This window comes from Vicia villosa, unplaced genomic scaffold (assembly GCF_029867415.1).
Source record: "Vicia villosa cultivar HV-30 ecotype Madison, WI unplaced genomic scaffold, Vvil1.0 ctg.004053F_1_1, whole genome shotgun sequence".
NCBI classification, from domain to species: domain Eukaryota; kingdom Viridiplantae; phylum Streptophyta; class Magnoliopsida; order Fabales; family Fabaceae; genus Vicia; species Vicia villosa.
In genome coordinates this window covers 97,189-169,277 of record NW_026706363.1, presented here as the reverse complement: position 1 = coordinate 169,277, position 72,089 = coordinate 97,189, and the positions used below count along the sequence as shown (strand labels likewise).

Below are 72,089 nucleotides of genomic sequence, written 5' to 3'. Positions count from 1 at the left end.
CATCCCAAACCAAAGAAACACCAAACAAGAACACATATATAAGCAGCCAAGAAGAGTAGTAGAGAGTTAGAAGAGAATAAGGGGTCAAGAAGAGTAGAAAAAGAGATTTGAACCTGTAGAAGAAGGGTGGTGATGGCGCGAGTGGGTGGTGACGTTTGAGGAGGTTGGGGAACGGATGTTTTTGGTAGAAGAAATAAACGTTTTTGGCAGAAGAAAGAAATGTTTCGGAAGAAGAAGAAAGAAATGTTTTTGGCATAAGAAAGAGAAAAAAGAAATGTTTCTGTGTTTGTAAGGACTGAGGTTTAGGGAAAAATATGGGAGACAATTTCCACTGGGTTTCCTAATGGACCGATATAAACATTTTTCATCGGATTTTCCCATCGGGTTTCCTAATGGACCGATGTAAACATTTTTCATTGGGTTTTTTTATGGACTGGTGTAAAGGCCGTTAGAACAATATTTCACATCGGGTAATAACAAGAACTGTTGTAAAATCCCTTAGAACAAAGTTTCATTTTATTTACGAAATTGCCATCTGTAACCAAATGTCTTATTTTTAGTAGTGACTCCATCTTTTTGACATTGTCATTTTTCTTAGTCGATGCTCTAATTGATAGCCAAGCCAAAATTAGCTATATTAATATATTGCACTTTTGATATAGAAAAACAGAGTAATATATAAGCATTTATAATATATCAAACTTACTATTCACCTCCTTAAAAATTGAATATAAGTGAAAACAATGTCTTTGTTTTAGAACAATATAATCCATCAATTTAAAAAAATAAATAAATTAATAACATAATAGTTTACACTAAACTATTAATGAAGTATTTTTTATACCAAAATCATAAATCATAAATGATAATTGCTAATCTTATGTATAAAATGAAAGCATTCATGACTTACCAACACTTAAGAGATTAATGAGTGAAATGTCGCTGAATCAAACTTACATCTATATATTTAATTTCTTTATAAAGTTATCAATTGAGCTAGTTTAACTAAAAATTCAAAATAAATTTGATTTTTTTTTAAGATTTTGTAGAGAGGAGGAAAAATTATGGAAGAGAACTGCTTTTCTTACATTCAAAATGTTCTTACATTCAAAATGTAACACCGTATACGGTATACCTAAACCTTATCAAATACAGCAATGGCATGTGCTTCTTTGTATTACAAAAAGTGAAAAATAATTATTAAATATAATAAAAAAGATCTTAACCATTTCAAAAAAAAAATTATAAAAAACTTAACATTTTAATTTTGAGATAAACTTACTATTTTAAAGTCTTAACCATTATCTTGAAAGTACTTGTTAGCATTTCCCAATAAAATAATAAAATAATATAAAAATATCGTGTAAGTTATAACTTTTGTTGTAGATCTATCATTTCCATTGGACCTTTTGAGTCTCGGAACACTTTTTAATCAATTATATGTGCAGTAATCCTATTATAAATTTTACTTTTACTTTTTTCATAATAAAATATTTACATCAGCATTAATATTAGTAGTAGAGTAATATATATATATATATATATATATATATATATATATATATATATATATATATATATATATATATATATATATATATATATATATATATATATATATATATATATATATATATATATATATATATATATATATGATTTGACCTTGTTCTCCATGTCTTTAAAAAACAAAGATAATATCACTAGTATTATATAATTAATTTTCTTTTGAATAACAACATTTATTGTTCAAAAAAATTAAAAATAACACTGAACTATTTTCCAATTTAACTTGTTACCAGAATGTGCATTGACAATAGTCATTAAAGCATATTCCAGAAAGAGGAAGGAAACAATAACTCTTACAATCCTTGTCACCTTTACATGATTTATCACATGCTGCAAATTTAAAACATGAATAAAGAAATATTATTAATAGATAATGGATACACAAATTATCTATATGTATAAAAATATATTTTATAATAATTAAGAAAATGCTTTACCACAGCTGGTTACAGTAAGAGATATAAAAATAAAGATGATAGTAGCTTTAACAAATTTGTTAACTTGAGCCATAAGTTCTCTTCCTTTATATGTGTAACAAATAGAAACTAAACTGCTTTGATCAATTTATAGTGTAAAAACCTTTCTTATCTTTTTCCTTCAATTAATTACTGAAAAAGTTTCTTGCACGTATGCAGTTGCAGGAAACCTTTCTACAGGTCATATTGTTTATTAAATGTGGATATTAATGGGTTGTATTTGACCTTTAGTTATCTCAATTAATTGGTTGCTTACACCTAATAAATAAGGATAAATAAGGGGGGAAATTATTTTTATTCGCGATAACATTTAACCTTTTGCTATTTTTATTTCATAGTTAGCCTTTCCTTATAAACAAGTGATAACTCAAACAAGTTATGGAGAAAAAAACGGATGATAATAAAAATTAAATATGAGAATAATACAAAAAAGGGGTTGAGTCGTGTAATATAACCGGAAGCTTTTTAATATTTTAGGGGGTTGTGTCGTTGCGGCGAAAATTTGTAAGAAAGTATATGAGTGGATTGACTCCTTTGAGGAGCTTTCTTAGGAGGAGTTTGAGGGATTTTTTTGCTAATTACGATAAGGTGAAGGTTTTGGCAAAGAGGTTCATTATAACGGTCATTTGGTTAGCTACGGCTTGGAGCATTTGGTTAAAGTGTAATGCGAGTATTTTCAAAAGTGAGGTGTTTAGCTTTACCGAGTATATGACGGAGATTGTTTTTAATTCTTAGAAGTGGCTATGCTCCGCTTACAAACTCGTAGACCATTGTAACTTTCATATTTAAAATATTCTACCGCTCTCTTGTTTTGAATAGTAGGAGTTTTCCGTGTTGTTTTCGGAAGGAGTGTCTATTATACTCCATTTTTAATATCATTGCCTATTAAAAAAAACACAGATTAGGTTGATGAAAATTGGAAAGTAAAGAGAAAAGGGAGATTCACACCATACTCTATTTAGGTTTATTCTCTTAACTAGGAATTATGTTCAATCTCTTTACACAACTAGATTTTCAAATATATATATTTTGATTATTGAAAAATCTCTAGCTTTTGATTTGTTAAAAAAAATGAATTTTCTTAGTATATTTGATACAAAAATTAATTAGGGACTGGACAAAACATGTGTCAGAGATAAAAACATGAATTTTTGTCATTTAGCAAATCATGAAACAACTTTTTATCCCAAATATAGATTATCAAAATATCATCTTTCATATATCAATAAAAAATATTATATAAAAAATAATATAATTGTGTTCAATATATAAAGTTATCAAATAAAATAGATAAAAAAAATTGTTCAGTGCCTCAATTATCAAACACAGTAGAGTACAAAAAATTATCTTGTACTGTTCTGTACTATTTTGTCCCATATTTATCATTTTAAAAATCAAACACACCTTAAGATTCATTAGTCCAGTATAATCCAGATAATGACAACCTTTGAGGCAGCTCGAGACTAGTTAGTTAAAGTGAATTGCACAATAAATTAGAACATAGTTTCCCTAGCCATTGTTTATGATGTCATAAGACCTTCTTCAGTATCTCAAACAAGACATCTTGAGACGCTAATGTATCTTGAACTTATGAAGAATCAGATGGAGAAAGTTATCTTATGTCTGATCTTCTATTTTGAGCCTATTGCCTTTGTGCTACGAGGTCTAGCCATTTTAAGAGGGCATCCATATTAGCTTTAACATTCTCTTCAACAAAATACCTTTTAGAATCCTTGTTGGCTTTCACACTATGAGGGTGCAATAAATTGAGAGTATCATGCCTCAAATAATGACTTTTAGTTACAAATTCATAATGGAAATACAATCGATTAATAAAGGTTATATGTGGTAGGTTCAAGGGGTTAGTTCAACTATATTTATGGTTTTAAATAGTGTGAAATGTGAGAGTAGGTTAGGTTAAGGAGGGGTAAGGAGTGTTAGAAAATGTGTTTCAATCGAGAGAACCGAGGCTGGAATCGTGAACGGAATCACTTTCCTTAAAGTATTTCAAGCACTCCCGAAACGTCTTAGAGTTTTTATGCAGGAATACCCAGGATAATTCAGCCTTATCGAGTTTGCGCAAGACCGGCGAAAACTCGAATGCAGCGAAGAACGATCTGGAATTATTCAGAGGATTTTCGGAATTTTTTGATGTGATTTTTCTGAATGCGGAATCATCTTTATATAGGCCACGAAAATGTTAGTTTCAAAGGTTGCGACCCTTAATGAAACAATATATTTTCAAAAGTTATGACTGTTGCACCTAGACATATTCATGCACCATTTGCATGGTTTCAATTCTGCATGGTTTCGTGAACAGTTGCCTCCTTTCCGATTCAAAATTCAAATCACGTACACTGAGCAAAATATAGCACCCGGCCGAAGGCCGGCCGTCGCCCGCCGGAGCCGCCTCATTAACGCCGCGAATAGCCCGATCGCTCCGATGCGACGTGCCTAAGTGCTCAAGTGCCGTCTACAAGCCGCCACTAGCGCCTCTACGCCCACGCCCCCGGACCCGGACCCGGAGTCGGAGTCGGAGTCGGAGCCGGTGTCGCCGGTGGCGACACCGGCGAGTGGTTGTAGGATTGGGACAAGTGGCAATAATGCTTGGGACCACCACATTTGTCAATGTGGCACTTTATCCTCTTTTGTCCTTTTGTTGAGTTAATGTCATTAATTCTTTTATAAGGACTTTGAAAATGAGTGAATCTTTCAATGTGGGACTTTATTTCATGCATTTATTAGCATTTACTCATTTTCACCATTTGTCATTTTAGAACACACTTGTAATCATTATACCATTAATAATTACAACAATCCCCCACTTGTTCTAATAATGAAAATTCCAATTCCAGAATATAGAAGATAAAAGTGTTAATACAGTTAGGTATCTTTCGATTTGAACTTAACCTTAGTAAAGACAACGCAAAGTCTAATCGGAACGTTAGGTAGCTACGCTTTGAACCATTATCCCATGTGATCAGACCGGCATTGCTATACACACACTTTTAAGGTTTTCTTCGCCTACATATCTCGCCTAGCACTATTTATGGCCATGTGCTTTTCCTGTTTTCATGAATTTTTCATGAGAGAAACTCCAACTCTCACTTTGAGACGGCACCATCTCGAAATTCACATAGGTGAAGTTTTATCTCTATATCCTCGATATAGTACTTCATTAAGAGTTTCCTTAAAACTCAACCCTCAATTATGTAATAGTCAACATTATCACGAAATGTTGCACCAACTTCCAAATCAACGACTTGTTGTTACCCATTGAATCTTAGGTTAAGATGTATTAACTTCAGATTGGGTTGCTATCATTGTCGGAACCCTTATTCAAGGAGCTTTAATCCCATACCTTTCGAGGTAGACTTTACTAAATCTCTGGCCAGTGGTTTAGTAAAAGGATCAGCCAAATTGTAGCTTGTTTGTATATATGTCAGTGAAATGATCCCATCCTTTATCATTTTTCTCACGAGAGAATGTCTAAGACCTATGTGTCTAGACTTTCCATTGTATACTTCACTGAAAGCTCTAGCCAGGGTGGCTTGACTGTCACAATGTATCAACACCTTTGAAACATTTTCTTTAGCTAATGGAACCTCTAATAAGAGATCCCTCAACCATTCTGCTTCTTGCCCAGCAGATGCAAGAGCCACAAACTCTGATTCCATGGTTGAGAGAGTAATGCATGTTTGTTTCTTGCTCTTCCAAGAAATCGCACCTCCAGCCAATGTGAATATCCACCCAGTTGTAGATTTATAATCTCCAACACTTGATATCCAACTTGCGTCGGTATATCCTTCTAGTATGGCAGGAAACTTACCATAATGAAGGCCAAGGTTTTTAGTTTTTGACAAATATCCAAAAATCCTTGTTATTGCCTTCCAATGTTCATCATTTGGATTGCTAGTAAATCTACTCATTTTACTAACAGCAAATGCTATGTCTGGTCTAGTACATTGCATTAAGTACATTAGACATCCAATTGCACTTGCATATTCCAATTGTGCCATCGATCTACCATTGTTCTTTTGAAGTTTGACACTAGGATCGAACGGAGTGTGTACTTCCCTGAAGTTAAGGTGTTTGAACTTTTCCAACATTTTTTCAATGTAATGTGTTTGATTAAGTTCATAACCCCCACTATTTCGTCTTACTTTGATCCCTAATATAGTGTCAACTAATCCAAGATCTTTCATCTTGAATGTGGAAGTTAGAAAACCTTTTGTTTCTAAGATTCCATTCATCTCATTGCTAATAATCAACATGTCATCAACATATAGACATAGAAAGATAATAGCATTTCCACACACCTTTGTGTACAAGCATTTGTCACAAGAGTTTGGAATGAACCCATTTGAAAGTATGGCAGTGTCAAATTTTTGGTGCCATTGTTTTGGTGCCTGTTTTAAACCATATAAAGATTTGACAAGTTTACATACCTTTTGTTCATTTCCATGAAGTGTGTAGCCTTCTGGTTGCTCCATATAAATTTCCTCGTCGAGATCACCATTTAGGAATGCTGTTTTAACGTCCATTTGATGTACAATAAGGTTGTTCAAGGAGGCTAGTGCAAACAGAATTCTAATCGTCGTAGTTTTTTCTACTGGTGCATATGTATCAAAATAATCAATACCTTCCTTTTGTCTAAAACCTTTTGCAACTAGTCTGGCCTTGTAGGTGTTTAATGTACCATCGCTGTGATACTTCTTCCTAAACACCCATTTGCATCCAATGGGTCTTGATCCCTTCGGAAGATCGACTAGTTCCCAAGTGTGATTTGACATAATTGAATCCATTTCATCTTGGATAGCATCCTTCCAAAAAGAAGCGTCTCTAGAAGTCATTGCTTCTTTATATGTTTTAGGATCATCTTCAATTTGAAGAATAATAGGAATTTTATGGACATCATTCTTATTATTTCCTTCAATTAGATAAACGGAAATAAGTTGAGAATCGATTTCATCTGGTCCTAGACCTTTATTCCTACGTGCCCTTTTGCTTCTTCTTGGTTCGGGTTGTGTTTCAACAATCCGCGTCGAATCATTGTTACCAGATTCTTTGATCGTGGGATTCTCTGGTTCCTTATTCTTTGTGATAAGATTTTCGAAGAATTCCACATCTCTAGATTCGACAATTACATTAGACTCCAAATTTAGTAGTCTATATGCTTTGCTATTTTGTGCATATCCTATGAAAGCACATCTGATCCCTCGAGGACCTAGTTTTGATCTTTTGGGGTCCATATTTTTATAATATGCCACGCACCCCCACACTCTAAAGTAATCAATATTTGGTGACCTTCCTTTCCATTTTTCATATGGAGAAATTCCAGTTGTTTTTAATGGAATTCTATTCATTATGTGACATGCGGATAATAATGCTTCGCCCCACAAATTAAATGGCAACTCTGAATGCATCAACATAGCATTAATCATTTCTTGATATGTTCTATTTTTTCTTTCGGCCATGCCATTTTGTTGTGGTGTGCGAGGCGCAGAACATTCATGTATAATGCCATATTCTTCACAATATGCATCAAATTCTGCCGAGAAGTATTCACCGCCTCTATCACTTCTAAGTACTTTTATGGTAGTACTTAATTGATTTTCGACTTCCGCTTTATATGTTTTAAAAGCATTAAAGGCATCGTCTTTATGCTTTAAGAGGTATACATGTGTGAATCTAGAACAATCATCAATGAATGTTATAAAATAACGATTTCCCCCACGGGTTAACATTCCATTGAATTCACACAAGTCAGAGTGCACAAGATCAAGAACATTTGTTTTTCTTTCAACACTTTTGAAAGGTTTCTTAATCATTTTAGACTTAACACATATTTCGCATTTTCCGAAATCATGAATGTTACATGATATCAATCCAGATTTAATTAGTCTATTCATAGTACTAATACCAATATGTGCTAATCTAGAGTGCCATAATGAAATAGATTCAAGCATATAAGCAGAATTAGAAATTTCATTAATAATATTATCAGTAGTACATAGTTTGATCATTCCCTAAGCGGAATATCCTTTTCCTACAAATATACCATTACGGGTCAATATTAACTTGCCCGATTCATACACAGATTTAATGCCAGGTTTTCCCAACAAGTCCCCACTAACGAGGTTCCTATTCATATCGGGAACATGAAGAACATTGATAAGAGTGACTTTCTTTCCAGAGGTGAAGTTGAGTTCGACAGATCCTGTTCCAACGACTCTTGATCGGACCTCATTGCCCATTTGCACCTCTTGTCCATCATTGACTTCGGTATAGGTTTTGAATGCCGCTTTATCATAAGACACATGTACAGTTGCACATGTATCATACCACCATCCTTGGACTTTTCCTTTGATGGCCATAATTTCGCTTACAGTAGCGATTATGTCGTCATTTGTATGAACAGCATTAACCTCATTTTTGGGCCTGTTGTGCCTGCAATCTCGAGCATAATGTCCGGGTTTGCCACATGCATAGCATCCATTTTTAGTACCCCTTTGTCCGCCAGAGTTTTTGAACCTGTTATGATCTTTCTTTGGACCAAGATGATTTTTTGTATCATCATATTTTTTCTTTCCTTTTGCAGCAACAGCATTTGCCTTTGCAAATCTGGAGGACTCGGTCTTTTCACGATCCTTCGTTTCTTCCTCGATTCGAAGGTGTTTCTGGAGTTTCTCCAACGAGAGATCCTCGGAACTATGCAGCAATTTCTTTCTGTATCCTTTCCATGAAGGTGGCAATTTTGCTATGATTGCACCGACTTGGAAAGCCTCAGGGACATCAATTTTTACGGCCTTAATTTTATTCACGAGAACCTGTAACTCGTGTACTTGTGCAAGAATAGGCTTTGAATCCAACATTTTAAAGTCAAAGTATTTAGATATTAAGAACTTTTTCGTACCTTCTTCTTCGGCTTTAAATTTGAATTCAAGTGCCTTCCAAATTTCCTTTGCAGATGCGGTATCAGTGTAGAGATCATAGAGACGATCGGTTAATGTGTTCAGAATGTGTCCACGACACAACAATTCATCTTCCTTACGTTTCTTTCTCTCCTTCTTTATTTCATCGGTGCCATCTGGAGTGGGTTCTGGAATTTCCTCCAAGTCAGGATCCAAGACATATTGAATTTTCAGAGTAGTCAGGAGAAAAGTCATTTTGTCTGCCCAACGGGTATAGTTTGTTCCATCAAAGCGATCTAGTTTCACAAGATCCTGGTTCATGAGTTTGATGCTTGAAACAGAAGCGTCGGTAGCCATGGTTTGATAATACTTTAAGATTGTTGGAAAATGTGTTTCAATCGAGAGAACCGAGGCTGGAATCGTGAACGGAATCACTTTCCTTAAAGTATTTCAAGCACTCCCGAAACGTCTTAGAGTTTTTATGCAGGAATACCCAGGATAATTCAGCCTTATCGAGTTTGCGCAAGACCGGCGAAAACTCGAATGCAGCGAAAAACGATCTGGAATTATTCAGAGGATTTTCGGAATTTTTTGATGTGATTTTTCTGAATGCGGAATCATCTTTATATAGGCCACGAAAATGTTAGTTTCAAAGGTTGCGACCCTTAATGAAACAATATATTTTCAAAAGTTATGACTGTTGCACCTAGACATATTCATGCACCATTTGCATGGTTTCAATTCTGCATGGTTTCGTGAACAGTTGCCTCCTTTCCGATTCAAAATTCAAATCACGTACACTGAGCAAAATATAGCACCCGGCCGAAGGCCGGCCGTCGCCCGCCGGAGCCGCCTCATTAACGCCGCGAATAGCCCGATCGCTCCGATGCGACGTGCCTAAGTGCTCAAGTGCCGTCTACAAGCCGCCACTAGCGCCTCTACGCCCACGCCCCCGGACCCGGACCCGGAGTCGGAGTCGGAGTCGGAGCCGGTGTCGCCGGTGGCGACACCGGCGAGTGGTTGTAGGATTGGGACAAGTGGCAATAATGCTTGGGACCACCACATTTGTCAATGTGGCACTTTATCCTCTTTTGTCCTTTTGTTGAGTTAATGTCATTAATTCTTTTATAAGGACTTTGAAAATGAGTGAATCTTTCAATGTGGGACTTTATTTCATGCATTTATTAGCATTTACTCATTTTCACCATTTGTCATTTTAGAACACACTTGTAATCATTATACAATCGATTAATAAAGGTTATATGTGGTAGGTTCAAGGGGTTAGTTCAACTATATTTATGGTTTTAAATAGTGTGAAATGTGAGAGTAGGTTAGGTTAAGGAGGGGTAAGGAGTATTAAAATAGGTTTAGCGAGGACTTGTAATGATGGTTGTGGAGTTGATGACTAGTCAGAGAGACATCCAAGTTATAGGATTTGCCTAGATGATGTTGCACATAAATGGGGTGCAAATTTTATAACTTAAAATTTTGCAAAGAAATCTCTAATTAATATCAAGTTTAGATTCAGCTACTTTAGCAATGTGCTCCGTTGGAAAGGCAGTTAAACTACCATTATAACAAGATGAGAAGGAAGAGGAAATAGACTACGGTGAAACATCAATGAGTATAGGTTGATTGTGTTGGAAATTTTGGGGTGAAGGAATATCTAGGGTAGGTAGTGTGGGGAATATTTTGTGCTAGTGCTAAGTGGGGAACATGGGGTGTTTTTTTCAAATATTGGGAAGGGCGGAGATGGTGTGATATGCAAAAATGATGGTTGTTGTACAAATGATGATTAGGGGTGCAAGTGAGGGTTGTTACATAAGTCAAGGTTGTTGTACATGCGTCATGCAATAGTTTGTGTGTAGGATTGGTTGAGGTGCGTATGATTTAAGTGTATATTTTAGTATTGGAGAATTGGGTAGGAAAGGTACAAAGATTGCATAAGAAGAGGGTGAATATGGTGAGGATAGTGGTTGGAAAGTTTTTTCAAGACAATTTGATAACATGAGTTTGCAAAAAAAAGGTTTACCTTTATTTTCCTTATTCAAAGGTGGTGAGATATCATCACCTTTACGAATGACCAACATTTGTAGTAATGGAAGTAGTAGTTATTAAAGTATTAGCAGTAGTGGTGGAAGGAGTAATAGGTGAAAGTGTAAAATCACTTTCATCCGTGATAACAAGAAAATTTTCTAGCATTTTAAAAATAGAATGATTTTTTTCCATGGACGACTAAGACCATTTTTACTTATAAACCTAATATTGTTGCAAGCAAGTTAATGTTTTTATGTAGCTCTAAATTATACAAAAAATGTTCCTAATTTAAGTTAATGTAGTATGTAAAGGTTGTCATTTGTGTTAGGAAACTTAGGCTATATTTGAATTGATGGAACATAATGGAGAGAAGCGGAATGGAATATAAATCTCACTCCATTGTTTGAATATTTTATTAAAAATATCACATTCCATCACACACACCTCAAATTTGATGGAATAAAAATTGGGAAATTTGATGGAATAAGATGGAATGGATTCCATCATGTTCCCTTTCATTCCATACATTATTTGCAAATTTAAACAATGGAATCTCATTACTTACCACTCTATTCTATTTCATCTCATACCACCAATCCAAACATACCCTTAGGAAGGCATTGAACCAGACCTTTAACTTGGACCCAAGGTCATACATCTTGTCCGTGTTCTCAGGTTAGTCATAGAGAAGTGCAAGAATTCTCTTCTTTGAACTTTTCCCATTCTTACAAAAATTAATTTTTCCTTCTTTCAAAGAAACTAATTATCTTTTTAATATGCTCTTGCCTCAGACAAATTTGGATAGCCATAACAATGAAGTAATTTTCATAGGAGTTAATTTAGAAAATGTCAAAAATATGTTAATCAACTTATTGAAGATAGTTCCTTCCAACATCTTGAAATAAAATTCTTTCCTTGAACTACCATATCAGATTTAAGGTTGTACCTATTTTGTGGTAAGATCTCTTTAGGTTCTTGGTAAGCTTGTGGTAAAATTAATATTAGGTTAAAGCTCAAGCTATAGTAAAAGCTCTAATTATGTTCGTGATTAGCGCAGTATTAAAATCTCTCAGATTATTGGTTAGTCCATTGCAAATCCAAGGTTTAAGGTTCCTGATATCATCCCGTGGTAAAATTTTACACAGTTTATTTGAAAGCTTGAAGACTAACCGCTCCAAGATTTTTCGATGAAAGAAGACTAACCACTTCAATCTACTATTTGTGGAAAGAGGACTAACCGCTTTAATCCACCATTTGTAAGAGAAGACTCAATTACTATATTCCTTGTCTACTGTTTACTTTGAAGTATGTAGCGGTGAAAAATTGAGACTAATTTATTGATTGACTTAACTCGTATTTCAGTGAAAATCTCGCCACTGTGCTTTATTGTTTCCAAAGAAAATGAAAAAAAACGAAATAAGTTAGTTTATTATGTGAAACCAAGAAATCTCTAATGAAAAATTTAGCGATGAAAGATGTTGGCAACACCTCTTTTTATATTAAGTAATTTTGGTAATTAAATATTATTCTTAAGTTACCTTTTGAATATCATAAAAGAGTTACTAATCAAAGAGTGTACATATAAGGTCTTTCATATGATTGTTGCTACTAACGAGGTCTTATATAAATGGGAGTAACTCCTTCTTTACGTTTTATAATATTGTTTTGATATCGACATAGGCTTCATATTAAGATTGTCTACAAAAATAAAGTTTATAAAATTATTATTGTTATAACCATTTTTGTATCGTTTATGCAAATATTGAATTTGCAAACTTTAGTTTGATCTCAATAAAGACTTCAGTTGGACGATTTGGAAATAAGCATAATTCAGAGATCACATAACATGGAATTTTCATGCTATTAATCCATATTGATATATGTCATCAAGTACATTGATGTGATAGTTGTCGGGGTTCTGTCACGTTATACGTTAGTGACGACAGCCGCGGTGATCTCATTATTGATGTATGAGGTGGACCAAAATATAATGTTGAAATCTAAATATAAATAGAAGTCGGGTGCGCGTCTAAAGAATTGTGATATAAATATTAAAAATATGTTGTCCAAGTGAGAGATTGTTGGAATAATTTTTAATTAAATATTATTTAATTATTATCACTATTAAAGATAATATATTATTCAATAGAACTTTCGCCTCACACAACAACAAAAAACCGTGTAAACTATAGACGCGGTAAATTTTATTTTATTTTTATAAAATTATATATTCTCTCGGTTGAGCTGACAACTGAGGGGTAAAGTATTTAGAGGACACCCTTTCGAAATCCACAACTACATTTTAACACGTTATGGTTTTTTTAATTTTTTTATGACTTATTACATCAGTTTTACAGAAAAAAATGTGGGGGTAAAGTATTTAGAAGACAGGTCTTCGAATCTCAAGTACATTTTATCACCTTTTAATTTTTTTTTTTAAATTTTTTAACAGGACTTTACCCCTCAGTTTTGTTAAAAACCGTGGTAAAAAATAGCACAGTTTTGAAGATCCAAAAATGTAGTTGCTGGGGATCGAACCCATGATCAATATCACCTTTTAATTTTTTTAAAAAAAAATTATGACCTATACCGATGGGTAAAGTAACGTCTTTTATTTTTAAATTTTTTTTATTAATGACTAATTTGATGAAAAAAAATTAAGTAACTAATCTTTACGTAACAATGGTCAAGACTTTGCCAACTCAACAATTCACATGAAACATTAGTGATCCGCGTGAAACTGTCATTAGCCAATCAGAATGTGAATGTCACAACTATCTATCTTGGATGCAAAGTTTATTTTATTAATGTAATATTTTATCTAATAATTCTTTGTTAAAAATATTCATTGTTAGTTGTAGTTGTATCAAGTAAAATGTTTAATGTTAGTTGTAGTTATATCATGTAAAATGTTTAGTATTGTAGTTGTAGAAATTTAGTATTTAACTATTCTATTGATTTTGTTTATTTGTTTTTTTTTAGATTCAATGTTTAAAGATTTCATGGATTTCGGTGTTGTTGTTATTCGTGTTTTTTACATTGAAAGTTTAAGTATTATATTGATTTTGTTTATTTATTGTTGTTGTTGTTGTTGAGATTTAACGTTTAAAGATTTCATGGATTTTGTTGTAGTTGTTATTGTTTTTTTTTTGAGATTTAATGTTTCAGAATTCTATTGATTTTGTTTTTGTTGTTGTTATTTGTGTTATTGTTGATGATGAAGAGGAAGATTTTACATTTGTCAAAAACAATTGATGCTTTGTAGATTAAAACGAAAAAATAGGCTAAAATTAAAATTTTGTAAACAGGACTTTACCCCTCGGTTATTGTTAAAAAACGAGGTAAAAAGTAGCGCAGTTTTGAAAATAAAAAAAATACAGTTGCTGGGAATCGAACCCATGACGAGTGCTATTTTTTCCCTCGGTTATTTAAAATTGAAGTATAAAGCGGCAAATTTTTATGTCGTCATTTGTTATCTCGCTTATGTAGTCGAGTTTAAATGTATTTCACGTTCAGGTGAAACTTGTTATTTCTAGTAATGTGTATTCCAATAATTATTATATGAGCATATATATTTTAATTAAATTAGTTATTTATCAAATTAAGAGTCTTAATTGACTAAGTGGTCAAACAAAGTTAAAAAGACTTAGATTTCTATTTAGTAACAATTAATTAATTAATTAATTAATAAGTTGATTATGAGCTCAAATATATGTGGATGACGGATGATCCATTTTAAAATAATGGAAATCCTATTTGGCTGTCGCCCTATATATAGACTATTGTCCTCAATATGTGGTACTACAATTAGATTATCTATTCTATTTTACACATCATCTATTTATATGTCATTTAATTTAAGTATTGTTATATTAAAGATATATATATATATATATATATATATATATATATATATATATATATATATATATATATATATATATATATATATAAAATAAAAAGAAATATTAAATATAAAACTTTTAAAAAAAATTTTTAAAAAAATTTTAAAAAATAGAAATTCCACTTGGAATTATAAAAAAATAAAAAATAAAAATAAATGTCACGTGTGCAGCATATGCATAGTCAGCATTTTTTTACCGTCCACGTAAGTATTTTTTGCCCAAAAATATGGAACAGGGTCTTTAATGATGGTAATATATTTTGTGAGGTTTGCGCCAAATTTTTTTTTAAGGGGGGTAAATCAAAACACGCCTATATGGCAGGGGGACAAAAGTCATTTAACCCTATTTTTTATTATTGTAAGTTCACAAATATTTATAGAGAAATTAAAGTTATAACAAAATTAATGATGTGAATTTATCATTTATTTTGTATTGGGATTTTTATTTGAATATACCATCGAATATTGTTAATATGAAACATGAACTTATGTATAGATCAAATTTATTGTGCATATCTTAGTTATGCAAGAACATTGTTTACTTTAATAGAATAGAAAAATAAATACTATGGTGTTATATTTATATGGAGTTTATGAATTACATGTTTGAGCTTATTTCATGAAATAAAAGTTAGTTATGACAAATTTGTATGGTCATGATTGTCGATTGCTATGCATTAAATATATTTTGGATATATTTAAGTCGAAGTAGAACTTCAAATTGAAAAGGTTAGCAAATGAACAAAGACATTAATTTTTTGTATAAGACAAAATGAGTGAAAAGTGTCGTGGAGATATTTTGTCAAAATTATCATTAATATAAAATATATTTTGTTTATGATAATTATACTAATATGACACGAGTGTCATGGTTTGGTGATAGTTGATAAATACTATCAAGAGTACATAATATAATTATAGACATGACTAATTGAAAGATTGAATATTCAAAGTTTATTAAAGTTTGGAACATGCAATTTTTTGACGAAAGGATTGACAAATATAGGATATCTTTGGATATAATTGAAGACAATGAACATTATTAGAGACGTGGAACAAACATATATCTAATTAATCATCGATAGTGGAAACTCAACTCACACTTGATTAACATTAAATCTTGAGTTCAATAATAAAAGTTAACTATTAGAGTGATTGAAAATGAATTACTTGACAATAGATACATCTCAAGGGGTAAAAGGACTTCAACCATAAGAATAAATGTGACATGATGAAGTTTTTCTCTTAATAGACATATATCGCATGTGTGCTGAAATACATAATTATAGGTTCATTTCTAATATAGTCTACCTATATGAGAATAAAGTGGTGCCGCTTCATAGAGTTCAAGGGCTTGACTCTTAAATTCTCATGAAAAAGATATGAGACACAAAACCTTATTAAATATGTAATGTGTCATATTCACAATTCGATCAATGATACTGAAATTTCATGAGTGGGTTATGCACGCTTGTTCTAATAAATAATTGATTTAAGGTTTGTCTATCAATCTATTCGAAGAGGAGTGAAAAATTAACTTACTAAGTAATTATTCAAATGGTAAGATATCTTTTTCTGAAACTATAACATTTTCTGAATAATAAATTTAGATATATTTTTAAAATGACAGGGAATTGTTGGATAATTTCCAAAATATAATTAATATGATATTTTGAAAAAGAAGTCATTGAGAAAATAATAACCCATGGTTGAAATGGTTAGTGGATGGTTTTATTTGTTTATATTTTAAATAGTAAAAATATTGCAAAAGAAAAGCTTCCGTTGCGAGTAGGGGTGTGCAAAAAAATCGGTTATTTATAACCAAATTAGTATCCAAATTGATCCACTTTTTAAAACTCAATCCAAATGTTAAAATATAAAATCGGGTATCCATTTTGTTATCCAAATATAAACCGGTATCCACAATGATAATGTGGTTTAGTTATTGGATACCCAAATTTTATTATGTATTAAATTTATATGTTTGTTTTTTTTCATGGTAACCACATACTGATGATAATAAAAGTTAAATTTCTCTGATAACAAATTAATAAATCCTGAATTAAAAAATAAATTTTAAACAATTATTTATTAAATTAAAATGAAACATGCTTGCAGTATGTTATTTCTAATATAATATATGATTATGAGACTCAATAAAAGATTGAGTTATTGCCAATCCAAATAAGATTCTAAGTGAAAATGAAATTTCTCACTGAAGACCAATTCTAACTCTCCTCACCTATATAATACTAAGTTGAAAATGGAAACCTTACATTATACAAACTATTCACGTCTCATAATTTAATTTTAAACAATTAATCATAAATTAATCATAAGGATCGAAGACTCTATGGAGCAAGGGAGAGAAGCCTCTATTAGCAATATAAATTACACTGCTATATAAAAAAAACTGACAGTGGATATTGGCAGTGGATATTATAAACCAATTCTAACTCTCTTCACCTATATAATATAAATTCTATTAGCAATATAAATTATACTGCTATATAAAAAAAATATCTCCAAATAATTTATGTTATCCACTGCCACTTAAACTAGCTTAAGTTATATTAACTTAATTAAAATAAAATTGATTTTAAGTATTGAATTGATTTTAAAAAGTTGGTATTCGTTCAAAATAAATAAAATAATTTAAGTGACAAATTAGTTAAATAAGTTGATATTAATTCAAAGTAAATAAAATTAATTTTAAATATTGAATTGGTTTTGAGAGAAACCGGTTTAAAACTAGTTTTTTTAAAAGTTAGTTTTTTGTGAGAAACAGGTTTAAAACTGAATCGATCCACATGTAAACCGATTTTAAAAAAATAAACCGGTTTTATAAAAACGGTTTTAAGATCCAAACCAAACCATATATATGGTTCAATTTGGTTTGGTTTTTGATCCATGCACACCCCTAGCTGCGAGTCCAACAATTAATGTGTGAGTCCAAAAACCACATTATCGAGTAAATTCTTCTACTGATTTAATGGACTATTTTTAGAAATTCACCAGTTGCAAATTCGCTACGGAATTATGGTGATAATAATAGATAATTAGTTTATTATATTAACAGCATTGCTATATAGTACGATGCTTTATTTGACTAAGCCAACCGATCCATAGTGTCATCTTGTCTATTTATTTCATTATATATTGATTTACAAATTTAAAAATATAAAAAAAAAAAAAATTAATTGAATACATTTGGTCGTGTGGTTTAAGCGAATTTGTATTCGTACTAAGTATCATTTCCCTTATTATTAATAGTAGGTGGATAAGGAGAGCAAGCAAGGTAGATCGCTCTAATCAAGGGAGGGCGATTTGGGGCTTAGGGTTTCACTATCTCATGCGTGGCGGTTTTCGGCAACGTCCTGATGGATGGACGGAGGTCAATAGACATCAACGGAGGGAAAGCGGGCTGGCTTGGGACTCTTTTCGGTATCCTTTCAAGCCGAAGGGAGCGGTGGAGGATAAGGTATCCTCTTTCTACTTTTCAGCGTTTCCGGACAGATACACGGCCAAGGAATTTTTGGATCTGTTTGGGTGCATCGGGGAGGTGGTTGAAGTGTCGATATCTCCTAGAAGAAATAAGTTCGGTAAGAAGTTTGGTTTCGCAAGATTTGTGGAGGTGGAAGATGCTAGGATCTTGGCAGTAAAGCTTGACAATGTCATAGTGGAGGGGAAGAAGATTCATGCTAACATCCCAAGGTTCGACAGGTTTAAGGGTAGAGGCCCGGTGATTCACAACAGGGGAGGGGGTTATATCGGGGGGAATGAGGTGAAGCGTCGGGAGGGCGTTGTAGGTGGTTTCACCAGGAGAAGAGAGGGTGTGTCTTATGCTGGAGCGGTGGCAGGTGAGGATGTTTCTTTGGTATCTGCTTCTGTTACTCTAGCGGCTAAACAAATTTCTTCAGTCCTCGTGAGACTCGCTTCGAAAGAGGCTGATAGAAACAGATTTTCAAAAGCAAAGGTGGGGGAGGTTCTCATTGCGGGTTCGGCACATAGAATTCAAACATTGATGGATGCGGACGGTTTACATTCGATCAAGGTGTCAGTGTTAGGACCAAATTTATGTTTACTCGAAGAAGCAGAACAAGGAGCTTTGGAGTATCTGTTAGAGGAGGGTTTTTCCAGGTGGAAGAGATGGTTTTCGGCGATTAGGAATTGGTCCCCGGTTGCTGTTGACACTGAGAGGATTGCCAAGGTCAGGGTATACGGAATTCCCTGTTTTGCATGGAATCCTGATTTGTTTGAGTCTCTGGCAAATGCTCTGGGAAGGTTTATCAGTTTGGACAGCAGTACGTGCGAAGGCGGATGTTTTGAGTATGCGAGGTTAGTTTTGAAGGTGAAGTTTGATTTTGCTCCTCATCAAACTGTGCGGATTGAAATCGATGGTCGTCCTTTCTCTCTGTATGTCATGGAAGAATTGGTCTCTCATTACAGCATCTCTGATTCTGATTCTTCTACCTATTCTTCTTCTGTCTGTATGTCGTCCGACTTTGTGGACTCTGATGGTGTTTGCTCTATTGACCCTGAGGACTTCAGAGAGATTATTTCTAAGGACTCTATTTCCGATCCCATTGAAGAGTTCTCGCCTCGGAATTTCGTCACCTCCAGTTATCGTAGTCAATCCGAATCGGGCCAGTCCTGCTCTGTGGTGAAGAATTCAGTGTTAGAACCTAGTTCTCCGTTGGTTAATGGTCAATCGGAGTTGGGCAGATACGATAGGGCGGTGTTCGCGGCTAAACAGAAGGTTACATTGTTTGAACCGGCGATTAACGTTAATTCTGGGACCGTTTTGCTGGGTCTGGTTAACGTCTCTTCGGCAGCTGAGTCTGAGGCAGCGGCTGTTGGTGATCGAAGATGTTCTGTTGTCATGGAGGGTGGAAGTGAGGTTCATTGTCAGTCCAAGGTGGGTGAAGTTAAGCGGGTGGAGGCTTGTAGTGCAGGTACAGAAGCTAATTTAGTGGGAGAGTTTGCTGGTGGCAGCAGGAAGGGTGATCCTGGCAAGAAAATTAGAAAGATTAGGATGAGAAGTTTTTCTGAACTAGGCTCTGTAAAATTTCTTGCAGCTACTAATAAACTTAGGAAGATCAAAAGGAAATGGACGTCGCTCTCGTGTTCTTGCTCTGTTTTATTGCCAGAAAACAGTGGGAAAAATGATGTTTTTTATGGGGAACAAGCTGAAAATTCTTTTATTTCTAGGAACAACAAAAAACAATGGGAGTCAATTGAGGATGACAGGGGAGGCAAATTGAAGGAATCTATTGTGGCTTTGGGGGTGGTGGGAAGGGAGGATACTAGTGAAAAGTGTATGAAACCAAGGAGGGAAGGAAGGAGATTTCTAACCGGGGCTTATGATTATTGGTACTTTGAATATTAGGGGGGGAGCCAACGCTTTAAAAAGGAGGAGGATTAGTTCTTTGATTAAAAAAGGTGGGGCGGACGTTTTTTTGATTCAAGAAACAAAGATGGCTATTATGCATGACTTTTGTGCGCATAGTTTTTGGAATAACACGGAAATTGGTTTTTCTTTCTCTAACTCTATCGGTTTATCGGGAGGGTTAATCACGTTATGGAAAAAAGAAGCCATGGAGGTTATTCATAGTTTCAAGGGGGAAGGGTACCTCGGAGTGAAAGTGTTATGGAAGGAGCATTTTTACTATATTGTGAATATTTACTCGTCTTGTCTTTTGTCGAAGAAGAAGGAGTTGTGGGGTAAGTTGTTAGATTTGAAGGAGTCTTTCTCGGACGGTGAATGGATTATTGGTGGGGATTTTAATGCCGTTAAGAATCGGTGTGAGAGGAAAGGGAGAACGACAATTGATAATAATAGTAGCATGAGTCTTTTTGCCGAGTTTATAGAGAAGAGTGAGTTGGTGGATATTCCTTGCAAAGGCAAGAAATTCTCGTGGTATAGTGGTGACGGTAGGTCTATGAGCCGTATTGATAGATTTCTTCTATCGGAGACCATTGTGGATAGATGGAAAGTTATTGGTCAAAAGATTGAAGATAGAGATTTTTCGGATCATTGTCCCATTTGGCTCGTCTTGGACAATCATGATTGGGGGCCGAAACCATTTCGTTTCAACAACGAGTGGTTTATGTTTGATTCTTTCATCCCGTTTGTTGAGAAAGAATGGAAGAGGATAAAAGTGGAAGGAAGAGGAGATTTCATCTTGAAAGAAAAACTTCGTCTTTTGAAAGATAGCTTGAGATGGTGGAACAAGAATGTGTTTGGGAAGCTAGATTTGAACATGGAGGAGGAAGTGATGAAGATTAATAGCGGAGATGATATTTTGGAACATGATCACCTTGATGTTATTTCCGATGTTGTGCTAGATAGAAAGAAGGCGACTAGTAGTTTTTGGTTGAACTTGATAATAAAAGAAAATATGTTAGCTCAAAAATCAAAATTGAAGTGGATGAAAGAGGGGGATTGTAATAGTGCTTTTTTCCATAAGGCCATGAAGGAGAGAAATAGATTTAATCATATTGGTCCTATCACTTCTTCCGGGGTGTTGTTGGAGTCGGTGGGGGAGGTTAAGGAGGAGGTCCGGAGTCATTTTGCCCACAAATTTGTGGAAGGTGATCGTTATAGGTCGATGTTGGGTGGTATTAATTTCAACAAAATTAATAGCGATGAAGTGGTAGAGCTTGAGAAACCTTTTCTCGAGGAGGAAATTAAAGAAGCTATTTGGAATTGTGGGGATTCGAAGAGCCCGGGGCCGGATGGTTTTTCTTTTTTGTTCATCAAAAAGTGTTGGGAAATTGTCAAAGAGGACTTTATTAGGTTCTTCAATTGTTTCCATTCCGGTGTGGCCTTATCTAAAGCGGTCACTTCCTCTTTCTTGGTGTTAATTCCAAAGTCTACGAATCCGGTTTCGCTGGATGACTATAGACCAATATGCTTAGTTGGTTGTTTATACAAGGCAATCGCGAAGCTCTTGGCCGGTAGGTTAAAAAAGGTGTTGAATTCTATGGTCTCTCCTTGTCAAACGGCTTTTGTTCCGGGTCGGCATCTTCTTGACGGTGTTATTGTGGCAAATGAAGTGGTAGATTATGCTAAAAAAGAAAAGAGAGATTGCATTCTTTTTAAGGTGGACTTTGAAAAAGCTTACGATAAGGTAAATTGGCTTTTCTTAAGATCGATGTTATTGAAGATGGGTTTTGAAGCGAGGTGGGTTAGGTGGATGGAACTATTGATCTTTCAAAGTCATATGTCCGTGTTGGTCAACGGAAGTCCGACCGATGAATTTGTGGTGGAGAAAGGGTTGAGACAAGGTGATCCTCTTTCACCTTTTTTATTTGTTTTGGTTACGGAAGCTTTGTCGGCGTTGGTTAGGAAATCTATGGAGTTAGGGGAATTTAGTGGATTCAAAGTTAACGGTAGATGTGTGGTGGATATTCTTCAATTTGCGGACGACACTTTGATGGTCGGGGAAGGGAATTGGAAACATGTTTGGGCTATAAAGGCGGTTTTGAAGGCTTTTGAAGAGATTTCGGGACTTGGCATAAATTATCACAAGAGCAAATTGATTGGAATCAACATTAATCCATTTTTTTTGGAAGCGGCGGCGCATGTTCTAGCTTGTAGGTTGGAAGATAACACTTTCAAATTTCTTGGCATTAACATTGGTGCTAATCCAAGAAAGGCTTCCTCTTGGGAACCTATTCTTGTTAAGATGAAGAATCGCTTATCCGGATGGAAGAACCGCTTCTTGAGCATGGGAGGAAGGTTAACTCTTTTGAATTCTATTCTTTGTTCTTTATCTATTTTCACAATGTCTTTTTATAAGATGCCAAAGAGAGTGGCTAAGGAGGTTTCACAACTTCAAGGCAACTTTTTGTGGGGTGGGATGGAAGATAAAAAAAGGATCCATTGGGTGAGTTGGAAAAAGGTGTGTTTTTCCAAAGATAGGGGTGGTTTGGGCATTAAGAATGTGTTGGGCTTCAATCTTGCACTTCTTAACAAATGGAGGTGGAGAATTCTAAAAGGTAGCGATAATTTGTGGTTCGAGGTGTTAAGAGCCCGGTATGGAGATATTTCATCGGAAGTTTTTTGTGGGGACTCAAAAGCATCTTCACCTATTTCTAAGTCTTTGTGGTGGAAGGACTTAATTAACATCGGTAAGTCGACTCGTAGCGACCCGGTGGCGGATCTTTGCAAATTTGAGATGGGTAACGGTTTTTCTATACCTTTTTGGGAAGCTTGTTGGATGGATGATTGTATTCTAAGGTACGTTTATCCGGAGCTTTATTCGTTATCTTGTTTCAAAAAGGTTTCGGTGGGAGCTATGGGTGGGTGGCAAAATGGTGTTTGGTGTCGGGGAGACTTTGGAATAAAATCTTGTTTTTTGACTCCCGATATTCTCCTTTTGATTTCTTCTCTTCGTTCCATTTTACCGGCGATTGCTTGTTTACCGGTTAAGGAGGACGTTGTTGGGTGGAAGGGGACTAAAGGCGATGAATTTTCGGTATCTTCGTGTTATAATTTCTATGCTTCTATCCGTACCCCGCTTGGTCCGCACAAGAGGAATGAAGACTTGGTGGCCAAAATTTGGAAGATGGTGGTTCCTTCTAAAATAAGGATTTTTGGGTGGAGACTTTTTGTTAATAGATTGCCGACTAAAGACCTCTTGAAGATTAGAGGTATTCCTTTTCCTTTAAACTCTTTAAGTTGTTCTTTTTGTGAGGTGGAGTTGGAAAGTAGAGATCACTCCTTCTTTAATTGTAAAGTGATGGACCTTGTTTGGAATGATATTGCGGTGTGGATAGGTAAACCGGTAGGAAAGGAGGAGGATTGTTTAGCAAATTTTTTGGATTGGTATAGTTTTTGTAAAGTAAACAAAGTTAGGAAAGGTATGTGGGGGCTTATTTGGATGGCAACCACGTGGACCATTTGGTTAATTCGGAACGGTATTTGTTTCCGGAATGACGAATGGTGTGTTGATAACACGGTGTGGAATGTTAAGACTCTTGTTTGGAAGTGGTCTTTTTTGGGAGAAAATTCTAAGTCCAATTATAGCTTTTATGACTTCTTAAAGGATCCTTTATTGTTCCTTTCGTAGCTAGAATTGGTTGGGTTTTCTTCTTTTTTGGGAGGCTTTTTCCGCTTTTGTGTAAAAAGGATTGGAGAACCCTTTGTTCTTCCTCTTATTGAATCTTGATTACTCAAAAAAAAATAAAAATAGTAGGTGGATAATTGATTTACTATTAATAAAAAAAAGGTATTTTGTGGAGATTTTAAAAATGGCATTGTAAATTAGAATTAATTATAATAAGGAAAATGATATCTTTACACCATTTTATTACACCTACACCGTATTTCTACACACAATACATACTATTTTTATTTTTTAATAATTTTTTTTGCCTTGATTAATGTGCAACATAAATTTTGTTTGTTGGCATATACGGTGTAAATCTATGGTGTACACAAATCAAATGTACACATAGCAAACCTCTTATAATAATATGATAATATGAATTAATTTTTTATAAAATAAGTAACCTAATATACAATGAAATAAATTACTAATGGTGGGTGGTTGCAAAAAAAAATTAAAAAAAAATTAATTTTAACAATTTGCCCTACATGTTCAACAATGTGTTGAGTGAATGCTCACTTCTATTAGCCCCCATATATGTCATATAGTTTAAATCATTTTACCATTATTTAAATATGAAAAAATACACTGTCATACTTTTTGAAACTGCAACTAGAGTAAATGGAAAGAAAAAAAATTCACATTAGTCTATCAATTCACATGGATTTCATCTAAATTTGTTAAGACTCATGTGAATTTTAACTAATGAAAAAATATGATAGAAAATATGTGTTAAAAACTGTGTTAAGAACTTTTCTCATATTTTTTTTCATTTTTTATAATTTTTATATATATGCAACGTATGTGAATGATTTACAAAAATTATTATGTATAAATATTTACTCATGTTCAACTACTACTGTTATTTTATATTTAGCTTTTTTTTTAAAGTTAAGTTTAAAAAATTAGACCTTAATAATTTTTTAGTCCCCGGAGGTTAATGTGTTTTTATTTTGTATTTGTATTTTTTTTTAAATGATCACCAAATGTTAATTCTTTTTTATTTTAGTTCTAAGATAAAATTCGCAAGAATATCTACAGATTTTTCTATGGATTTTATTTTTAAGACTAAAACCAAATTAAGTTCAACATTTAAGAACTTTATAAAAAAAAACAAAGAAGATACTAGGATAAAAAAAACACGTCAATTTAAGAGACCAAAAAATTATTTAAGGCAAAAAAATTATCTAAAAAATTATTATTTTTTATTTAATTTAATTTAATTAATTAATTGCACTTTCTCTTTTTTTTTTTTAAAAAAAACATTTATTATTTTTGGGAAAAAATAACACTCGACCATCCATCATATCTACTTTTTCGCATTGTTTATTATTTTGTTCCTTCATATTTCCACTTTTTTGTTAAAAAATAATAATTTCTCAATTTTGATATTAGTTTTATAAAATAATCATTCTAAAAATCACTTTGTTCTTTTCTATCATTAAACTTTATAAATTATATTTTATGAGAAATATTAACAATACACTCGTAACACGTTTTTCAACACTTTTTTGTTTGGTTAAAACTCAACTAATTTACGGAATTTTATCTTAATTTATTAAAATTTATATGAGTTTTCATTGATGTTATGAATTTTCATTGATGAAAATAAATATTTAAAAATTATATGTTAAAAATGTCTCTATGCAAGTTTTGATGATGATTTTCCGTATATTATATATCATGTGTTTTTAATACGGTGGTCATCAAGGAGCTTAGAATCTCTTAATTAAAAAAATAAAAATAAAACCTATGTTATGTTTAGCTAAATTTGTTTCATTTCTACATTTTGTGTTCTTAGTTATTAATTTGATAGGAGTCAACCAAGAATTCTTGCATGTTCCTAAATGTTTGATATTAAGTCTCAAATTGTTGAAGTTTGAGCAAATTATTGGAGAGGATCTTAAATATTTGATATCAAGTGTCAAATTGGTGAAGTTTGAACAAATTATAGGAGAGGATCCTGAGTTCATCTTAGCAAAGTTTTTGTTGGAATATTACCAGATTATTTTTTCATTTTTAAGGAAAGTAATAGGCTCGTTTCAGGAATTTGCAAGTTCTAAGAACTTGAAATTGAATCTTGTTTAGATTTGTATCTTAGGAATTTTTTTTTTTAAGAAAATTAGTAATAAAAACCTAAATTACTATTATGAATTTTCTTATAAAGATTAACAAGTAAATAAAAAAATAAAATTTAATAAATATCATGATATTAAGAGAGCATAATGAATTTTCTAGTTAAGATAAGTATCTTTGGGGTGAATGAGATGGTAAAATATTAAGATTTTAAAATCTAAATCGAGATATATACAATCATCTATAAGAGTGCCAAAACGAGTTCGGTCCGACCTGTTGGATCCGTTTTACTCGCATTTGTTTTGCATGGAAGACCAAGATTTTAGGTCCATACCCTCTTATGTGTCCACCTGGACCGTCCATCCCATTTGTTTGCGTTCTTTTAGGGGCGTGGACATTAAAAAGTATACTGCCCCGCCTTGCCCCGTCCTCATTTATTTGCAGGGCGAACCAAAATTATAAACTCATACCTTTAAGTATGCTCGCCCTGCCTCATTTTTATGCAGACTTTTGTGAAGATAAGTTTTAACGGGACGGACATGCCCATTTACCACCTCATGGACTAAGGTTTAAAGATTCCCTCCTCGGGAGGTGTGCATGTAGAACTAACTGTTAGACAACCTACAAAAATTTAAAAATGCATGATTTATACATTATGTTAGCAACAATTAAATTAAATGATGAAAAGTGACGTTACAAAGATATTTCACTGAATAATAGTTAGGTAGCTGGATTCAGCACTTTTTTTACCAATTTGTGGGGCTATCTATTAACAAAAACCCTCATCTTATCTAGTGGAAATTTCACTGAATGTATTGTGAAATATTTATAAGCATCCATGTATTTAATATCTATCCACTTAACTTCAAGGGGTATACCAGCTTTTTCATAGTTGGTTACCCCACCTTGGACATCACTTACATTTTTGTATCCCAATCGAAACCAATGAAAACCTTCCCAAAGAGTTAACAATGATGTAGGTTAGCACATAAATTTGATATGATGAATAAGCATAAGACAATTGAAATGCACTAACGTTAGATTTGAATGTCCGATCCGAACTAAGCAAAAAAACTTCATGAAGTATACATGGAACACTAAAGCATATTTAAGACACCGGTGACTTAACCACATAATCCTTAAGATGACAAATAAAATTAATACATAAAAATAAAGATGTTAAAGCAAGGCAGAGAACAAGTTAGGCTTTCAACAAGAAAGATGAGTAGCCTAATAAAATTAGTTAAAAATCACATATCATAAGTATACATATTTGAAAGTCTCCATATTAGCAACATCAAGAACACTTAAGACTTGAAAATTTCCTCCAGAGTATGAAAAAATAATGAGTTCAACTATTTAAACACCATAAAGAAAACTCACGAGTTCATCCACTTACACACTATAAAGGGTATTCAAAATGTCAATTGGTCCAAAAACCAAAACTGCATGCATTAGCATTATAGTAAGGAGCTCAGAGAACACCTAGCTGAGAGATAAAAAGGAATACAATTTATAATAGAAATACATAAGTACAAATTACAATAACACTATATTCAAAGCAGGAGTTCATTGACATGTTTATAGTTTAACTGTAAAAATGTATTAGATATGGCTCCCTGCACGCATATAATTGAACCTGAGTTGGTTCTATGCCTGTCCACATTATTTCCTATAGTGCAACTCTCAACATACATTATATAGGGCATAATATAACACATAAACTTGATCTTTTTATAGGTGATACATTGAATATAAATTCAATTTTTGTCTGGCCTTAGTAATGCAGATAATAACAATCCATTGCACACAAACCCACCAGGAAGCCATGTGAACGAACGAGTTTTTGGCGACAATGTTCTATATGGACTCACCTCCAAGGCCTTAATTTGAAGCCTACATAATTCTCAACGTCACCTAGAGCGATGTCTTTAGATAGCCATCAACCCTTCAAATATAACAGGTTTGAGCTCGGCTACTTTCAGTGATGCATAGGTTTTTTTGTTGAGGACGTTGATGCCAGACATGGTGTTGGACTAAGGGAAGAAATGCGATGATTTGTTAATGGATGTGTTTTAGTTGTTATCAAGAAAAAAGAAATAGATGCGGCTGGAAAAAATGGAGACGGGAATGAAACCTTTATTAGTTTGAATTTTTTGTTGTTAGAGAATTATGCATTCTCACATATTTACTAAGTTAAAACCTAGGATTGAATTTAAATGGTCCAGAATAAAATTGCTACCCTTATCTTCATGTTTCCAAAATACCCATTTTCTGTTTCAGAAACACCTCCATTTCCCACTTCATTTCCTCTCTCACTTTAACTAATTTTCCGAATTGGTTATCCTTAGTAGATATTGAAAACCAGTAAGATAACATTTGTCAGGAGCCTATTTCGTAGTCTTAGTTCAATTCATCATTTCCTAGCTTCGCGAACATAATATTTCAAGCCACCAATGTTACTACATTGACTGTTTTAGACTTTGGATTGTTGATGGCCTGAACTAGAGAGCACCACAACCATAATCAAATGCTCTTTCGCTGCTGCCTACAAAGTGTTTGTTAAAATTCTTCAACCAGCTTTTTTTTACATTAAGTATGGAAGAAGCACAATTTTGCACTGTTCTATTGTTTCTACTTAGATAGGAGGTTTTCATTGTTCATTTCATGAGTTCCATTGTTGCCTTGATTGCAAGGACGAGAGCAATGATATTTTTTGTGACGAAGATGACTTCCGACGCCCCTTGTCAGAAGAAATCAGAAGAGCCCGTCTCCCAAGAGGAATGGAGAAACCTCTGTTGCTGGACCTATATGACGAGACAACAGACCTTGACGAACACATTCAAAGCATTGAAGCCGTCATGAATTACCACGTCGTCCGAGGATCCATCAAATGTCGCATCTTCCCGACGACCCTTAGGAAAGGCGTTATGATGTGGTATAAAAACCAACCACCAAACTCCATTCACTCGTGGACAGATTTGAAGAATCTATTCTCCAACCACTTTACAGCCTCTCGCCGACATCCAAAGACCGAAGCCTCCCTGGAGGCAATAACTTAGGGACCCGACGAACCACTTCGGGACTATCTGGACAGGTTCAACAAGGAGGCCGTTCAGATCTAGACCACGAACCAAATGAAAAGGTATCTCCTCGACAAAAAATTGAATCCCGACAGCGATTTCAAGAAGGCTATCGGGATTGAAAAAGTTCATTTCATGGACGCCATCTTCCTCAAAGCGCAAGCCTATATTGTGTATGAGGAAGCAACGACAGCCACTAAGAAAGGGCCCCGGGGTCAAGACACGAGCAGAGGCTCCGGATATGATGACCTGTCTCCTTATCGGGAGGCGAAAAAAGAAAGGAAGACAGGTCTCGGGAAGTAAAGGACCAGAGAGGACCAGCTAGTCGCTTCACCGAGTACACATCATTGAACGCTTCCCGCGAGCGTATACTGGTCGAATGCAAGAACACCGATTTCAAGAACTCCAACATTCGCGCCCTGTAACACCCCATTTTCTACCCGACAAATATTCAAGAGTCAGAGTTTCAAAATTTCTCGACAGACAAATGAGGCGTCACATATTCATTTCACAATAAATCACTTAATCGCATTTAGCGGATACATAGCACTTTCTTTAATCAATCAAACAAATACTCAACATATAATACTTCTCAAAACAGAACAACCCCTTTCATTAGAACATGGCGGAATCATAGTTCTCAATCTTTAAATCAATAACATCTTATTCAGCTAAGATAAAACAATAAACAATAACATCATAACATCATAAATCATCCCCCCCGAGTGCTACGTATCAGAGCGACAACCGACTCGATAAACATCAACTAAATCTTCATACTCGAACACCTGCACGTTACCAATATAAAGGCAACGACGAACAAGAGAAAAGGGTGAGATATCAAATCATATAAGTGAGCGCATGATAAATTGTATATTAGGATCCAGGCATATATGGTCATCACATCGCAAGTATTAATATTGCTATACACTTCATGCTTTCACTAATTCACAAACTCACATACTTTACATCTCACAACAAGTCACCACAAATCATATTCACATCAATTACATATAAATATATCAGTCACTCACTTTGCAATCTAATTCACGCTACATCACAAGTATAAGTCACAATTATAGTCCCCAAAACATCACCGCATATAAGTCATACATCTAGTCACAAAACATCACATATAAGTCACACCAAACATATTCACTTAATCGCATTCACAAATATTGATATCATCATACTATTCATAAAATCATCAATTCACATCTTCACATACTTCCATCATTTAACAAGTCACGAAATACAATCACGATATAATCACAAAACATCACGAACTACGAATCACATAAGACACATGGGACATGGGACATGACTCATGTATATGCATGTGGTACCAATCGGAGCTTCAGCCCCCGTCACCAATTGCCCAATTCTGAGGCACAAGGCATAAGCCTTCGTCACTAATTTGTCAATCCAGGTCGTCACTGAGTATGCATATGAAATGTGACTCAACAAACAAGACGTACACAACATACTCATCACAATCACACGTCATCACTGGGCATACGCCTACGTCACTGATAATTACCAATTATTAGAGGTAATTCAACGTCACAATTAACATTCATCTTCACATAGAAATAAACTCACCACGACATCATCATCATCATCATCATCATCATCATGTTTCGGTATATCACGGTAAACATATAACTTCACATATTAACTAAATCATCACAACAATCATCATTTATCATTTACTTCACAAAATATTCGTCACAAGGCACACACCCATATTACAATCATCAATTAATAAAACATATTAACACTTCACACATAATACAACAACTTCATATGACAACGGAACAATTCTGACAATTCACCAAACCAACGGTCGATATCATTAGCAAAATAATCACCAAGATATCCACAATAATTCTTAAGGTATGATCAAAATTTGATACCGGTTAATTGGACACAATTCAATTACTTATCGATTATCCAATTCATTCGGTTACATACTCAAGATATCGTAATTTACTGATAAACCGAATAGTTAATCTAAGTTCAAGTTTATTCCAATTAAATAGGCTTATTGGACCTTAATTCAATCATTAATTAATCAACCGATTAATATCACAATTTCGACAAAATAACACTACCACGTTAATGTACTAATTAAGCTTAGCTACCACGTCAATTTTCATCAAATTCCGGTCAACTAATTATACCGCTTAATTCAGCTATTTCGAGCAAACGAGTCTGTTTACATTTCTTTAGTCTTGTAGCTGCTACTGTTCCTAATTATATTCCAACTCCATAACATTCATTTCCATTATATACATATATTATCATATGCAACTAAATTAAAAAAATACATAAGAAAATTAAATAACGTGAAACAGTAATTAGCATAAGGAAAATGGAACATAGGGAATGAATATAGCATGACGTCTTGCCGTCCTTCACAGTAGTGGCCATACCGCCCATCATGGCATTCCCAGCCGGTAGTTTCCCTTGCGTTTTATTCATTCCCAGTTGTCATACCCCAATTTTTGACCTAAGATACCACCTCATATCATAGCATATGCATCATTTGCACCTCTAACAAATTGCATAGCTTGTGTTTGCTACTTGTGACTCAGCAGGGTTTAATCAAGAAATCACTCATCAGTACAAGCAACAATCAATTAGGGTTTTCCCTTCATTTCAAATGAATCATCTTCATCAACAATTAACATTTGGTCCTTGGAGATTCATTTCAACAAGCTCAAAGGCTCTGAACCAACCAGATTAGGGTTTTGACTGAAGATAGCACACTCCTGACTTTTGGTCAGGATTTGACCTAATGACTTGGGACATGACCTCAAGACCCCAAGTAAATCATTTTGGCCTAATCTTTTGGCTCAAGACATCTCCTACACAAGGATTGATCAACAGTGAAATTTCAAATCATCAGATTAGGGTTTTTTGAACTATCAGGGACTAAAATCAGGGATCACATTTGGAAAACCCTAAAAATCCCCAGGAAGTCAATCAAAGGTTTCAATCATCTTCAAATAATCCCTATGACAACATCCAATGGAAATTACATCTCAATTCAAGATCCACAGTCATCAATTTCATCAGGTCGACAATTAGGGTTTTTGACCTAATTCACTGAACAACTTCCTTTTTAATCAGGACATGGTGCCACAACTCAAATCATGGCTCAATATCCTCTAATGCCTCAATATGATCCATTCATACCATTCATTTGATGAGGATAGCCTGGTTCATTAGAAATCTCCAGAAACGCGACTCGTCTGAAAAAGTCAACTGTACAAGATCACCATTGACTTTTGGGGAATTTTGGTCAACCATGACTTTTGAAGTTTCAAATCATCAATATATGATATATGAAGTCATTTGATCAAGAAAAATCAGGAAAATCAATCAAGAATCAAAAAGTCAAAAGTTTGACTTTCATACTTAGAAAATTTTCTGTGTTTTTCAATGGTTTTTTCCAAACTTTGGAAGGGAATAACTCAAAATTTCACCTACAAACTGAAAAAAACTTCCAACATGAAAGTTGTAGATTTTGATCCAATGAACAACTCTGTCACATATAATTTTTTTCCATAAGATCAACCATTTAAGAGATATGGAGCTTCAAAGTTGGTACCTTTTGAAAATTTCACTTAAAATCTCATTTTCTTCAAAGTTTATGGATCTTTTTCACCCATTTCCTTAAAGGTCTTGAAGAAACTTCCAACTAGGGTTTTGAAGTGTGTAATATGAGCTTTCCAAAATGTCCAAGATCATGAAAAAATATGGAGCATAGCTATGGTTTTGAATTATGCATTTAGTGAACTTTTCACTTGAAATTTCAAGCCATTTTCACTAAGTTATGAACCATTTTGCCAAATGATCCAAGTAATGATGCATAGAAGCAATAATTGAATGATGTTTTCTGATTTGAAGATCAGAATGGAAGAGGATAAGAAGCTTGAGTTTTAACCATGGTTTGGTCACTTTTAACCATATGCATTTAATGGTAAGATTCCTTTCTATCTCTTAAGTGCCAAATCACCAATTCTTGATCAACTTGCAAGGGCTTGTATTCAGAATCCATGGCCTATAAATAGAGGTTCAAATCACTTCCAAATTCACACCAAAACCTCACAAATTATAGGTTTTCTCTTTCTTTCTTGAATTGCAAGTTTCTTAAGTTTCAAAGAGGTAGAAATCCCAACCTCTAAACCATTGAAGTTCTGGCCAAGATGGTGGTTCCAACAACTCATAAACATCATACGGGATGTGTTTGATCCATCCACACACCCCAAAAACACCTAAACCTCAAAATCACTACCTCACTTCCCAAATATGCATAACACTAGCCTTATCATGCCAAATTTCACTCAGGCTCATTTCTGTCCAAACTATCACTTCTAACATCATCTATATATCACATATGAACTATCCCAACACTCATCATCAACCAAAAACTTCAGAATCATCAAGCTCGATTCACACTTGGTCCTACTGCAGATCGGGTTCCACCAACTGATCCAGATGTTTTCAATCCACTCCAAGCATTCAAACACCTTCCCTAAGGTCCATTGAAGCTATCCAGATCATCAAATAACTTCTCTAACACCTCTACTGAAGAATTCGATTTCCAGTTTTGCCATTTTTGAGGTAAGTACACTTGAACTTCAAACTCTATTCTCCATGCATCATAAATGAAATATGAACATACCATCTTGTTTCTGCACACATGAGGATCATTAACCCTCAATCAATTGCATCATAACTTACACATACACGATTTCAGATTGAATCATAAGATTAGGGTTCTTCGTGTTCATCAGAAAATTAATGATCTTAGAGTGAAAATAAATAAAATTAAATGATACCATCATGTTCCTTGTGAAAAATCGAGCAAGATAGGCTATTCACTTGATCAAAATGATTCAGTTTTCAGATTTTTCAAATTCAAGTTAGGGTTGTGTTCTTGGCGCCAGATTTTGAAACTGAAATTAGGAATTGATTCAAAAATATAATTCATTCATTGCAAATGTTAAACAGACCACGCGCGTGGTCCAATTGGCAAGTGTTTTGGCTGGTGAGAAAGAGTGCGTGGGTTCAAGCCCTAGTGGAGACAAAACCATTTTTTTAACACTTTTTTCCTTCATTTTCTTAACAACTTCACCAATCATTTTAACCAATCAAATTAACTCATTTTAATTTCATTTTTTGTACACTCCTCATTTAATATATATATATATTTTATGAATACCAAAAAAAATCACCAAAATATATTTATTTAATACATTTTTAATTAAGTTTAAAATGACATGTTTTAAGTGTTTTTTTTAATACTTTAAAATATTGTTTTTCATTGATTTTCAAACTTAATCACTTGTAAATATTTTGTGATCAAACCCTAATCATTTAGGTGTTAATTAAGTGTAATCTCTGTGTTTATCTTAATTAATTTGATTTCTTTCAAATTCAAACCGTTTTAAAACAAGCAATCACAATTCTTTTCAAAACGATAAACCATTTCTTTTGATTTCAAAGGAAACTATTGATTAAATCTTTTTAATTGATCAATTGATTTTCAAAACGATGTGGGGCCTCTCGAATATTAGAGAGTCTAAGACCCACTCCTTTTTCTTTTTATACAGTCTTTTTTTCAAAACAAATAAACTTCTTGCAAAAACAATACTTTTCAACTGTTTTCAAAACAACAAACGACGCGTCTTTTAATAAAACAATCAACCATGTTTTATAAAATAAAACACGGGCCTCCACATAGGTATAAGTCTCATTCCTGTACATGAAATTAGGTATTTCATTGTACACACACCTTTCTGTATATATATCTCGTTCAATCTGTTTTTTTTTTAACTTCGAACAACAAATCAAAAAAATGAAGGTTTTCTTTAAGTCTTCCCAAAAATACCATGGGCCTCCATGTAGGTATAAGTCCCAAGCCCTTTTGTGAATACCTGTTTACATAGCTTTGAATAACTCAATGGGCCTCTACCCGAGTATGAGTCCCGAGCCCCCGTGTATACAAATGGATCATGCTTACAGGTATATTTTCTTCATAAACTCCATTATACACATACACCTTGTCATATATATATATATATATATATATATATATATATATATATATATATATATATATGCTTATTCATAACTTGTTCATGTTTGTTCATGTTTGTTCATACTTGTTCATGTTTGTTCATATGTGTGCTTGTTCAACTTAGTACAACACTAGGTTCCCCATAGCCTCCTATTGGGCTTCGTGCAAAGAATCTCCACTAGTTTAGGTTAGGACATAGAGTATGGTTTCCCGGTGAAATCGCTCTAAGAGCTCAAACCAACTATACCATGCCTCCCCTTTGGCTTTGTACAAACGAGTGACCCTCCCATAGCCTCCTCTTGGGCTTACAATGCAAGGACCCTGGATTGTCCCTCCCATAGCCTCCTCTTGGGCTTACAATGCAAGGACCCTCGGATAGCCTCCTCTTGGGCTTCGTACAAGGACCCACGGGCTTCTTATAAGCATCCCCAATATCCAAAATCAAATACCCTAGGAGATTAGACATTTATCATCTCTATGATAGGAGTTTCTCTTCTATATCATCACAAACAATCAATCAATCAATCAATCAATTTATCAAACTCTTTTTGCCACAAGGCTGGCTAATCAATCAAACCTTTTTGCCACCATACTGGCTGATTAATCAAAGTTTTTGTCACAAGGCTGACTTCATTGAAACTTTTGCCACAAGGCTGGCTGATTAATCAAAACTTTTTGTCACAAGGCTGACTTCATTGAAAGTTTTTGCCACAAGGCTGGCTAAAAAACATCTTTATCATTCTAAGCGCCATAAGTGGCATGGCCCAGGGCTTATAATGAAAAGATTTTCAAACAAAAACAAACAGATGTATGTGATGATATAGATTAGACACATCGAACATTTAGATGACATTTGTCTCTTTTCCTTTGCTTCCACTAGCATAAGTGGGAACTACGATTGCTCTGACTTTCTCAACATCCCTTTGAGAATACGTAGGCACAAGGTCTTATTCCTTGGCGAGCAAAACTTCTCCCTCAAACCACTCAAACCTTAGCACCCGTAGACCCCGAGCTACATATGCTCTGATTCCCTCTAGGGAATATGTATGCAGAGGATCGCGATGATCTTTGCGAGCATAATCAAACAAACACCTTAGGTCCCACCTATTTCACAACAGAACCTCCACCATAACATAGAATGAAAAACAATAAAGAATCCTATAGAGTACTATAGATACGTTGGGTGCTAATACCTTCCCTTCGTATAACCAACCCTCTTACCCAAGATCTCTCCCCCACTTTTTAGGTTATTGCAGCTTTTTTCCTTTTCCTCCTTTGGAAATAATAAAAATTTTGGTCGGAACAAAAGAAAAATCATTTTTTTTATGAGCACTCGAGCCCAAAGAAGGCATCAGGTGTCTCATCCCGAAAAAAAAAGGATAAACGATTTTTCGCCCGCGACACCAGTACGCATAGTATTTATTATTCTCAAATTTCAATTCTAATTTTCAGAATCGGACAGCAAATTCAAACAACAACAGCAGTATTTCATAGACTCTTAATTTCCAGCAACAATTTAACTCAGCAAATGCAATAACATAAATCCCTAATCCCCAACATACAATTGCTCATAAGCCTCATTATAGGAAAAGAACCCCACCCTTACCTTATTCAATGCGAAGTCTCCGATTGCACTTTCGATTGAGCACCATGGATGGAAATCTCCAAGCTCATTCCTCTTCCCCAAGACATGCCTTTTTCTCTTCAAATTTTGTTCTCTCCCAAAATGATATACTCCACTTCTCAATCTCTAAAACCCTACTTTTATTATTCTATTTGGGCTTAGATTTTAACACCTCTTCTTCACAACCAATTTAGGCCCAAGAAGAGTAATAACTCAAAATAATCAATATATCACTTTAAATAATATTCCGTCGATATAATAAATTCTGACTTGTAAATAATATTATTCTTAATATTATTCTTCGACCGTCCGACTAAAATCCGACTTTTAACTTAATAAATTCAAATACGCTTCTTAAAATAACACCGACAATCCAAATTCGACCAATATATCATATTTCCGGTCTAATCTTAATTACTCAAAAAATTCCCAAAACTTCAAATACTATTCCAATAATATTTCTAATACTGAAAATATCAAAACTCTTAATTAAATATCAATCCGCTATCCTGAACTAATACGACTAAATCGTCTCAAAATACGAAAACTTCACTAATCGCTCCGAACGTCTAGATTAAGCGAATAATCGAATTTCCGGGCGTTACAACTCTCCCCCACTTAGAATATTTTCGTCCTCGAAAATCTACTTAACAACACCATCGTAACCAAATCTCGTATCCAATTCTCAAATATCCAAAACGCGTTTGGTAACACTTCAATCACTACTTCTTCGGCACAACAACGATTTCACAAGAACACAAACACATTACTATTCTTGCCAGATTCACAATAATCTACGACCCAATGCAGCATCCTGGCTCATCGCACTTATTCCAACAGTCTATCCATCCAAACATCAAGATAACTCCACTTCACAGTCTTCTGACATATCGTCCTTCACTTCTTACAAGTCGTATAACAACAGTGCAACACAATGCTTCCGCTGTGCAACTCTTATAATTCTTCTTTAAGTCACTGCCTTGTTAAAACTCCGTCAACTGTAAGGTTCATAAATTTTCAATCCAACGCAGACTTTCCTTAATACTCATTTTTACATCGTTGTTTCACTGGTACTTATAAATCTTTCCCTTGCGACATTCGCTTGTACAATACTCACTAATCCGAATTGTTCATTTCGTCAAACTCTTACTCAACCACTCCTCTTATCAAGTTACACAAACTGGTGAGCGACTACCTTCACGACGTAACATCAATACTCTTTCTCTACTATTAAGATAGCAAGACAGATCTATAACATTCAGTACGATTGTCATCTACCATTAACAATGGATTGAGGGTGATCAGTTCCCTAATTTGTCAATTAGTATTCGACAACCATAGTGGAGTATAAACTGTTGTTACTTCGTAATAACGTCATCTCCGAATTTTCACTAAAATCCATTAACACGTCATAATCCAATGATTCACCTTGGGTTTTTCACAACTCCCGCAACCTCCTACTCGTTTGATCTTGTCGATAAGACACCGACGTTCAAATAAATTACAAAATCCGCCTCGTAGTCACTTAGCATCACACAATCGTCAAACATCTCTTCATGTCCAGAATTACTTCTATACTCGTACTTCACAATTCGTCTCGTCTCAACGTAAATCCTACTCGCGTCAAATTGGTGATAAATATTATCTACAATTTTTCTTTTTTATCCGCCGCCACCTTGGTATCTCAAATGCGACTTCAATCACCCCAAAGTCTGAGTCTCTTGCCCTACTGCTTCACTCTTCCTCAAAAGTCATCGGCACTCAAATCATCCCTAATACCGAACATCTCGCGATCTCGTCTTAATCATCAACAACAAGCTCTGCTTAACTTCACTTCAGACATTTGCGGTAATAACCATTCTTATTCAACAGGCTTACACATTTCCATAAGGTAGAATACAACTTCACCTCTTCGTAGGCTCAAACGGTACGTCCAACTGATACTCAAAACCCAAGATACAAATCTCTGACGTTATTCGAATTGTAAACATCGATGTCAAGCATCGACAATTTTTATGTTATCTCCCAAACTCCTCAACTAACTTCGACGAAAAACTGCACCCCATCCCAACATCATCACGTCAAAATCAAATCTATTACGGCTGCGACAATCATTCTTATAATACACTTCATCTCGTTATCTTTCTGACGCTTCAAACGAAGTTCAAATCATATCTGAAACTCAAGCTACGCACATTCTCGAGTTCCAACTCGGGTTCGCGATTCACAACTCTTCACACATCGACTACGTCCGTTAATCACTTATGCGAGTCTAACATAAAGTCTACCGTAGCTTTATCACTTTAACACTTGTCAAACACCGGCATCAGACGCAAAGGTTAAACACACCTACAAGTTCTCAGTCCTCAACTGTGCTGAACATCCCCACTCTCCAACTTCTGTCTCCCAAAATTATCCTTAACTTCACATCGTCTTCGACTCTGGGTAACATCCAAAACTCTCAACAACACTTGCATCGTTGCTTGTTGACAGCATACCTGACCATCCCTTACAACAGAAACATCTTCGAGAAGTAAAACTTCTCCCCCACTTGGAATCAAACCAATCCCTGCAACAAAGCAAACAAGTACCAATAGTGTTTCACACACATGATGCGTACTAAGGAATAAAACACTGACAACATTCAATTGTCACACAACTCAACTGACTCGACAACATGGCCGGACGGACCGACCTGCTCTGATACCACTAATGTAACACCCCATTTTCTACCCGAGAAATATTCAAGAGTCAGAGTTTCAAAATTTCTCGACAGACAAATGAGGCGTCACATATTCATTTCACAATAAATCACTTAATCGCATTTAGCGGATACATAGCACTTTCTTTAATCAATCAAACAAATACTCAACATATAATACTTCTCAAAACAGAACAACTCCTTTCATTAGAACATGGCGGAATCATAGTTCTCAATCTTTAAATCAATAACATCTTATTCAGCTAAGATAAAACAATAAACAATAACATCATAACATCATAAATCATCCCCCCGAGTGCTACGTATCAGAGCGACAACCGACTCGATAAACATCAACTAAATCTTCATACTCGAACACCTGCATGTTACCAATATAAAGGCAACGGCGAACAAGAGAAAAGGGTGAGATATCAAATCATATAAGTGAGCGCATGATAAATTGTATATTAGGATCCAGGCATATATGGTCATCACATCGCAAGTATTAATATTGCTATACACTTCATGCTTTCACTAATTCACAAACTCACATACTTTACATCTCACAACAAGTCACCACAAATCATATTCACATCAATTACACATAAATATATCAGTCACTCACTTTGCAATCTAATTCACGCTACATCACAAGTATAAGTCACAATTATAGTCCCCAAAACATCACCGCATATAAGTCATACATCTAGTCACAAAACATCACATATAAGTCACACCAAACATATTCACTTAATCGCATTCACAAATATTGATATCATCATACTATTCATAAAATCATCAATTCACATCTTCACATACTTCCATCATTTAACAAGTCACGAAATACAATCACGATATAATCACAAAACATCACGAACTATGAATCACATAAGACACATGGGACATGACTCATGTATATGCATGTGGTACCAATCAGAGCTTCAGCCTCCGTCACCAATTACCCAATTCTGAGGCACAAGGCATAAGCCTTCGTCACTAATTTGCCAATCCAGGCCGTCACTGAGTATGCATATGAAATGTGACTCAACAAACAAGACGTACACAACATACTCATCACAATCACACGTCATCACTGGGCATACGCCTACGTCACTGATAATTACCAATTATTAGAGGTAATTCAACGTCACAATTAACATTCATCTTCACATAGAAATAAACTCACCACGACATCATCATCATCATCATGTTTCGGTATATCACGGTAAACATATAACTTCACATATTAACTAAATCATCACAACAATCATCATTTATCATTTACTTCACAAAATATTCGTCACAAGGCACACACCCATATTACAATCATCAATTCATAAAACATATTAACACTTCACACATAATACAACAACTTCATATGACAACGGAATAATTCTGACAATTCACCAAACCAACGGTCGATATCATTAGAAAAATAATCACCAAGATATCCACAATAATTCTTAAGGTATGATCAAAATTTGATACCGGTTAATTGGACACAATTCAATTACTTATCGATTATCCAATTCATTCGGTTACATACTCAAGATATCGTAATTTACTGATAAATCGAATAGTTAATCTAAGTTCAAGTTTATTCCAATTAAATAGGCTTATTGGACCTTAATTCAATCATTAATTAATCAACCGATTAATATCACAATTTCGACAAAATAACACTACCACGTTAATGTACTAATTAAGCTTAGCTACCACGTCAATTTTCATCAAATTCCGGTCAACTAATTATACCGCTTAATTCAGCTATTTCGAGCAAACGAGTCTGTTTACATTTCATTAGTCTTGTAGCAGCTACTTTTCCTAATTATATTCCAACTCCATAACATTCATTTCCATTATATACATATATTATCATATGCAACTAACTTAAAAAAATACATAAGAAAATTAAATAACGTGAAACAGTAATTAGCATAAGGAAAATGGAACATAGGGAATGAATATAGCATGACGTCTTGCCGTCCTTCACAGTAGTGGCCATACCGCCCATCATGGCATTCCCAGCCGGTAGTTTCCCTTGCGTTTTATTCATTCCCAGTACTCATAGTATTTATTATTCTCAAATTTCAATTCTAATTTTCAGAATCGGACAGCAAATTCAAACAACAACAACAGTATTTCATAGACTCTTAATTTCCAGCAACAATTTAACTCAGCAAATGCAATAACATAAATTCCTAATCCCCAACATACAATTGCTCATAAGCCTCATTATAGGAAAAGAACCCCACCCTTACCTTATTCAATGCGAAGTCTCCGATTGCACTTTCGATTTAGCACCATGGATGGAAATCTCCAAGCTCATTCCTCTTTCCCAAGACTTGCCTCTTTCTCTTCAAATTTTGTTCTCTCCCAAAATGATATACTCCACTTCTCAATCTCTAAAACCCTACTTTTATTATTCTATTTGGGCTTAGATTTTAACACCTCTTCTTCACAACCAATTTAGGCCAAAGAAGAGTAATAACTCAAAATAATCAATATATCACTTTAAATAATATTCCGTCGATATAATAAATTCCGACTTGTAAATAATATTATTCTTAATATTATTCTTCGACCGTCCGACTAAAATCCGACTTTTAACTTAATAAATTCAAATACGCTTCTTAAAATAACACCGACAATCCAAATTCGACCAATATATCATATTTCCGGTCTAACCTTAATTACTCAAAAAATTCCCAAAACTTCAAATACTATTCCAATAATATTTCTAATACTGAAAATATCAAAACTCTTAATTAAATATCAATCCGCTATCCTGAACTAATACCGACTAAATCGTCTCAAAATATGAAAACTTCACTAATCGCTCCGAACGTCTAGATTAAGCGAATAATCGAATTTCCGGGCGTTACACGCCCCAAGCTAACCCAACTCGCCCAGGAACGGACAAATCGAAATGGTGCAAATATCACAAGAGTCACAGGCATCTTACTGAAGACTGCATCCACCTCAAAGATGCGATCAAGACCCTAATCAAGGAGGGGCGCCTCTCGAAGTACTGTAAGAAAGGTTACCCCCCCCTTCGGAAAGAGCCCCGAGACAACGATCCAGACGATCACAGACCCTCCAACCAAGGGCCCCTCCAGGTTGCTTTCTGTATCACCCGACCTGAAGACTTCGTCCCATCCAAGGAACTAACCGCTGCATTCATCCGCTGGGAAAAATTCCCTACGGTAATGGTTATCTCTAATGACGGGAACCTTGGCCAACTCACCATCGGCTCGGTCAAAAGGAAGTTTGATGAACTCGTTGCTGCCAACTCCAATATGGGCCCCACTCTTAGCACGGTCAAAGGAAGGTCCGAGCCAATCAATGTTTACCTCGAGGAGCTACCTGGGGTTCACCGAACGCCAACACACTCTTAATGATCCAAGCGAGAATGGCCAACTTCGACGTTCGTCGCATCCTCGTTGATGAAGGCAGCTCGGTTAACATCATGTACTCCCAACTGTTCAAGACACTCCAGTTGGACGAATCCCACCTGACTCCCTACGTGGGATCTGACCTCCAAGGTTTCAACGGTACCACAACCAGACCTTGGGGCTTTATCAAATTGATCGTCACCCTCGGGGAAGGCGAAGCCTCAAGAAAGGTGAAGGCCCACTTCCTGGTCATCAACTGCAAGTCACTCTACAACTGCATCATCGGATGACCAACCCTGGCCGAACTAACAGTTGTACCGTCAACCGTCCATCTCAATATGAAATTTTACACTAAGAGGGGACGCGTGACCACGATCAATGCCGACATCGAAGCTACTAGGAGGGTAGACCTCGACGCCCGTTTCACCATAGAGGAGCTGAAGAAAAAGGATGATCCCTAGCCAGAGACTAACTATCCCGTCCGACCAATCCTCGACAGAGACTTTGAGCTTGTTTTCCTCGGTGAAGATCCCAACAAGGGAGTGAAGATTGGAAAGGGCCTACCCGATCTCGCTCGAAAGCAGCTCGTGGCCTGTCTCCGTAACAACGCCGACCTCTTCGCCTGAAGCGCAGCCGAGATGTCCGGTCTCGACCCTGAGGTCGCATGTCACCAGCTCACCATTGATCCAGCCACTAAGGCAGTAGTACAACATAGGCGAAGGTAATCTCCCGAAAATGCGGAGGCTGCCGAGAAAGCTGTAAAAGACCTCCTAGAGGCAAATTTTATTTCCGAGGCTAAGTATTCAACTTATCTCTCAAACATTGTACTTGTTAAAAATATAATAGAAAATGGAGAATGTGTGTTGATTATACCAATCTTAATAGGGCTTGTCCTAAAGATGCCTATCCCTTACCTAATATTGACAGGTTGGTCCACAACTCGGCCGGTTATAAACTGTTATCGTTTATGGATGCTTATCCGGGCTATAACCAGATCCCCATGGCGAAATGCGAAAAATAATGCATGACCTTCAGGACCGAATCAGGGAACTATTACTACAACAATGTTCCAGGGGGAGATCGGTGACACACTTGAAGTGTACATGGACGATATAATCGTCAAATCACGAGGGGACACCAACCACACCGACCACCTTGAGCGCGTGTTCGACCAAGCAAGACTATGCAAAATTAGATTCAACCCAGAAAAATGCACCTTCGGCATCCGAGATGGAAAGTTCGGGAGGTTTTATCTCACCGAGCGAGGGATCGAGGAAAACCCCGACAAATTCTGGATGTTTTCCGAACTCCCCATCCCAAGCACGAAAAAATCCATCCAAGTGCTGAACGGGATGCTCACCGCTCTGTCGAGGTTCGTGCAAAGTCCGTCCAACACGCACTCCCGTTCTTTAAATTATTATAAGGAGGGCTTGTTCGCACTCCTAGTTCGAATGGACCTAGGAGTGCGAACAAGCCCTCCTCCATCTTAAGTAGGTATTATCTCAACCCCCAGTCTTCACTCGACCAGACGACGGTGAATCACTTTACCTCTATTTAGCCATTTCGAATGAGGCCGTCAGCGCGGCCCTCATACGAGAAACAAACGACGGTTAAAAACCTGTATACTTCACAAGCAAATCACTCCAAGGACCCGAGGTTCGGTATCAGCAGATCGAGAAAGTCGCTTATCTCTGATCCCTGCCGCTCGAAGGCTATGGTACTACTTCCTCGCCCACACCCTCTTCGTCAGAACGGGTCAACCCATCAAGCAATTGCTCGGTCGAACAGACATGGCCGGTAGGATGCTCAGATGGTCCCTCAAACTATCCGAATTCGACATCCAATACGAAAGCAGGAAAGCCCTTAAAGCACAATTTTTATTTGACTTCGTTACCGAGATGACGAATAACGAGCACCTCTCATCTACTGCCGACGTATGGACAATCTTCATCGACGGGGCATCAAGCTCTTCAGGAAGCGGGGCGGGTATTGTTAGAACAAGATTTGTTCTGATCAATTATCTTAGTTTTGATGATAACAATAATATGAATTTTGCTTAAGATAATATGGTACTCTAATCCAATGCAATTTCCTTTTCAGGAAATATATAAAGAGTATGCATAATTCAGCGCTCAGAAGCTCTGTCTCAGAAGGTTCAGCATGCAACATCAGAACATGGTCTGGCAAGACATCAGAAGATGGTCGAAGCAGAATCAGAACATGGGTCTATGAAAGCATCAGAAGAACATGAGATCAGAAGCACTGAAGTTCTGATGGTATCACGCTCAGAAGCACTTCAAGGTCAGAAGATCAGAAGATGCTTTGCACCAAGCTGTTTGACTCTGATGATATTCAAACGTTGTATTCACAAACATCAGATCAGAAGAAAGTACAAGTGGCAGGCTACGCTGACTGACAAAAGGAACGTTAGAAGCTATTAAAGGCAACGTCAGTAGACACAGCGTGAACAAGGCTCGAGGTAGTTGACGAAAGCGTGAAACATTAAATGCAAAGCTGTACGGAACACGCAAAGCATTAAATGCGCTCAACGGTCATCTTCTCAAACGCCTATAAATATGAAGTTCTGATGAGAAGCAAGGTTAACGACTCTGAACCAAATTCTGTGAATATTAACTTGCTGAAACGCTGTTCAAACTCAAAGCTCAGAATCTTCATCTTCATCAAAGCTCACTACATTGCTGTTGTAATACATTAGTGAGATTAAGCTTAAACGTTAAGAGAAATATCACAGTTTGTGATTATAGCTTTTAAGAAGCAATTGTAATACTCTTATTTGATTACATTAAGTTGTAAGTAACTAGAGTGATCAAGTGTTGATCAGAATACTCTAGGAAGTCTTAGCTTGTGTCTAAGCAGTTGTAATTAGAGTGATCACGTGGTGGTCAGGATACTCTAAGAAAGTCTTAGCTTGTGTCTAAGCAGTTGTTCCTGGAGTGATCAGGTTGTGATCAGGATACTCTAGAAGACTTAGTCGTGGACTAAGTGGAGAACCATTGTAATCCGTGCGATTAGTGGATTAAATCCTCGGTTGAGGTAAATCATCTCTGCGGGGGTGGACTGGAGTAGTTTAGTTAACAACGAACCAGGATAAAAATAACTGTGCAATTTATTTTTATCAGTCAAGTTTTAAAGCTACACTTATTCAAACCCCCCCCCTTTCTAAGTGTTTTTCTATCCTTCAATTGGCATCAGAGCGCCGGTTCTAAGGTGCAAGCACTTAACCGTGTTTAGAAAAGATTCAGGAAGAGAGAAACGCTTCAGTTAAAGATGGCTGGTGAATCTCAAGCAAATCCAACTCCATCTACATCTGGCTCTGCTGAGAAATACAATGGTTATACTAGACCACCAGTATTTGATGGTGAAAACTTTGAATACTGGAAAGATAAACTGGAAAGTTACTTTCTTGGTCTAGATGGTGATCTATGGGATCTTCTGTTGGATGGTTACAAACATCCTGTTAAAGCTACTGGTGTAAGGCTCACGAGAAGCGAAATGAGTGATGATCAAAAGAAAGATTTCAAGAATCATCACAAATGCAGGACTGTTTTGCTGAATGCTATCTCTCATGCTGAGTATGAGAAGATATCTAACAGGGAAACGGCCCATGACATATATGAGTCCTTGAAGATGACTCATGAAGGAAATGCTCAAGTCAAGGAGACCAAAGCTCTTGCACTAATCCAGAAGTATGAAGCCTTCAAGATGGAGGATGATGAAGACATTGAAAAGATGTTTTCAAGATTTCAAACTTTGACTGCTGGATTGAGAGTTCTCGACAAAGGCTACACCAAGGCTGATCATGTAAAGAAGATCATCCGAAGCTTACCCAGAAGATGGGGCCCAATGGTAACTGCATTCAAGATTGCGAAGAATCTGAATGAAGTTTCTTTGGAAGAGCTTATCAGTGCCTTGAGAAGCCATGAAATTGAGCTGGACGCAAACGAGCCTCAGAAGAAAGGTAAGTCTATTGCATTAAAATCAAATATCAAAAAATGCACTAACGCTTTTCAGGCTAGAGAAGAAGATCCTGAAGAATCAGAATCTGAAGAAGAAGATGAACTGTCCATGATCTCCAGAAGGGTAAACCAACTCTGGAAGAGCAAGCAAAGGAAGTTCAGAGGCTTCATAAGTTCAAAGAGATTTGAACGTGGAGAATCTTCTGATGACAGAAGATTTGACAAGAAGAAGGTCATGTGCTATGAATGCAATGAGCCTGGACACTATAAGAATGAATGTCCAAAACTTCAGAAGGAGAATCCCAAGAAGAAGTTTCATAAGAAGAAAGGTCTTATGGCAACATGGGATGATTCTGAATCAGAAGATGAATCTGACTCTGAAGATGAGCAAGCCAACTTTGCGCTGATGGCTACAGAAGATGATGGATCAGAATCTACATCAGAATCAGATTCTGAAGAGGTATTTTCTGAACTATCTAGAAAAGAGTTAGTTTCCAGTCTAACAGAACTTCTGGAACTCAAAGCTCATCTTAGTATCAAATACAAAAAGCTGAAGAAGCAATTTGAATTTGAAACTAAGAAGCTGGAATTGGAAAATTCTGAACTAAAGGAAAAAGTTTTAAATTTATCCAAACACAGTGGATCTCCTTCTGAAACAGAAAAAGCCATTCCTAGCATGAATCATATTCTGAAAGAATATGTGTCGCACGCTCGCGAAAAATGAACAGAGTCGCCACTAATATATTTATCCCATAAGGGAAAGGAATATCCGAAAACCTAACAAAGGAAGGAACAGGGTCTTGCGACCAGAGAATCTAGGTACGGGAGTCGGTTACGCGAGGGGAAGGTATTAGCACCCCTCGCGCCCATCGTACTCGATGGTATCCACCTATGTTTGTTTCTATCTAAAGGGTGTATAACTATGTCTATGTCTAAATGCTAAAAGAATGCAAAATGTAGGGAAAATAAAGAATTGTACTCGCACGGGCCCTACCCCGCTGCCTACGTATCCTTTTCAGGAATCAGAGTTACCGTAGCTCGGCTAAAGATTTTCTGTTTGTTTTTGTGTTTTTTAATTGGGCGGCGTTAACGCTCACGCTCTTGCATAAGGGATCGCCTAGGATGCAATGGAGCGGAGTTAACATGCCCTTAGAAGGAAGAAAAAGAGAGATTGGTTTGTATCTTTTAGGGTAATTCCATGATGACGAGAACCCACTACAAGGTCTCGCATCACTTCCTTACTTTGTTTTAAATCTGACCATTTATTAGTGTTTTAAGTGTTTTTGATTGGTGTTTTTTAAGGGAATTTGTTTGTGACTCAGATCATACCAAAAAGAGTTTTGTTTTGCATATTTAGAGAACGCACATCGAGGCCTACGCCACAATCGTTTCTCTAAATAACGGTTAAGAAATACATCGAGGTTTCACACCTCCATCATTTCTTCTCCGCTAAGTAAAGGAGATACAAAAAGAGTTTTTTGTGAATATTTAGAGAATGCACATCGAGGCCTACACCACGATCGTTTATCTAAACAACGGTTAAGAAATACATCGAAGCTTCACACTTCAATCATTTCTTCTCCGCTAAGTAGGAAAGAACATACATCGGGGCCTACACCCCAATCATTTCCTTCCTACTATGAAATATAGTAACGGTATGATCTTCATCGATATTTATTAAGTATTTTAAATGTCGAAAGGGGAAAGAATGAAAGAAGGGAACTATTTCTAAATTCTAGTCTAAGTTGTCTATACAAGGAATTTAAAATAAAACTAGAACTATACACTTATACATGGAATAAGCAAAGGAAAATCAATATGCGACAAATGAAATTGAGAACTATAGCAAACAAACGTTATTCACAAGCACACATACATCCATTAATTCTATACAAAAAAATCGAGACTAAAAATCAATTCCTAAGTCTATTGAAGAGTTATTTACAAGGGAGTATTAATCAAAGGAAATTCAACTATATTGTGAAAAAAAATTATTAAAGGACTAAAACAATTAAGAAAATTCAACAAAAATTTGACACTTATTTACATACCCTAAAATATCTAAAACAAATTTTTATGCATTTTTTATGTGGTCAAAAAAGGATTATGAGTTAAAAAGTTGAAAGAAAACAAAATTAAAATAAAATCTACAATCTAGACAGCAGGGGGGTGCATCAGTAGTTTTCTAATGAACTGAAATCAATTACCAGAAATTCTGGGCTTAAACGGGGATGTGGGAATAGCAAGGGCGCTAAGGCCCAAACCATGTTACAAACGTGTACACCAGCAATGAAGGGGTGTGCTCTGAAGGTGGGTGAGGGCCCAGCACACGTGAGGCCCAACGCTCACACTCCTCACCATTCTTATTTCATTTGTTATTTCAATTATTTATTTGTTTTTATGATACAGCATGTGATTATTTCTTTTAACATGTGGTTTATTATATGTAGCATGCAGATATGTGAACCCAGCATCAATCGGTCAAGTGGATTTTTAAGTCACATAAGACAAAATGCATTCATGGACCAATCAGAATTGAGCAACACACTCGTCAATCATTGAATAAAAGATAGAAATGAAATAAAATGGGAACCTTAGCCATTAACGTGATGACACGTAAGCTCCAGGGGAAACTCAGAGCAAACAAGCAGACGCCGGAGCCAAGCTCCGGTCATCTTCTCCGATGACGGCAGCGGCGGAGCTATAGGTAATTTTCCAGAAACAAAAAAAAGCAAGCACCTTTCGAATCAGAATCTCATGCCGGTCATGGATCTACCCTTAGATTCTTCTAATTCTATCCTCATTCTCTAGACCGAGGCATACTATAAAGCTCTAACATGTTGAAACTTCAATAAAACGCACAAGTCTTGCACCAAAACGACTCTCATGTCATATAGAACTTGAATATGCAGTTTAAGCTATCAAACACCAATCGTTTCATCACAATCAGAAATCAAACATCAAGAATTCAAAGTTTAATACTCATGTGTATGAACCTACGGCATATCATCTACGATGCGAAGAGGTTCAGAAACTTACTTGCTACGAATCTTGGATCACGATCTTCTGAAACCTTCAGCTCTCCGCCTTGTAGATCTGAATGCGCATGGAGTACTTCACACCACCGAGAAATAAACTCAGCCTTCCATGCTCGAGCTCTCGCGAAAGAAGTGACTGAGATGATGATTGTTAAACTCCGAATCGTAGCATTGTGATGATGAGCATTATTGCGTTTGCGTTGAGGTGACTATGGTGATCGAAGGAGATAGGTGATAGAGATAGAGGTGGTGGCTGAAAGAGAATGGAGGTGCTGATCAGAGTTTGTTAGAGGTTGTTCAAGGTGGTTGAGGGTGGTTATGGTGGTTGAAGTTTGTTACAATTTAGCAACAAACTTTGAAGTAGGGTGGGAAGAGAGAACCGAGAGAGAGAAGGAAAGATTGAGCGGAGAGTGGAGAAAAAGAAAAAATGAAGTCCCCTGTTGTTTGTGAAGAGCTTTGGTTTATATATGGTGTATGAGGTTGCATGGAGTATTATGTGTTATAGTGTGGATGCTAACAGTGGAACATAACTCTTGAGAACTTTGTTGAACAAGCAGCTGTGTATGCGGTAAGCCATTCCTTCTAATATTCTGAAGAGTGCATGGCTACACTGAGTTACATGCAAGCATACGTACTGGTGCAGTCTTATGATACTCATGTGAAACCTTGTGCATCTCAAGTTGATATCACACCTTTCAATATGCATAACTCTTGCCAAGGGTCATCATTTACCACAAACCTAAGCTCAATGCAAACATGACATGTGATAGAACCAAATTGACGTTGAGGGTTTCGCAAAATGATGCTTGTAGCTCATTGAAATTGGTATGGGATTTATGCTCCTCACGATTATTTGCATGCAAGACACGGGCTGGGCATGACTTGACTATGGCGCTGACAAAAGTACAGTTTTCGGACATGTGACTTCAAGACCTCATAACTTGGCACAAACACAACTAAATCCCCAAATATTTTGATTAATGGAGAGAGGACATGGAATTTAAGGGATTGGAACTCATAGTAGGTCGATGAGAGGCTTCTAACTCCCTAAAAATGGACTCGAAAATGTCCCACCACCTGTTTGACGGAATGCACATGCGTGCTCTGGGATTCTGTTCCATGCCTTTAGCAACGCGTGACTCGGCGAGGTCACGACTTTGGGCCCCTATATCTCTTGATACACACACCCAAAATTTGTGATTCTTTGATCTTTGGATAGAGGACATGGGGATGAAGAGGTGGATACCAAGTTTGTACTTGATGAATGCTTGTAGCGATCTTAAGCTGGCTTCTAATATTGCAATCCACGTGTTTGATGAATTGCTTGCGTTATGCCCAGGAATCTGCCAGGCAACATGACTTGGACAATTGTGATTCTTCAAACTTGTCTCATCCGTAACTCTTAATTCATGCCTTATTTGACAAAATACCCAACTACAATGTTGTAGAGGGCCATGAAATGAGCAAGTTTGTAGTTGAACTTGTTTTGAGATCGTGCCTCTATCCACGTGTGAATCCACCATGAAGTCAGCTGATCCACTCTTTGAAAATCCTCAAAATATTTCTAAGTATCAAACTTTCTTCTTTTAGAAATTTCATTTTTCAACTAATTTCCCAAAATGGCAAATCTAACTACTTCTTGATTTTATTTTGTTTTGTTGGCTTCCTTTGACCGATTTTCCACCAAAAGTCAATATTTGACAGTTGACCTTGTCTTTGACCAAAAGGTCGACTATTCTAATTTTCTCTGATTCTTGATGAAATTCCTGATTAATCAGCTTTCAACCAACGGCGATCAATTGAATACTTCTACATAGTCATTATATACCATCTCAACATGAAATCAGCTCCAAGCCGGTAGGTTGACCAAAAAGTGAACTTCCTCGACTTTGGTCAGGAAACCCTAATTCAGGATGATCAGATGAACATCAAGCTTGCACTTTTCAACCAATGCCTTGAGTTGAGGCTGAGAACCCTAGTCCAGGAGGACTTCAATGAACATAGAGCCACATGATTGCACCTCAGATCCATACGTTTGGTAAGAGATTCTCTGCTATAAAAGTTATCCCTTGCCAGTCTTTGATTAATACCAATGATATGAATGCATGAGTTATGTTAATGACCTAATGGGAGATATGTACATGAATGTAAAGCCTAAGCCAGTTAGAAGTAAAGGGGTAGGACAAATTTGGGGTATGACAGCTGCCCCTATTTAATCGTCTTATACTCGAAAGTGAGATTGGCGCTAGCCTTTCGAGCATTCGAGGTAGAAGAAGATTAAATATCAGAGTACCAGAAATTTGTCTTAAAGAGAAGATGGAGTAAGTGTTATTCTTATTTTTTGTTTTGATATCTGCTGGGGAAAGAGATTTCTTTGGTTTTTCTGGTGGAAGAATTTACACTGGGTAATGGGTTTGAATGGAGATAGCTTATAACGTGGTAGCGGTGCCGACACGGGGTTTTCAAAGAGAATGGTTATATGAAACAATGACTGAAAAGGTAAGATCTCGTAGCGATCTATGACTCAACATCGAAAGAAGATCTCGTGGCGATCAATGACTCAACATCGAAAGAAAATCTCGTGGCGATCAACTCGTCAACAGAAGAAAAGGGAATAAGATCTCGTGGCGATCTTATGACTCAACATCGAAAGAAGATCTCGTGGCGATCAACTCGTCAACAGGAGAAAAGGGAATAAGATCTCGTGGCGATCTTATGACTCAACATCGAAAGAAAATCTCGTGCGATTTTCCACACTTTGGAAAGGAATAAGATCTCGTGGCGATCTATGACTCAACATCGAAAGAAGATCTCGTGGCGATCAACTCGTCAACAGAAGAAAAGGGAATAAGATCTCGTGGCGATCTTATGACTCAACATCGAAAGAAAATCTCGTGCGATTTTCCACACTTTGGAAAGGAATAAGATCTCGTGGCGATCTTACGACTCAACATCGAAAGAAAATCTCGTGCGATTTTCCACACTTTGGAAAGGAATAAGATCTCGTGGCGATCTCATGACTCAACATCGAAAGAAAATCTCGTGCGATTTTCCACACTTTGGAAAGGAATAAGATCTCGTGGCGATCTATGACTCAACATCGAAAGAAAATCTCGTGCGATTTTCCACACTTTGGAAAGGAATAAGATCTCGTGGCGATCTATGACTCAACATCGACTCGACAACGAGGGACAAAAGAAGACATTGTGTCAGACACTCATCAGAGATTGAAGATACCTCGCATCGGCCCCGTGGTTGGAAGAGATTTGAAATGTAGTAGCAGGTATCAATCGGAATTTGTAAGGACAACCTTTTGTGTGGGGATGTATTATTGTCTTGACTGGGTGCGGATTTGTATTATCTGGCTTATGCTCCGTATGAATGTTTGAGTTTTTATGGCGTAATGATCCACTGTAATGGATATGCTACGCTTTCGAGGATGCAATGCTATATGCAATGGACTCTATATGCAGAGAGTGCCAAATAAAGGCCCTTGGTGGGACAGAAGAGTAGGATCATTGGGGTCCGTTGCTTGTGATCTTGAGACGCCATTGTGGGTGGGCGTTGAAAACCTCATAGTGCCAAAGATGATTGGCAACTGTGTGGAGGATTAGAACATAACTCTGTTGGGGAGGAAGTGACTTTGCTCGACTTTCCTTACGTCCCATACTGCTTGGGGAAACGTGGGTTCTGATGGACACTTCTTTGTCTGCCGTGTAGGGGAGAGACATGGATTTCTTCCGGTGTCTTGTGCTTACCAGTACTGATGAATTATACGCTTGAACTTTCACGCGGGATGATGACGACCTTTGTGGCATGTCGTAAGCCAAGATGACGACTAGAACCTGCAACCTGCACAGAAAACAACGTTTGGATGCAAATGGTACCCCTTAGAGCACTTTTATGTTTATGTAACATCATGTTTCGTTTTGATTTTGTGATTATTATTCCCCATGTTTTCAATGCAATGTTTAATAACGAATTAAATCACACCTCGCGTGCGAAAAAAATGAAAAGCAGGAAAGAACACTTCTTATCAAAAGATCATTTTATTGATGGGATGCCTATGAATAGGCCTCTGTACAAGGAAGCAACTCCTAAATGAGGTAGTTGCGAAAAAGAAAATAAAATGCGAAAAGCAAAATGGCAAAGAAAAGTGCTCGGATTTCCATTAAAACTGATATTGCTATAGTTCCCATATCCTCGGTCCTCTCAATGCTTTGCTTCAGAAGGATAATGGTTGGATTGATCCATCCGTTCTGCCAAGGGCGTATAGTGATCTTTGTGAAGGATATTCAGACTGCAGCCTCTCGCTTTTGATCCCTAACTTTTGCTTGGATCGCCCTTTCGGGTTTTCAATCCAGCGGGATGCCCCCTTTTGCCTAAGTCGCCCTTTCGGGTTTTCAACTTAGCGGGTTATTCTTTTTTTTGTTTTATCCCTAATTTTTGCCCAAACCCTTTTGGTTTGCCGGGACGCCCTTATTTTTGCCTAGGTACGTCGACCTAGCGGGTCTTTTACGCGTAGTATTTTTTGACTGAGCCTGAATTGACTGGAAGCGGAACGTCTTCCCCATCCATCTTTGTTAGGATTAAAGCACCGCCTGAAAATGCTTTCTTCACAATGTATGGTCCCTCATAGTTGGGAGTCCATTTGCCCCTTGGATCAGTGTGAATTGGCAAGATCTTCCTTACGACTAGGTCACCTGCGTGGAATTCTCGAGGCCGAATCTTCTTGTCATATGCCTTCTTGATCTTCTTTTGGTACAACTGTCCATGGCAAATAGCAGATAAGCGTTTCTCCTCGATTAGATTGAGATGATCAAGCCTCGTTTGAACCCATTCTGTTTCATCGAGTTTGGCGTCCATCAAGACTCTCAACGAAGGAATTTCCACTTCGACAGGTAGTACGGCCTCCATACCGTAGACAAGAGAGAAGGGAGTTGCCCCAGTTGAAGTACGAACCGAAGTTCTATAGCCATGCAAAGCAAATGGCAACATCTCATGCCAATCTTTATACGTTCTAACCATCTTCTGGACAATCTTCTTTATATTCTTGTTAGCAGCTTCGACTGCGCCGTTCATCTTTGGCCGATAGGGTGATGAATTGTGATGTTCAATCTTGAACTCTTCACACAACTCTGCCATCATCTTGTTATTAAGATTGGACCCGTTATCAGTGATGATCTTGTTTGGAACCCCATATCGGCATATGATCTCTTTCTTGATGAAGCGAGTAACGACTTGCTTGGTTACGTTCTTGTAAGAAGCAGCTTCAACCCATTTGGTGAAGTAGTCGATAGCAACAAGAATAAATCTGTGTCCATTTGAAGCTTGTGGCTCTATCCGTCCAATCATGTCTATGCCCACATAGCAAAGGGCCAAGGCGATGTTAGAACATTCAAAGGAGTCGGAGGAACATGAATTCTGTCAGCATACACTTGGCATTTGTGACATTTCTTCACATACACATAACAATCACTTTCAATCGTCATCCAATAATATCCTGCTCGCAAGATCTTTTTGGCCATAGAATGTCCACTGGAATGAGTTCCAAAAGATCCTTCATGAATTTCCCGCATGATCAATTCTGCTTCGTGTCTATCCACGCATCTGAGCAAAACTGAATCATAGTTTCTTTTGTACATGACGTCTCCTGACAAGAAGAATTTGGATGCTAACCTTCGAAGCGTTCGCTTATCACCAATCGTAGCATCTTCGGGATACTCTTGCTTCTCAACATACCTCTTGATGTCGTAATACCATGGCTTTTCATCATACACATCTTCAGTAGTGAGACAATGAGCAGGGAACACATGGGCAGGCTCTTTGTAACGGAGGATCCTTATGTCTGGCACTTCTTTAGGGGAGCTAACTCTGAACATAGCTGCCAAAGTAGCCAAAGCGTCTGCCAATTGATTCTCCTCTCGTGGGATATGATCGAAAGTGATTTCCTCGAAAGCGGGCAACAACTCCAAAATATAGTCCTTGTAAGGAACTAAGTTGGGGTGTCGTGTCTCCCAATCACCTCTTACTTGATGTATGACCAATGCAGAATCCCCATAAACCTCAAGGATCTTGATCCTCATATCAATGGCTGCTTCGAGGCCCATTATGCAAGCTTCGTACTCTGCGACATTGTTTGTGCAATCAAAGCATATTCTAGCTATGAAAGGGATGTGAGTTTGACGAGGAGAAGTCAAAACTGCCCCAATACCATGGCCCATAGCATTTGATGCACCGTCGAACGTGAGAGTCCATCGCTCTCCTGGTTCGGGTCCTTCATTATCATCCAGTTTCATGATATCTTCATCAGGAAAGTCAAACTTCATTGACTGATACTCTTCTAATGGCCGATGAGCCAGATGATCTGCAAGGACACTTCCTTTGATGGCCTTCTGTGTGACATACTGGATGTCGTATTCTGATAAAAGCATTTGCCATCGGGCTAGTCTTCCTGTAAGAGCCGGTTTTTTCAAAGATGTACTTTATCGGGTCCATTTTGGAGATCAATAGGGTGGTGTGGGTCAGCATATACTGTCTCAGTCGGCGAGCAGCCCATACCAAAGCACAGCAAGTTTTCTCGAGTAGTGAGTAGCGGGATTCACAATCGGTAAACTTTTTGCTCAGGTAATAAATGGCGCACTCTTTTCGACCGGACTCGTCATGTTGGCCCAGCACACACCCCATAGATCCTTCAAGCACGGTTAAGTACATAAGAAGCGGCCTTCCAGGAACCGGAGGCATGAGGATTGGTGGCTCTTGGAGATACTGTTTGATCCTTTCGAAGGCTTCTTGACAATGATCATCCCAACGGATATCTTGATTTTTGCGCAGCAACTTAAAGATGGGTTCACAAGTGTCAGTGAGATGGGAAATGAACCTGGCTATATAATTCAATCTCCCAAGGAACCCTCGAACTTCTTTTTCATTCTTTGGTGCTGGCATATTCTGTATTGCTCTTACTTTATCAGGGTCAACCTCAATCCCTCGTTGACTCACAATGAATCCAAGTAGCTTTCCTGATCGCACTCCAAAAGTGCACTTGTTTGGATTAAGCCTCAACTTGAATTTTCGCAAACGAGCAAACAATTTCTCAAGATATACCAAATGTTCCTCTTCAGTTTGGGATTTTGCAATCATATCATCGACGTACACCTCGATCTCTTTATGGATCATGTCATGAAAGAGAGTCACCATTGCTCGTTGATATGTTGCACCAGCATTCTTAAGACCAAAAGGCATCACCTTGTAACAATACGTACCCCACGGAGTGGTGAAAGTAGTCTTGGTCATATCTTCAGGAGCCATCTTTATTTGATTATAGCCAGAAAAACCATCCATGAAGGAGAACACCGAATACTGAGCAGTGTTGTCGACTAGCACATCAATATGAGGCAGAGGGAAATCATCCTTCGGACTTGCCCTATTCAAATCTCGGTAGTCAACACACATGCGTACCTTTCCGTCCTTCTTAGGAACAGGTACTATGTTTGCAATCCAAGGAGGATACTCACACAGATAAGAAACCAGCCTTCAACTGTTTTTCAACTTCTTCCTTGATTTTCAAAGCCATATCAGGTCGAGTTCTTCGTGGTTTCTGCTTTACAGGCGGACATTCTGGTTTGAGCGGTAACCTGTGCATAACTATATCTGTGTCTAAACCAGGCATGTCTTCGTATGACCAGGCGAAGATGTCAACATACTCACGAAGCAGCTCAATCAACCTTCTCTTTACATCATTTTGCAACGCAGCACCTATCTTGACCTCTCTTTTCGCTTCTTCTGTACCGAGGTTGATGATTTCTATGGCTTCTTGATGTGGCTGAATAGATTTCTCTTCTCGTCTCAAAAGTCTTGCCAATTCCTCGGGGACTTCACAATCTTCTCCACTATCCTCACCAGCTTGGTCAATTGGATTCTCAAAGATATCAAGACGTGGAACTGTAATATTATCATTTTTGATGGAGTTCGAGCCGGATCTGCACGATGGATGATTTATGCCTTAGAATGCAACACATAAAAAGGAAAAAAAAGGAAATCTTTGCCATTTTTGAAAAAGTTTTTTTTTAAGTAAAAACAAAAATGAAAGAAATGGAACAGTAATTGCATGCGAAGATATGATTTTCATTCAATATTAAACAAATTGAAACAACATGGGGGCCCTTCTTTATACAAGTGGTCAAAATGCTTAGGGCGAAGCACATGACTTATCGAAACAAGAAAATTACATCTCCATAAAAGTGACTCTAGGGATGTCCAAGATAGTCCAATTGCTGAGTTCCTGTCCAGGTGCAGCATGGCAAATGAATCTGGAGAGATCTTCTTCATCATCATCATCCACGGCGAGAACCTGACTTCCAGAACTGGTGCTTGCACTGACGAACACTTGAGAAATGGGGGGAATCACCTTCTTCCCAGGAATTATGCTGAGCTGAGTAGAAGAAGATGGTTGATACCCAAGGCCTGTTGAATGCAGTATAGGGCAATCAACAAAAGAAAGATTTGGAAATATTGATCCGGGAATTATCGTCCACAGAGATGGAGAGATGCCATTCAATAGTTTCTATGGTTTCGAGCTTGGGTTTGAATGAGCAAAAAGTAAACAAAGATATAGACATGAAAAGAATAAACACATTCTTAGAAGAGAAATAACTTATCAGGAATGTAAATACATTCACTCTTCACAAACATACACTTACCAACTCGTATACTCAACCTACAATACTCATCTATGTCATCACGTATCTCTCACATAAGCGTCCATCTCTGGAGCACAAACGAGGTAATCTCACAACTAAGGTTATCTCTAACGCAAAGTCGCGAGAACATCCGTATTCTCGCGTCGGCGATCTCTCGCGCGTCGCTCAAACACGAAAGCATTAAGAACAGATACCATCGGTGAATGCTAGCTCTAAATCTATCTCTAGAGTTCAGAACCAACAGATAATCATCCTAGATAAAGATTCAAGCAGTTTATCTCTAAAGCAACTCAAATCTTCAGCACAGAGCAAAAATCCAGAACAATATCAACACAGATTTGTAAAGCAAGTTAAACATAACATTATAATCGGTAAATATACATAAGATTCAAGTAACTATACAAACAAACCCAACACAAAAGAAATACACAGAGAATAGAGAAGATAAACCAAACATCTCGCGGGTTGTCAGCTCCGGTTGATGAGAAATCCACCTCCGATCTTCCAAGTGCATGACCCAGTGTTGTTTTCTAAGCTAATACTAATCTAAGAATGAAAATGATGGAGTTGGAACCAAAAACTCTCCAAAACCATACCCTAGAAATGGTTCAAATGAAAGAATATAAACACATTTTCTGCTACGGCCGCTTAGCGGCCAAATCTCGCTTAGCGGACTACACGTATTACAAAAATATCAAGAACAGTAAACAAGCCTCCGCTTAGCGACCAGAGTCACCGCTTAGCGGCCAGGGAAATTTGGTTCGCCCCTGGAAAGCGCGCTTACACGCCGCTCAGCGGAGCTCTCTGCACAAAACTTGCTTATTTGATCCAAAATCGCACAATCGGAGCCGTGCCTTCGACACTTTATTCCTCGAGGCTCCAATAAGCATGAATACCTATAAAAACAAAGGAAAAACTATTAAACGGTATATAAAACATATAAAAACTAAATAATGTGAATATATACACAAAAGTGGGGATTTTATTACAAAAACGGAATGAATAGAATCGATAAGTGCCACAATTATATACTCAAAATAACAACATTTTGGCACTTATCAAACTCTCCCCAACTTAAAACTTTGTTTGTCCTCAAACAATGTCAAATAAATCAAAGAATCAAAAGTAATAAACCAAAGAATTGTGAATCAACAAGTTTTGAAAACCAAAAACAAATGTATGGTTCAATACAAAAACGTATAAACAAAGTAAATACTTACCACTATACTACAACAACAACATGTAAATGAAACTAATCCTAAGTACAAAAAGCATACAAAACATTCTAACACAATACAAGCTCACATCATGAATCACACCTAGCAAAAATTCATCAATGGATGAAGAACACACAAAGGTGAAGGACTTTTAACACTCATCCAACAATCTTGCAAACAAAAGATTAAATTATGCATTCATCCAAAAATCACATTGAAGATATAAAAACAAGAATCACAAGGACTTTTCAAGGTTGTAATGTGGCTTGGTTAACAAACAAGGGATATGTCCTAAGGCTAATCGAAACAAAAATTTGCCTAAACCTAAGGGAGTGATCAATCCACCAAAGATTCAAACAACACAATTCCGATCAAACTTCTTCCATAATCACAAGTTTCTCAAACCAATCACAATACTTATTAGCACAATTATTAGCTTCTCTTTTCTTTTTGTTTTTCAAAACTTTTTCTCTTCTTTTTTTTTTTCTTTTTCTTTTCTTTTCACATTTTTTTCTTTTTTTCTTCTTTCTTTTCAACCTCATAGAAACAACCAAATAAGTGCATAATCATTTTTCTCCCCAACTTGAATTCAACCACACCATCATTTGAATACTCCCTACTTTCTAAGGCAAGGTAAAAATTCATACCAAAAATCATGGTTGAGGGTTCAAGAAAAAAAAGAATCAATCATCCATGCAAAAATGAGAACTAAACACTCTAAAATAAGCATTTAGCAAAAACAACATGGATATTGACAAAAAGGCTCAAAAGGGTTAACAAATGATCACACACTCACAAGGTGAATTGACTATTTGGTTTTGGTGGTTGTGCTCAAAATGAAACAAAATGCCTTGATCCTTTTCATGCTTTCATAAAATCAACATAAACAAAAGATTAAGCATAATAAAATCCAGTTAAAACAAAGATTGTGGCCTCCAGCATATATGAACAATGGAAAGCTTCCTCACATTTATGGTTTGGGAACTAAAGTGATTCAATCAATAAGCAAGTAATGCAAAAGAATGAATGGTATGGTAATTGTACAAATGAAAAGTTTCCTAAACATGCTATGCTATAGAAAGCGATAAATGAGTACCTTGAATGATACAACTTCAAAAACAATATCCTACCATACATCCGCAAGTTGAAACACTCAAGCTTTGGAAAATCACCTCAAAAATCTTCGAATTACCGAACAAAATTTGAGTACAAACAACCAATACAAGAATTAGAAAAATAAAACTAGTATCTACTATTAATTAGCCTTGGTGATAGTGGGAAAAATGAGTGAACCAAGTGGAATGGGAACCCCACTGGTATAAAGCAAGAAAACAAAATTTTACTGTCATCGCTTAGCGGAGCTAGGCTCGCTTAGCGATGACAGAAAAAACCAGAAAAATCAGAACAGAAATAGCTGTTCTAATTTTCCTCCACTTCACCTAAATACCTCTTAAACATAAAAATAACCAAAACTTAACAACCGTTGGGGTGCCTCCCAACAAGCGCTTGTTTTACGTCGTTAGCTCGACGCCTTTATTGTTTCGGTGTTTGGAAAGTAGCCTCCTCTTGTCATGCCATGGTGAAGTCTCACCGCACAGACCTAAAAAAAGTGTCCTAACCAAACACTCAACAAACGTTACAGGTACAAATATATACAATGATTATACGAACATAAAGGAAAACACAAGTATACAAATATGTACATGAACAAACACATATATACAAACATGAAACACATATAACTATTAACATACACAAAGAGAAAGTTGGTGAATGTTGGATGCACAAGTTGAAAAGTGAAGAATTGTAAGGAAATAGCTAATCCGAGATCAACATGTTTCACCAACATTCACCAATAAAAGTATAATTATATGTAACATATACAAGTAAACTTATATGGTGAACATAAACAAGTAAACATATACAAGTAAATATATATACAAGTGAAACTATACAATATATACGATATATACAAAGCTCTAGACCATGGAAACTATTGCGATGCAATCAAACCATCCCCGGCAACGGCGCCATTTTGTTGAATGCAGTATAGGGCAAGCAACAAAAGAAAGATTTGGAAATATTGATCCGGGAATTATCGTCCACAGAGATGGAGAGATGCCATTCAATAGTTTCTATGGTTTCGAGCTTGGGTTTGAATGAGCAAAAAGTAAACAAAGATATAGACATGAAAAGAATAAACACATTCTTAGAAGAGAAATAACTTATCAGGAATGTAAATACATTCACTCTTCACAAACATACACTTACCAACTCGTATACTCAACCTACAATACTCATCTATGTCATCACGTATCTCTCACATAAGCGTCCATCTCTGGAGCACAAACGAGGTAATCTCACAACTAAGGTTATCTCTAACGCAAAGTCGCGAGAACATCCGTATTCTCGCGTCGGCGATCTCTCGCGCGCCGCTCAAACACGAAAGCATTAAGAACAGATACCATCGGTGAATGCTAGCTCTAAATCTATCTCTAGAGTTCAGAACCAACAGATAATCATCCTAGATAAAGATTCAAGCAGTTTATCTCTAAAGCATCTCAAATCTTCAGCACAGAGCAAAAATCCAGAACAATATCAACACAGATTTGTAAAGCAAGTTAAACATAACATTATAATCGGTAAATATACATAAGATTCAAGTAACTATACAAACAAACCCAACACAAAATAAATACACAGAGAATAGAGAAGATAAACCAAACATCTCGCGGGTTGTCAGCTCCGGTTGATGAGAAATCCACCTCCGATCTTCCAAGTGCATGACCCAGTGTTGTTTTCTAAGCTAATACTAATCTAAGAATGAAAATGATGGAGTTGGAACCAAAAACTCTCCAAAACCATACCCTAGAAATGGTTCAAATGAAAGAATATAAACACATTTTCTGCTACGGCCGCTTAGCGGCCAAATCTCGCTTAGCGGACTACACGTATTACAAAAATATCAAGAACAGTAAACAAGCCTCCACTTAGCGACCAGAGTCACCGCTTAGCGGCCAGGGAAATTTGGTTCGCCCCTGGAAAGCGCGCTTACACGCCGCTCAGCGGCGCTCTCTGCACAAAACTTGCTTATTTGATCCAAAATCGCACAATCGGAGCCGTGCCTTCGACACTTTATTCCTCGAGGCTCCAATAAGCATGAATACCTATAAAAACAAAGGAAAAACTATTAAACGGTATATAAAACATATAAAAACTAAATAATGTGAATATATACACAAAAGTGGGGATTTTATTACAAAAACGGAATGAATAGAATCGATAAGTGCCACAATTATATACTCAAAATAACAACATTTTGGCACTTATCAAGGCCATACTTGTCTCGCTTCTCTTGAACATCAATCAGCTTGCCCCAAGCACTATGGGGAGTACCAGCTTCTAAGAAAGCCTTAGCATCATTTAGAGACGAGAGGGGCGCTCCGAGTTCCTTCTTATTCTCAACCACGGGGAGTTTATCAACCGACACAATCTCTAAGGCTTGAAAAGGTGTCTCTTGTATCTCTCCCTCCACTTCAACATAACGGTATGATGCCAGATTATTGACTATCAAATCCTCTTCACCAGTGATCACAACAATCTTGTCATTCACAACAAATTTCAAACACTGGTGGAGAGTAGATGTCACAGCTCCGGCAGCATGAATCCAAGGACGACCCAAGAGGCAAGTGTATGAAGGGTTTATATCCATAACGTAGAAGGCAATGTAGAACATGTGAGGACCAATCAAGACAGGCAGATCAATTTCTCCTTCTACGGACCTTCTAGAACCATCAAATGCTCTAACACTCATAGTGCATGGTCTCATCATAATCCCATCCATACTCAGCTTAAACAACGCGGCCTTGGGCATCACATTAAGAGAAGAACCTGTATCAATCAGAACTCGAGACAACACAGCATCCAGACACTTGACGGAGATATGTAATGCTTTGTTGTGTGCTCTACCCTCAGGTGGAAGCTCATCATCAGAAAAACCCAAACAATTACCAGCAGCAATGTTGGTCACAACCCCTTCAAACTGAGGCACAGTAATGTCTTGAGTCACATGAGCGGAAGCCAGAACTTTCATCAGAGCATCACGATGAGCTTCAGAATGTACCAAGAGAGACAAGATGGAGATCTTGGCTTGGGTCTGATCAAGTTGGTCAATCACTTTGTAATCACTTTTCTTGATGATTTTCAAGAGTTGCTCGGCATCTTGGGCATTACGTGTTACAGGAGGATCAACAACAACTTGCTTTCCTTTTACTTGTGTACTAGTCTCTTTATTGGTCTCTTTAAGAGGCGGAGGAGGGGCAGCAAAGATCCGCCCACTGCGAGTAATGCCACTAGTGCCAGTAATATTAGTGATGCTAGAATTACCCACTGGAGGACAGTCAAACTTCTTCCCTTGAATATACACGGCATTATAACTCCAAGGAACAGCCTTAGAATCATTCACAGGAGAGGGAACAAGAGACGAAGTTGAAGGAGTCGAAGGACCATTTGGAACCTGAATAACCAACGGAGTCCTCGGAGCCTGAATGACCAAAGGAGTACTCGGAGCATGAATGACCAAAGAAGTGTCCTGAGTCTTTGATATCTCAGCAGGGTAGTAAGGGATCTCTAAAGTAGCCACATCTTCGACAAGAACGACCCTTTCCACTCCAAGAACACCTTCATCCATTAATTCCTGGATTTCTTCTCTCAGCCTAGTACACTCCTCAGGATTAGAAGAACATTGCAAACAGTAGTCATGTAGTTCACACAAAACCTTTTGTTGCATAAGATACTCTCTGATAACTGCTAGCGGCATCCTAACCTCATTAACATCATTTACCAGGATCTGATCATCACATAACTCAATAGCATTGGTCGTACCAGCATGAGGAGGCATAGGATTATTCTGCACATTAGGACCAGTAGGAGCGAACGAGATAAGCTTGTCGTCAAGGAGATCCTGAACCTTCAATTTGAATGCTCTACACTTTTCAATAGTATGGCCTGGAGCCCCTGAATGAAATTCACATCGAGCATTAACATCATAACCGGGAGGGAGAGGACTAGGTGGAGGTCCAAGTTCACGGAGTTGTACCAATTGACCAGCAAGCAACTGAGGGAGAAGCTGAGCATATGACATCGGAACCGGATCGATACGCCTATCTTGGAATCTTGTTCTTTGCGGGCCCCTTTGACCTTGAGGCCTAGGGTTCTGTTGACGACTCTGAGGGGCAGCAGCTTGTTGTTGTGGTACGAAAGGCTGTTGGGGCGCCATCCATGGTTGTGGAAGAGCAGCAGCGTATGCTTGAGGGACATACGAACCAGGAACAGCATAAGGCATCGGATAATAAGGAGGTGGAACAGCAGAATATGCAGGAGCTCGGCCTTGGTCAACAGAAGCGGTGCTAGTCTCACCTTCCTTCTTCTTCACAAACCCAGAATACGGCTTCTTACCATTACCACTTGAGTTACTAGGATTAGTAACACCTTGAATGGTACCAGCTTTGACACAGTTCTCAACCCTCTCACCAATGATGACCGCATCCGAAAAGGAAGGAGAAGTATTACTAACCATGTGCTGAAGATACGGCCCTTTCAGAGTCCCCATAAACAGATCAATCAACTCTCGGTCCAATAAAGGAGGTTGGACTCGAGCAGCAAGTTCACGCCACCTCTGGGCGTATTCCTTAAAAGACTCTTCAGATTTCTGTGACATATTTTGCAGCTGGGCACGGCTAGGAGCCATAGCAGTATTGTAGTGGTATTGTTTCAAGAAGGCATCAACAAGTTCTCCCCAAGTACTGACATTAGACCTCTCGAGTTTCATATACCACTCCAACGGGGCTCCAGTGAGACTATCCTGGAAGAAGTGCATAAGCAGAGGTTCGTTCTCAGCGTGAGCGGCCATCTTACGGCAGTAGGAACGAATGTGAGTCTCTGGGCAGGTAACTCCCTTGTACTTATCAAAATCTGGCACCTTGAACTTCGGGGGAATAACAATCCCAGGTACCAAGCACATAGCAGCAGTGTTAAAACTCGAAGTTTTAGCAACCTCAACGGCCTTAAGGCGTTCTTCAAGAGCTTGGTACATCTTAGCGGTCTCAGTCAACTCAGCAGTAAGATCATGTTCAAGGTCAATAACCTCGTGGTGGTCGTCCACTACTTTCAGTGTCTCATTAATAGGAGTCTCTTTAGTTTTCACCCCTCCGTCAGCAGAATTGGTAGGAGTATCTTTGACCAAACTAGCGACACTCTTTCTGAGTTCATCCTGTCCTTGAACAACGGCATGGAGAGTCTCCATAAGTTGGGCCATTCTTTCCCCCATAACATCCATATCCCTACGGAGGGCAGCTTGATTCTGTTCAAATTGTTCCATGATTCTCTTCTCGTTGTTTCTGGTGCGGTAAGGATGTAAGGAAGTCAGCTTCGTCGTCGGAAAAGAAATCTGTTGCTGAAAGGGACCCCAATTAGTTTCTTGTACAATAACCTGAAAAATGCAATGTGATAATGTGAATGTATGAGTGCATGTGTGCGTATGACGTGATGTGCCATTTTCAGAGTATCCAAGATTTAATATTGATCCAGAATAGCTAACAATGTGACAAAAGATAAGTGTCAAGAGAAACTAGTTCTTTTTATTCATAACAAGAAATTTAAACTTGGGCAAGCCATACATTGACAAGATAGTTCAACAAGGGAAATAAAAGACCCCATCCAACAAGTCTGGTGGTGGTCGAAACATACAGACTCAAACATCAATCCATCTGAATATAAAACAGAGGTCCTCCTTGTCTGAAGTGCTCGTCGCTCCACTTCTTAGTTTCATCAAACAGTTTCTTGGTTGCTTCTCGATCTCTTCCTTTAAGAAGGCTTTAAATCACCTCATCTTTGCGAAACAAATGCCCATCTAGCTTCTTGCAGCACTCCCTGAGTTCGTCACATCCTTTGCATTCTGGGAGATAATCCTTTTCAGATACGTCCTCCATACCCATCATTCGATCTCTGAGCTTGACATTTTCTTCTGTTAGTCGAGCATTACGGAGGTGACTTCCTTTCAGTTGAGTCTCAATTGCCATTCTTTTAGTGGTCTCTTCTTCCAGTTTCTTTTTCAGATTCTTCACTTCAACTCTAGCATCCCTTTCTATCTTGAGCTTATAAGCTTTCAAGTCTTCTCGGTACTCTCGCTTGAGTTTCTCTTCTGCCTCTTTCATGGCCCTTTTTAGGATCTTCTGGTGATCCTCGACAATAACAGTAGTGTCTCTTTCACCTTTTTCCGTTCTAGCCCTCTTTTGAACTCTAAAAGATCCTCCCTTCAGCATTTTGGCTTCGTGTGTCAACTCAACTCTTTTCTGGTCTATAAGACAATGTTTCGGTTGCGCATCCGACTTCTTTTCGTGCAATTGGGTGCATTCCATATCTACCTGGATACGATTCTCATCAGGCACAGTGGCAATTGGAATCTTAGGCGGCTGCTCGTACAATGGGTTAACCTTCGGGAAAGGCAACAGGCGATCTTTAACTCTATTTTCAACCCAATCTGTGTAGGCTTGTTTGGCAACGGCATTCTTTTCACCTAGAGAAATCTGATCATCTGTATGGATGCTATTCCAGGCACTCTTCACTTTTTCTAGCCCCTTTGGATTGGTTCCCTTTTCAAAGCAAACGGATTCGAATATCTCTTTGTCCAAAGGCTTGTCTTCAAGTGCAAAACCCAACTGACGCAACGCTAGCTTAGGATTATAATTGATAACACCTTTTGTTCCTATGAGAGGAACGTTGTCAAAAGTACCACAGCTAGTTATCACTTTCTCCACGTCCATTCCGGTGGGACACCAGACAATGTCATTTCCAGTAAGCCCCGTGATCCTTTGAGGCCATTTCTGAGTAGAAGTAATGAAAGGACCACTTGTAGGTAGGTGGGACTTAAACCAGGTGTATAACAACGGCAAACAATTTCTTATGGCTCCCCCTTTCCCATATCGAGAGTGAACGGAATAGTACGTATCGGCTAGCAAAGTAGGGACCGGATTCTTATCCACAAAAAGACATATAGCGGCCAGATCAACGAACTTGTGAATGTTAGGGAACATCACGATCCCATAGATCAAAACGGCCAGAAGGGCGTTGAAAGCTTCCCACAACTTTTTGTTGGCCAATTCTTGGGCCTTCTCGACCAAGAAACTCATATAGAAACCATGAGTGTTACCATTCTTCTTCCAATTCCCAAGGACGTCTTCTATGCTCAAATAAAGAGCGTTGGCAATGTTGTCCAAATCCGGTTTCTCTGGGACACAAACGAAAGGAACCTTGTGTTGAACCTTGATATTGAGAAAGTGAGAGTACTCCTCGAGAGTGGGGGCCAACTGATAGCCTGAGAAGGTGAAACAACGCAAGTCAGGATCATAGAACTGGAGAAGAGTAGATAAACCCCATTCGTCGACGTGTGAGTCCAAAAGAGTCAAGATGTTTCCGTAATTCTCAGTGAACACAGTTTTATTATGACCAGTGATCAATCCACCCAATTGCCCCAACTGAATCAAGCCTTCGCGATGGAAACTGTAAGTGTGAGTACGCCTTGTAGCTTCTCTGGTAGCGGTCACGTTGTTAGCCATCCTGGGTGAAAAGTAATAACCTCGGATACCCTGAAAAATGGCATGCATATGAGAAATAATACTATTTTCTTTTTTCCTTTTTTCCCTTTTTTTTTATTACATATTTTCTTCTTTTTTCTTTGGAAAATAAATATGCCATGATGAAAATGATGCAATGGAGATTCTCCCAATATGAGAGAGTTGTTGTGTCGTCTCTGAGCAGAATCACACGTCATAAGGTCAAAGGTTCGGCATAGGTGCCACACAGCCATAAGAACAATAGTCACTAACAGAACAGAATAGTCACCAACGGTACCTGTCATGTATATCCCTCCCCACTCACAGGTGAATCTAGGTCAGGGTAAGGTCATGAAACGCAGTATACGGTCCGCCCGAAGGTAAGCATCATCACAGCGCGGATGCGGGTGACGATAATACCTCCGTTTGAAACCACTACTCTGCTCGTAGTCACATGGTCCATCCCGAGACGTACACCTCGAGACAAACCATGCTCCCACTCTATCCTAGGGTACCTAAAGTGCACTCATAGCCTGGGTATTGGGCCTTTTACCTCATAGAACATCCCACCCAACCTGCAAAACAGAACAGAAGACCCCAAGGAACACAGAATATAATCCATATGCATGATGTGCAGACAGAAATAAACATGATATGCAAGCAGAAAAATAAACATGCAAGCATATATACAAGGTATAGACATAAAAGCAAATAAACACCCAGTAAATAAACAAACAAACGCAGGCTAGGATCGACTCACTAAGGATGGACCAGCAACAGGTCTAGCAACATCCCCAGCAGAGTCGCCAGCTGTCGCACGCTCGTGAAAAATGAACAGAGTCGCCACTAATATATTTATCCCATAAGGGAAAGGAATATCCGAAAACCTAACAAAGGAAGGAACAGGGTCTTGCGACCAGAGAATCTAGGTACGGGAGTCGGTTACGCGAGGGGAAGGTATTAGCACCCCTCGCGCCCATCGTACTCGATGGTATCCACCTATGTTTGTTTCTATCTAAAGGGTGTATAACTATGTCTATGTCTAAATGCTAAAAGAATGCAAAATGTAGGGAAAATAAAGAATTGTACTCGCACGGGCCCTACCCCGCTGCCTACGTATCCTTTTCAGGAATCAGAGTTACCGTAGCTCGGCTAAAGATTTTCTGTTTGTTTTTGTGTTTTTTAATTGGGCGGCGTTAACGCTCACGCTCTTGCATAAGGGATCGCCTAGGATGCAATGGAGCGGAGTTAACATGCCCTTAGAAGGAAGAAAAAGAGAGATTGGTTTGTATCTTTTAGGGTAATTCCATGATGACGAGAACCCACTACAAGGTCTCGCATCACTTCCTTACTTTGTTTTAAATCTGACCATTTATTAGTGTTTTAAGTGTTTTTGATTGGTGTTTTTTAAGGGAATTTGTTTGTGACTCAGATCATACCAAAAAGAGTTTTGTTTTGCATATTTAGAGAACGCACATCGAGGCCTACGCCACAATCGTTTCTCTAAATAACGGTTAAGAAATACATCGAGATTTCACACCTCCATCATTTCTTCTCCGCTAAGTAAAGGAGATACAAAAAGAGTTTTTTGTGAATATTTAGAGAATGCACATCGAGGCCTACACCACGATCGTTTATCTAAACAACGGTTAAGAAATACATCGAAGCTTCACACTTCAATCATTTCTTCTCCGCTAAGTAGGAAAGAACATACATCGGGGCCTACACCCCAATCATTTCCTTCCTACTATGAAATATAGTAACGGTATGATCTTCATCGATATTTATTAAGTATTTTAAATGTCGAAAGGGGAAAGAATGAAAGAAGGGAACTATTTCTAAATTCTAGTCTAAGTTGTCTATACAAGGAATTTAAAATAAAACTAGAACTATACACTTATACATGGAATAAGCAAAGGAAAATCAATATGCGACAAATGAAATTGAGAACTATAGCAAACAAACGTTATTCACAAGCACACATACATCCATTAATTCTATACAAAAAAATCGAGACTAAAAATCAATTCCTAAGTCTATTGAAGAGTTATTTACAAGGGAGTATTAATCAAAGGAAATTCAACTATATTGTGAAAAAAAATTATTAAAGGACTAAAACAATTAAGAAAATTCAACAAAAATTTGACACTTATTTACATACCCTAAAATATCTAAAACAAATTTTTATGCATTTTTTATGTGGTCAAAAAAGGATTATGAGTTAAAAAGTTGAAAGAAAACAAAATTAAAATAAAATCTACAATCTAGACAGCAGGGGGGTGCATCAGTAGTTTTCTAATGAACTGAAATCAATTACCAGAAATTCTGGGCTTAAACGGGGATGTGGGAATAGCAAGGGCGCTAAGGCCCAAACCATGTTACAAACGTGTACACCAGCAATGAAGGGGTGTGATCTGAAGGTGGGTGAGGGCCCAGCACACGTGAGGCCCAACGCTCACACTCCTCACCATTCTTATTTCATTTGTTATTTCAATTATTTATTTGTTTTTATGATACAGCATGTGATTATTTCTTTTAACATGTGGTTTATTATATGTAGCATGCAGATATGTGAACCCAGCATCAATCGGTCAAGTGGATTTTTAAGTCACATAAGACAAAATGCATTCATGGACCAATCAGAATTGAGAAACACACTCGTCAATCATTGAATAAAAGATAGAAATGAAATAAAATGGGAACCTTAGCCATTAACGTGATGACACGTAAGCTCCAGGGGAAACTCAGAGCAAACAAGCAGACGCCGGAGCCAAGCTCCGGTCATCTTCTCCGATGACGGCAGCGGCGGAGCTATAGATAATTTTCCAGAAACAAAAAAAAGCAAGCACCTTTCGAATCAGAATCTCATGCCGGTCATGGATCTACCCTTAGATTCTTCTAATTCTATCCTCATTCTCTAGACCGAGGCATACTATAAAGCTCTAACATGTTGAAACTTCAATAAAACGCACAAGTCTTGCACCAAAACGACTCTCATGTCATATAGAACTTGAATATGCAGTTTAAGCTATCAAACACCAATCGTTTCATCACAAACAGAAATCAAACATCAAGAATTCAAAGTTTAATACTCATGTGTATGAACCTACGGCATATCATCTACGATGCGAAGAGGTTCAGAAACTTACTTGCTACGAATCTTGGATCACGATCTTCTGAAACCTTCAGCTCTCCGCCTTGTAGATCTGAATCCGCATGGAGTACTTCACACCACCGAGAAATAAACTCAGCCTTCCATGCTCGAGCTCTCGCGAAAGAAGTGACTGAGATGATGATTGTTAAACTCCGAATCGTAGCATTGTGATGATGAGCATTATTGCGTTTGCGTTGAGGTGACTATGGTGATCGAAGGAGATAGGTGATAGAGATAGAGGTGGTGGCTGAAAGAGAATGGAGGTGCTGATCGGAGTTTGTTAGAGGTTGTTCAAGGTGGTTGAGGGTGGTTATGGTGGTTGAAGTTTGTTACAATTTAGCAACAAACTTTGAAGTAGGGTGGGAAGAGAGAACCGAGAGAGAGAAGGAAAGATTGAGCGGAGAGT

General features: G+C 37.2%; 1 protein-coding gene across 1 annotated transcript; it reads right to left on the bottom strand.

The window, feature by feature from the left end:
• Positions 1 to 26,654: 26,654 nt before the first annotated feature.
• LOC131641767 (uncharacterized) lies at positions 26,655 to 68,532 on the bottom strand. Its single transcript, XM_058912070.1, has 3 exons — positions 67,710 to 68,532; positions 67,188 to 67,616; positions 26,655 to 26,713 (listed from the first exon to the last, which is right to left on the bottom strand). The coding sequence occupies exons 1-3, from the start codon at positions 68,530 to 68,532 to the stop codon at positions 26,655 to 26,657; spliced, it is 1,311 nt and encodes a 436-aa protein (XP_058768053.1).
• Positions 68,533 to 72,089: the final 3,557 nt, after the last annotated feature.

Bases quoted from the DNA above. Each gene is read 5' to 3' on its own strand.
- LOC131641767 (XM_058912070.1), bottom strand. From the start codon at position 68,532: ATGGCTAACAACGTGACCGCTACCAGAGAAGCTACAAGGCGTACTCAC. The intron at 67,617-67,709 runs GTACTTTTGACA...TTGCACTTGAAG, and splicing joins GAAAGTGATAACTAGCTGTG to ACAAGCCTTTGGACAAAGAG. The intron at 26,714-67,187 runs GTGAAAGAGACA...AAATTTTTGTAG, and splicing joins GAGGGCTAGAACGGAAAAAG to GTTGTCTAACAGTTAGTTCT.